At 35.6% G+C, this 68,238-nt stretch overlaps 5 protein-coding genes across 5 annotated transcripts; 2 read left to right on the plus strand and 3 right to left on the minus strand.

Annotated features, from left to right (window-relative positions):
• Window positions 1–13,033: 13,033 nt before the first annotated feature.
• LOC112038318 (small ribosomal subunit protein uS2m) lies at window positions 13,034–15,184 on the minus strand. Its single transcript, XM_024071120.2, has 6 exons — window positions 14,433–15,184; window positions 14,243–14,343; window positions 14,074–14,164; window positions 13,710–13,770; window positions 13,547–13,624; window positions 13,034–13,463 (listed from the first exon to the last, which is right to left on the minus strand). The coding sequence occupies exons 1-6, from the start codon at window positions 15,083–15,085 to the stop codon at window positions 13,374–13,376; spliced, it is 1,074 nt and encodes a 357-aa protein (XP_023926888.2). The 5' UTR covers window positions 15,086–15,184; the 3' UTR covers window positions 13,034–13,373.
• A 1,807-nt stretch (window positions 15,185–16,991) lies between these two features.
• Window positions 16,992–28,926, minus strand: LOC112038309 (MLO-like protein 1). Its single transcript, XM_024071111.2, is given in 14 exon segments — window positions 16,992–17,533; window positions 17,536–17,605; window positions 17,714–17,774; window positions 17,892–17,959; window positions 18,061–18,270; window positions 20,155–20,195; window positions 24,743–24,792; window positions 24,928–25,016; window positions 25,120–25,194; window positions 26,094–26,191; window positions 26,449–26,509; window positions 26,610–26,726; window positions 28,222–28,370; window positions 28,483–28,926. Coding segments are annotated over 14 exon segments (1,428 nt in total). The 5' UTR covers window positions 28,664–28,926; the 3' UTR covers window positions 16,992–17,375.
• Window positions 28,927–38,326: 9,400 nt separating this feature from the next.
• On the minus strand, window positions 38,327–42,454 carry LOC112038320 (uncharacterized). Its single transcript, XM_024071122.2, has 5 exons — window positions 42,249–42,454; window positions 41,977–42,184; window positions 40,775–41,316; window positions 39,214–40,125; window positions 38,327–38,963 (listed from the first exon to the last, which is right to left on the minus strand). Exons 2-5 carry the CDS (start codon window positions 42,169–42,171, stop codon window positions 38,681–38,683), a joined length of 1,932 nt encoding a protein of 643 aa, XP_023926890.1. The 5' UTR covers window positions 42,172–42,184; window positions 42,249–42,454; the 3' UTR covers window positions 38,327–38,680.
• A 4,661-nt stretch (window positions 42,455–47,115) lies between these two features.
• On the plus strand, window positions 47,116–49,143 carry LOC112038314 (uncharacterized protein C594.04c). The gene is made up of 3 exons (XM_024071115.2): window positions 47,116–47,555; window positions 47,636–47,899; window positions 48,434–49,143. Exons 1-3 carry the CDS (start codon window positions 47,280–47,282, stop codon window positions 48,911–48,913), a joined length of 1,020 nt encoding a protein of 339 aa, XP_023926883.1. The 5' UTR covers window positions 47,116–47,279; the 3' UTR covers window positions 48,914–49,143.
• A 2,560-nt stretch (window positions 49,144–51,703) lies between these two features.
• On the plus strand, window positions 51,704–55,788 carry LOC112038316 (probable inactive purple acid phosphatase 29). The gene is made up of 4 exons (XM_024071117.2): window positions 51,704–52,143; window positions 53,216–53,610; window positions 53,926–54,385; window positions 55,454–55,788. The coding sequence occupies exons 1-4, from the start codon at window positions 51,867–51,869 to the stop codon at window positions 55,462–55,464; spliced, it is 1,143 nt and encodes a 380-aa protein (XP_023926885.1). The 5' UTR covers window positions 51,704–51,866; the 3' UTR covers window positions 55,465–55,788.
• The last annotated feature ends 12,450 nt before the right edge of the window (window positions 55,789–68,238 follow it).

Here is a 68,238-nt window from a genome sequence, read left to right on the forward strand (position 1 = left end):
AGCTATTGTGGTTCTGATTTTACATGGTGTAATATGTAAGGGGGGGAGAACAGAATATATCTAAGGCTAGATAGGGCCTTTGCCAATTTGGAGTGGGTAGAAAAATTTGGTGAAATGAAGGTGTATCATTTACCTAATTCTACTTCTGATCATAGTGCTCTACTTGTTGGGGCCTCTGTTTTACAAAGACAAACCCGAGCAAAGCGGTTCCACTTTGAGGCAATGTGGACAAAAAATGCAGACTGTAAATCCATAATTGAAAATTCTTGGGGAATGAATCTGGATCTTAGTACTCCAGAGGGGGTGATGGCTAATCTTAATAGTTGTGCCATGGAGCTGTCGAAGTGGAGCTCTAATGTGTTTGGGCAGATTCCAAAGAAAATTCAAACAAAAAGAAATGAGCTGAATTCTTTGACTCTTCGAGATAAGGATGGTGCCTTTAGTTCTGAAATCAACTGTTTAAGGAAAGAAATCAATGACCTCTTAGATGATGAAAAGATCTACTGGGGTCAAAGGGCTAAGGCACTATGGCTTAAGGAGGGAGATAAGAACACAAAGTTTTTTCATGCCCAAGCCTCTGAGCGGCGTAAACAAAATACCATAACGGGGATTTGGGACAGTCATGGCAGATGGTGCAATGAACAAGCCAACATAGCTCAAGTTGCTATTGATTATTTTGAGAACATATATAAGACGGCTTCCCCAACACAGATTCAGGAGGTAACTGATGCAATTCCTATAAGGGTGATAGAAGAGATGAATGAAAACCTAAACAAGAATTTCACCAGGGAGGAGGTTGCCACCGCCCTCAAGCAGATGCACCCCACAAAAGCACCCGGCCCGGATGGTATATCTGCTATCTTTTATCAAAAATACTGGAATATTGTGGGTTGTAGTATTACTAATATGGTTTTGAATGTTCTTAGTGGTAACATGTCTATGGCTAGCCTTAACAAAACCAATATTGCTCTCATCCCAAAGATTAATAATCCTAGTAAGATGGCTGATTACCGGCCCATAAGCTTGTGCAATGTTGTTTATAAGCTCATACCAAAAACCATTACTAATAGATTTAAGGCTCTTCTTCCTCATATTATCTCAGAAAACCAAAGTGCTTTCACTTCTAACAAGCTTATCACTGACAATGTGATTGTGGCGTTTGAGTTAATACACTTTTTAAACCACAAAAATGCAGGCAAGGAGGGCTACATGGCGGCCAAACTTGATATGAGTAAAGCGTTTGACAGAGTTGAGTGGTTCTTTATTAAGGCAGTTATGGAGAAGTTAGGCTTCAGTTCTAAGTGGGTGGATCTAGTTATGAGGTGTATCACCTCGGTGTCTTATTCGGTTTTAATAAATGGAGTTGCTTGTGGGAATATTACTCCTTCCCGTGGGCTTAGGCAAGGGGACCCTCTCTCCCCAACTCTCTTCCTTATTTGTACTGAGGGGCTTTCTGCTCTTATTCATGTGGCAGCCCGTAACCTTAGGTGGACGGGCATTTCTACATGTAGGGGCTGCCCTAGAGTCACTCACCTTCTTTTTGCGAACGATAGCATCCTCTTTTGCAAAGCTGATGCTGAGGAATGTCGGGTTTTAAAGCAAATCCTCCAGAATTATGAAGAAGCCTCGGGTCAGAAAATTAATACTGAGAAATCCTCTATTTTCTTTAGCCCCAACACACCCCAAGAAGTCAAGGATGAGATTTTTGCTACTCTTGGCCCTATGCAGGATTCTAGACACACGAGGTACTTGGGCCTCCCATCCTTCATTGGAAGATCGAAGAAACAAGTCTTTTCTATTCTCAAAGAGAGGATTGGACAAAAGTTGGCCAGATGGAAAGGTAAACTTCTCTCTATGGGGGGTAAGGAAATCCTTACAAAAGCAGTTGCCCAAGCAATCCCCACTTACACTATGGGGTGCTTCCTTCTTCTTCAAAGCCAATGTGAAGAAATTGAGAGTATGATGAGAAATTTCTGGTGGGGGTAAAGGCAACAAGAAACAAAGATGTGTTGGGTGAGCTGGAAAACAATGTGTAAGCAGAAAGCAAGTGGTGGAATAGGATTCAGGAATCTACAAGCTTTTAACAAAGCAATGCTTGCTAAGCAGTTATGGCGAATCCTGCAAAACCCAAACTCTCTTGTGGCTAGAGTTCTCAAATCAAGATATTTCCCTGCCGGGGATATTCTAATTGCTAAGATCGGCAACTCTCCATCATACTCATGGAGAAGCATTCATAGCAGCCTTGATATTATTAGAGTGAGAACTCGGTGAAGAGTGGGCAACGGGAAACTAATCCACATTTGGGACAACAAATGGCTACCAACCCCGTCCACCTACAAGGTCATTTCCCCTCCTAATGATATGCCCCAATTCCCAAAGGTCTCATCTCTCATTAAATGTGGATTTGATTAGGCCAACCTTCCTCCCATTTGAAGTAGAAATAATTTTGAAGATTCCACTAAGCCGCACCCTTCCAGAAGACAAAATAATCTGGATTGGAAATAGGCATGGAGATTTCACTGTCAAAAGTGTGTACCATATAGCCTACAGTCTAATTGAGGAAAATGATCGTGGTGAAAGTTCTAGTGGGGATCCATGTAAGCCTTTGTGGAAACGGCTATGGTGTCTCAACTTGCCAGCAAAAATCAAGGTGTTTGCTTGGAAAGCTTGCATCAATGGTCTTCCCACTATGGATGTTATTTCTTGCAGAGGAATTTCTCAAAGTATGGCTTGCCATGTTTGTGGTAATGGGGCCGAAGCTGTTAATCATGCTCTTCTTAGATGTGATTTCTCATCCTTGGTTTGGGATTTTTGGCTTGAAAATCCTCTTCGCATTCAAGGCTTTAAAAATTCCTTCCTTGACTCGGCATTATTTATTCTCTCTCACTCAACTCTTTATGATTTGGAGATCTTCTTTGCTACGGCTTGGGCCTTATGGTCCAATAGAAACAGAATAGTGCATAAGGATAATGGTCTTTCTCCACTCCAAGTTTGGCATTTGGCAAGAAATGCTGTGGAAGACTTTGCATGCTCAGCTAGTTGGGATTTTGACTCAGTAAGACCTGTTGCTTCTAATTGGGTCCTGCCCCCTTCGAGAATTTTTAAAGTAAATGTTGATGGTGCTTCTTCAGAGCATGATGGTTCCTCCAGTGTGGGTGTTGTTATTAGAGACTCCAATGGTCTTGTTGTGGCTACCCTGTGTTTGCCGCTTCAGTCCCATTTTTCTGCAGAGCTTACGGAGGTCTTTGCTTTGGAGCAAGGAGTCCTTTTAGCACAAGAACTCCAGCTGCCTCAAGTTATCTTTGAATCTGATGCTTTGGCAGTCATTCAAGCAGTTAATGATAAAGCTACTGGGAGCTCTTTTGGTCACCTTAGAGCATCCGCAGTGGAGCTTCTAAATGCCAAATCTTAAGAATATTTGGCATTTAAACTCCAAAACTGCTCAGCAACTGGGAGGGCATATGTCATATGCCAATTTTTTTTTGAGATTTTGCTACAGTACCATCTCAAATGTAAGATGGTACTGTAGCTCAATCTTATAAAAAAAAAATATATTTTAATACACTCATTTCTCTCTCCTCTCTCATTTTAACCGTGAAATTCTCTCTCCTCTCTCATTTCTCTCTTCCTTCTCTCTTTATTTCTGCTCTCTTCTTCTTGCTCTATGATTCTTCTCAACTACAAAGCTCACTCTCCGGCAACTCTCTAGATCGGCGTTGGATCGTCTACCACGATCGGCGCTGGATCGTCTACCACGATCGGAGAGGATCGTCTACCACGATCGGCGTTGTACCACGATCGGAGAGGATCGGCGTTGATCGGCGTTGTACCAAATCTAGCTAGTGGTGGGTCTCGAGCTTCCTTCAAGGATCGGCGTTGATCGGCGTTGATCGGCGAATCCGCTTCCTTCGAGCTTCGGCGGTGGTGGGTCTGGTTTTTGACCGTGGGTTGCTGTTTTTTTTTTTTTTTTGTGTGGTGTTGATGCGGAGAGGGAGGGTGGTGGTGGTTGTGTTGATGGTCAGAGGGCAGTGTTCTGGTCTTTTCGCTGATTTTTTTTTTTTTTTTGTGTGGTGTTGATGGGCGGAGAGGGTTGGTGGTGTTTGATGGACGGAGAGGTGGTGGTGGTGGTTTTGATGGACGGAGGCAGTGTTCTGGTCTTTTCTCTTGATTTTTTTTTTTTTTTTTTGTGTGGTGTTGATGGGCGGAGAGGGTGGTGGTGGTGGTTTTGATGGACGGAGGGCAGTGTTCTGATCTTTTCTCTGGATTTTTTTTTGAGTGTTGATGGTGGATTATTGGTTGCCGGTGGTGGGGTGGTGGTGTGCAGCGGTGGTGGCGATGATGGTGGTTCTTGAACAGAAAGAAAGAGAAAAAGAATTAAAAAAAAAAAATAATGTGTTGTACTGTACAGTGATAATTGTGAGATATTAATATTTTTTGTGGTAGAAATATTATTTTAATGAGTAGAATTGAGATATAAAATTTGGGATGTTGGAGAATTGGAAAATTGTATTGTATAATTGATAAAGTTGCTTTTTGAGATGGTAAAATAGGATAGGATATAAAAACGGATGCGGATGCTCTTATACAAGAAATTCTTCAAGTTTGTGAGTCATTTGAATCCTGCCATTTCAAGCACTTAAGTAGAAATCTCAATGCAGTGGCCCATGAGCTTGCACAGCACGCTAGAAGAACTGGAAATCGCCAAATCTGGAAGGACGTTGCACCTCCTTTGTTCAGTCTTTTCTGCAATCTGACTTGTGTAACTAGTTATCTTTGTCCTACAATGCAGGTTTTCTATACAACTCTTCTTGGATGGTTTAATGAATATATTTTCCTTTCAAAAAAAGTCATCCATCCAGAAAATACAATGGATTTTGTGCCACATAAGTTTTGTGCTAGAGCGGCAGTATGCTTCATGTAATTCTCAATAAACCAATTGCTCATAAAAATGCTTAATAACACTATCTTTTTAAGTTTATTTTATAAAACAACATGATAACTGACTAAAGAAGCAGTTGACAATTTAAATTAAATGGAGTTTAAAAAAATTGAGTTTAAAAGGTTTTCTCTGTCTCCTAAAGCATCAATCAAAGCTCACAACTCAGGTATAACAAACTGTGTAGACAAAGGATCACAGATATTATGTCACAGAAATGTTATGATCAAGCATTTTGTCAAACACCTTGCAGGCAATGGAATTTCCACAGTTCCACTCAAAACTTAAAGCATAAACTGCAAATAGTCAAACATCGTTTAGTTTAAATTCAATTAAGAGAAGAAGAAGAAGATTCGAAGAGCAGAAAATCAAGAAAAATCCAATTAAGTTAATTAAGAGGGGGTTCTGTTAATTCTTTTTGGAGAGACCCAAAGTGGTGGGTTCACTTGGTTGTGCTTAGCAGCTGGAAAGAGTGACCAGGAAGAAATTGAAAAATGTTGAAATAATGGAGGGAGGAAGGAATGAGTGATTTTTGAATGCTGAGCGGGGATTGAATTATGATTATTCCATGACAAAAATCTAAAGGTGCAAAGCTTTTAGCTAAAAAAATATTTAGAAGAAAATAAAATTTTATGTGGTTGTACATAAATAAATGATAAAAAATTTTATATAGTTTGTCATATACAAATATACCTGGGTTATTCCGAAAGTTATTTCAAATGTTTCACTGAAATATTAAAATAGATACACAAATGTGAATTTTTTAAGACCTCTACTTTACCACCGCACACCTTTAAGTGTGATGGTTACTCTACAAGTATAAGATTTGTAGAGTGTGAGGGGCAAGGGCTGAGGTTTAAGTCTCCAGGAGAAAGTTTCACACACATATACACTTAATTAGACTAGAGTTAAAATTCTATCTTGTAAAAAAAAAAAAAAAAAAAAAAAAAAAGAAGAAGACACCTTAAAGGAACGTAACAAATTAAACTGTTTTGTTTCAAAAGTAATAAACTAATTCTTAAAATTTTAAAAATAACAATTTAAACTCTATAATTTTACAAATAATAAATTAAAACCTGCTGCCTTATATATTGAATTCCAAATATACTGTTATTTCACTTAAGTGGGCTGAGATGTAAATTGTTATTTTTTGAAACCTCAAGTTTTAATTATTAATTTTAAAGCTAGAAGATTTAATCTATTAATTTTGAAAATCTCATTATTTAATTTGTTACTTTTAAAATAGCAGAATTTAATTCAAGTCAAATTTAGATATGGGCAAAGAGTAGTCCAATGATTTCTCAAATTGAAAATTAGTAATTAGTTGTGGTAAACCTTGTCGTTCTTATTGCTCTTACACAAAATAGAGAGAAGTAAGAATAGAATAGTCTAGGAAATTAATCCAACACTCATATAATAGACATTGACAACATCAATCAATAACAGATTTTTTTTTTTTTTGATAATCCACATAAAAAAAGAATTATTGAAAGCAAGAAAAAGATTACAAGATAGCTAGCTGGGTTTGCTCCATTACAATAGCATTAATAAAAACATCTAAAGCTGTACCCAATACAAAACAACTAGAAAATCCATTATTGGGAGACCATGATGCAACCATGAGTTGTACTATTGGAAGCTCTCTAGGGGTCCATTTAATTTCCAGCCTGCAACTTAGGACTACAGAACTGGGATTAGTGAGCATCTACACATATCTTGGCATCGCTCTCGACAATTGCTGATTCAATACTATGGGACACCACTTGAAGAGTTGCCCAATTAATTGCCTCCGTTTCTGCTTGGATAAGGATAATGGTTTCCAACTTTTTAGAAAGAGCAAAAACTAATGTCCGTCTCCAGTTCCAAGCGATAATCCAACATAAGACCAACTGTTGCCAATGGCTGCATTACAGATAGCTTCTTCTTCTTCTTTTTTTTTTTAGCCCAATTAATCTTGCATAAATGGATTATTTATCAGAACACGAATAAAAAACAGTCATAATTTCCCAGGTAGCAAACCTTACTCTTTTTTATTGTTGTTACACAAAATAGAAAAAAGTAAGAGGAGAATGGTCTAGAAAATTAATTCAAACACTCATAAAACAAATCCAAAACTTTATATGTAACGTAAGCTAGTAACATATATACAGCTAGTTGTCGGATATAAAAGTTTTTGTCATATTTGGTTTGATTCCGTTAAGAAAAATTTTGAACGGTTTTAGACCCCTTAAAACAACCAGATTGGTTAGCCTAAATTAATTAGCCAAGTTGTTACTTAGTCAAATTATGCAATTCTAGGTTAAAACAATCAAATAATCATATCAAAATAATAAAGCAGCGGAAAATAAAAGACACAATGATATGATCACCCAGGAAACCACACGGTAAAAACCTGGGGAGGATTTGACCTACCGATCCTCAAGGCAAACCTGAATCCACTATGACTCTAAGTTCATACAAAAGGACTACAACCTCCCTGCTCGACTTCCTAATGCTACCCACCAGTAGAACTTACTGACACGACCACGTGCAAGCTCCGAATCCACGTACTCCTTCTTTCTTGAATTCTTCAATCAAGTACAAGCACACCCACTTGATAATCTTTAAGTTCTTGAATCTGCAACTGAATGATCATCAAGGTTTTGATAATATCTCCACCTTGAAAACCCTAAGCTTTGTGTAAAGGAAAGCTCCTCAAAGATCTCACAAGGGATTTACACAAAACAGCAATATGAGCAACAAAGACTTAGAGAGGTTTAAGTACAAAACCCTAAAAATAAAAGGAGGCACAAGAGGCACTCTAATCTCTCTCTCTCTCTCAAAAAACTCTCAAAAATGCGGCTTAGGGTTTAGTGGGAGAAGTAGATCTGAAACCCTAATCCTTAATGGGTTTAAGCTGTTGTTTGGGCCGACTTAAAATTCTGCAGATACGATTTTTGATCGATCGAGCCTGTTCTTCGATTGATCGAACCAGGCAGAATATGAAGTCTTCTTCCTGCAGCTTGTATGTTCTTGAATCTTGACTTGAATCACCTTGAGCATTGTCTAATAAAACCTATAGACCCTAAGATCTATATCTAGACAAGTTTGTGTTCACGATTTGCCAATTGTTCTAAACATTTAGAACCTAACAAATTTTATTACCGAATTTTCGCTAGAAATCGATTTCATCAATCAGTAATATATTAAAATACTTTATCCAATTTTAGGCCCATGTTTTATCAAGCCACCTAAATGAAATTGAAGTTACAAATTATTTAGTGCATAACTTTATTTTGGATAAGGGTTGCAGACAAGGTGGTCGATATTGTACCGGTATCAGCTAGTATGTACCATACCAGTACATATACCAATATCGAAGCACTAACGTTTCGTACTAGTTTAAATACTGGCCATGTACCAGCCATACAGGCCAATTTTGGGCATTACCGGCCGGTACAAAAAGAAGAAAAAAAAAACTTTTTTTTATTTTTTATTTTTTAGTTTTGTAATTTTTGAATTTTATAAGAGAAGAATGGTAACTTATTTGTATTAATTTATTAGTATTATTTTTTTTCTTAGTATGCAATGAACAATTAAGTTTTCTATTTTTTATATTGTGTTTTTTTTTTTTTTTTTAAATTGATGCTAAAGTCTTAAATCATGAATAATTTGTTCTAAATTAAGGTAATGTTTTATGATAAACTTATATACACACACACACACACACACACACACACATATTTATAAATATTAAAAATAACAGTAAACTCGAAACGGTACACCGGTATTGACTAGTACTGAAATATTCGTTTTACTGGTCAAATTAGTATAGTCTCCAGTACGAGATTGATTCCAACTTGTAGACCTTCATACATATCAAAATATATATAACTTACCTAATCCTCAAAGAGACATCAATAATTTGCAACTTGGGAAACTCAAGTTGCTTTTAGGTTTCCCTGCACCATGGAAATCGTTAGATCACAAAGAAAACCCTCAACCTTGGAAGCATCCCCAACCAAGACAAAAAATGTCATGGAATCGATTGTTACCAAGCAGAAGAATCAGGCACTCCTCTACAGTTCTCAAATTTTCATTCAGAAACAATGGAGTTTAACTATGACCGTGAGGGATAAAACAAGCAAAAATTCAAATAAAAGAAGCAAGAAAGTGGGAGATACCTTGGGCGTTACATCAACTCCAAACCATACATCACCGGTTTACCTTCAAGTTGTCCAGTTATATGACGCTAAAGACTTGAAGCGACTTAGGAGGTCACTTACCTGAGAAAGAATGAAATAACCACAAAAACATAAAGAACGCATTCATAGAAACAAGGCAGGAGCAACAGGAAAATGAAATAAATCTTCACATTTCCAAATTCAGCCCCAAAATATTGAAGGATTGAAAGGATTTGTTCTAGCTGAATGCGAACTAATAAAACTGTTGGAGGTCTACAAATCTGACAGTAGAAATAATAAATATGCCTCAATCAAGGATCCAAGAGAATTTCAACCCGACCCCTACCCCTTTTTCATTGGGGAGTCAGAGTAGAATATAATAGTTTAGATATGCATTTTTGTCATATGGAGAAGAAGAAGAAGTAAATCTGATGTCACATTCTTTGGAAGATATTGAGATTGGGGGACATTAATACCAACTACATGATCAAAGAACTGCTGAAAATAACACGTGCTTAAGATTTGTTGTGAAAATGTTGTGGACATAACGAGTATATTTGGTTCTTGATTTTAAGGCTACTTTTTTGCTTTTATTTTTTACTATTTGCAAGTCTCACATGAATCACTATTAATTTATTTAACTTTTACTCCATGTTTTCAGTAAAAAATTTCAAAAAAAAAAAAACTAAATAAACTGTTCCAAAATGGGTATATCATTTCTCTAAATGAATTACCATGCTTATTAAGCTAAATTAAGATTTGGTATTAACCTAGTGCAATAAATGTAAAAATCTATAACTATATGTAAATTAAGAAATCAATTCAATAATTTATTAGAATATATAATAAATTTATTAATAACAATAGAAGAATGTAAATTATTTTAAGTTATATAGCAAAGATAACATTGTTTAAGACCTAATTTTTATTAAAGCAATACATTATAATATATTATTATTAAAATAAAATAATAAATAATGAATCACTTTAAAATTTTCTTAATAGATTTTATATTTAGTTTTATCTGGAGTAGTGTTCTAGATTTCTTGAAAATTCAATAATGGACCTTTATTAAAAGTAAACTAAGATGTGTCCGGTGATCATATTCATAGTTCATATTAAGATATTTTTGGAGTACCTACTTTTAGATTAAGATTGTCAAGAGTCATGTAATTGAACTTATACCTCCATTAGAAACACCGAAGAAACAAAGATCAGAGTTTCAAGACTTTCTTGCTAAAGTTCCCTTTTACCAATTTTTATGTTAACCAATTCTTTATGTTAAAAAGAAAAAGGTAAGGACAGATGCTTATGTTTTATTGAAAGTATCATAATTTAACACCACCGCCCCCCCCCCCCCCCCCCCCCCAAAAAAAAAAAAAAAAAAAAGGATATCATAACGCTAACTCATAATGATATACTTTCTTATGCACGGACATTGTGCTGTTGGCGACATCCTGTTTTTGCAAGCTTGGAGAACTTCCACCTTCAAAACTCTCAATCGGATGTCATAAAGTTGCATTTACGTATATTTTGGTATTAGAAATTATTAGTCAAGGATATTACACTTTAATGTGTTTGGAATTCTTATCACTAGAGGTAATAGCTCATTTGTGCATACATGATATGAAGATTCTCAAGCCAATGTTATTTGCTTATTTGCAGATGCATCAGAAATACAATTAACTCTAAACCACACGTGGTTGATTTAGTGATTCTTAAGGTCTCGTGAGACCTTAGAGGTCTTATATTTGAAACCTCTAACTAACTTCTTCAAACACTATAGGTAGTGGAATTGGGAGTGATCCTTAGATGCAGGAGTGTATGTTTGAAATACTCAAAACCTGTAAGGTTGTTTACTTTAGATGCAAAGACAACAGAGTCGATTTCTCCATGTTGAATATCCATTTTGGTATTTGACCGTGAACTTTTGTTGTAGCAAAGATTCAAAACCCCAATTTATTCTGGTAACTTAGTAAAATTGGGAACTCGGTTAAGTTACATACATGATGTAGCCAATATTAAAAGCTTTAGTTTTGGACTCTTGAAAGGTTGAGGTCACTAAAATTTCTAAGCTTTAAAAGCAAGTCCAATTCTACTGTGCTACTAAGGTTATTTCCAACTAGACTCGAGATTCAAGATTTGCATGCTTAGTAATTGACGGTGGAATAAAATCATACAATTTATTGCCCCCATGGCCATGGCTCAAGAAAATTAGTTGGATAAGGTTTATAAGCCAAGGTGAAATTGGACAAGTTAGGCTGGGTTAGGTTCTTAGAGAAGATGTAATGACCCCATATGAAGTGGTATTTGCTAAGTGCAAATCTGTGTGTTTTGTTTGATTTCCTAGCCAAGACAAGGTATGTGCATTGAAAGTATTGTAGAAACGATCTAGCTGAGCAAGTTGTGATTTGCGTGAGGTTGGCTAATGAAAAAGAGATTTGCACTCAAAAATTATGATATCGAAGACTCAATTGATGAAATTGTTGAGGTTGCCAAGTGAAGTAATTGGTATAAAACCTGTGAAATTGCAAACTATCAATGTACAATTCATATAAGGACATTAGGTTTCCAACTGAATCTAATAGCTTACCAAAGAAACCCGTGTCTGTAAGTCTCAATAATCGAAGGGGTATTCAGCGTATAATCCACGGCCTCTCAAGCCAAGATAGGTCACAACTCACAAGTTTGCCAAGATATTAGTACCATGGAAGATAAGAATTCCGATACGTTATTCTAAATCTTCTTAAATAAATTCGTTCACTCTTTTCTTTTCATAGAAACTTTTTGTGAATGGTTTTGATTTTTTTTTTTTTTCCATTTAAATTCTAGCCTTATTTTCTTATATATATATATATATATGTATGTATGTATGTCTGTATGTATGTATATTTGTAAACACAAAAAATGCAGTTAACTATCAATTATTAACTTATTTTGGCATTGCAACTTGGAAAACATTTTCCTTAATTAGATATTGCAAAATTTTGAGGCAGTTAAGTTCTCAGCAAGACTTTTTAGGCGGGTTTTTGGAGTTTCAATGGATTGAATGAGAGATCAAGGGAAGCCAAGTTGGAAAGCTCAAAGATTTCTGATGGAATTTGACCACTGAAGACATAGAGAGGTTGAGTCGTTGAGATATGTTATGTTTGAGAGGTACCTGATACTTGGGGGAATTTGAGAATAATTGAAGTCATTATCAGCGAGATTGAGCTTTGAAGGTGAACAAGGCGGAAAGGCTGCTGCTGGAGTTGAAGAGCCATACAGTTGACTGCTGGAGTTGAGAATCATTGCATAAAGGCTGAGTTGAAAAGAGGAGCAACTATTTGGAAAATGAAACGTTGACAAGAAGAAGAGCAAGCGCATGAAGATTAAGAAAACACATATTAATGTCTTGAAAAAACTTCCTTAATTAGCACTGTGGTAACTTAAACTAGGAATAAGCTGCTTTTATAGACAAGATTCAAATGGTTCGATTATGCTTGTGTGATACACACATTTTTTAAAAAAATCCGTATAAATTAAATTAAATATTTTAATAATAATTAAGAATGTAGAGTAAAATACTTAAGTTATGGAGCAAAAGCACATTGTTTAAGTCCAATTGTTTTTCATAACGAAAATTTATATTAAATTGTTAAAATAATATAAAGTAAATAATGACTCTTATAAATTTCTCAATACTTTCGATAATAGAATTTTAATCTGAGTAATATTTTCAAAATTTTTCGAAACCTTGACTATAAAGTTTCACTTAGCTTATACTGTAGATGTAATTTTAATACACTCCTATATGCCACATGTTGTAAGATTAAAAAAATGAAAAATAAAATAAGATACATCTAGGGCTCATTTTGGTAAGAGATTTCTAGTAATATTGTTTGTATTTTTTGGAAATACATGTGTAGTGAAAAAAAAATGTCGTAANTGAAAGGTCCAGCAAGGGTGGGGGGGAGTAATTTTCCTTGGTTTTTTGTGTGTGAATCAATAAAAGAACTTGAAAACCATGGTTCTTAGTGTTTATTGAGATGACTTGTGTACAACATTTTCCAATTTAAGGGAGATTACCAGCTAATTCAAAAGCAGGAGAGGATGTAATATAATTAGCAACAGCTCAAGGGAGGTAAATGTAATTTTCCCAAAACAAAAGGTAGCTGACGATCTGAGAGGACTGTAAAGCATTAGAATACAGTAATGGACTTCTTCAAATATCAGAGAAGCATCATTTTCATACCCAATAATCATATGCCAATGAATAAAAAGAGAGATACAGATTAAAGCATGACATACACTTCATTCTCACTAGCCTGTCCATCAGATGTATTCAGCGTCAGAACGTTTGAGTTGGGATATTTCTCTACAACCTAAATTACATCAAGCTTGAATAAGTAGATTCTGACACTATCTGAAAAAAGGAAACGATATGGGAATGACAAAGAACATTCACCTTCATGGTATCATCATTTGTTTTGGCTGTGTTCATAAGAAGCAAAGGAACATTGCATCCATACTTGGAGTTTAGAGACTGCAAACAATTAGAACGGTAAAATATGAGAAAGAAACAACTATGGGACATTGACTATGTACAGCAGAATGAGCTAAAAAGTGACCTCAATTTGTTTAACAATCAAGTCAAGAAATGTTGACCCCTTACAAACTTCAATGGCTGACCTGCATTAACAAATAAATAAATAATGGAGTTGAAACACATCCACCAAACGACTCAAATGCAAAAGATTCTTCTATGTAATAGCTAAAAACAGACTAAAGCTATATATAGTTTTATAGTCTATTTTTAGCTTTTACATAGACTATAAGCACACACATCAAGCCAACAAGCAACAATTAAACCCCCACTCTTTGAAATGTAAGTGACTAGTTTGAATTCATCTTTGTCAATCGAAAAGAAGCATCAAATGTTTCGATTATACAATGGCCATCATCGCTAAGATTACCAATAAAACTAATGCTTACTTAGGGCCATTGAAACCCATCTCTTTCCCCAGAGCTCCATTGAACTTCAACACGACAAGCTTCTCCAGAAGCTCCTTAGCTTCCGCTCTATCTGCATTGACATAAAGACTCACGTTAATTGAATCCCAAAGCTCATCTTAACCATCACAAAACTAAGACATTCATTTACCTTGAGAAATGGGTGCCAAGCTCTCATAAGGAACAACAACCACTTCATCCTTAGGAGAAACCCCAACATTCTCACTCTCCTCAACGCGTTTTGCTTCCCCACTGTCCAAATCCACCATTCAATCACTTCAAATTAAGAAAATAGAAACAACAAAGAACTAACACAAACAACAACAATTCAATTCCCGTACGAATTTTCGATCTTCGAAGAATCATCAGCAGCATCAATAGAATCTTGTTTCGCAAACCGCTTCTGCTCCGCCAAGAAAGTCTTTGTAATCAAATTACAGAACAAATACACGAACTGAACCGAATCATTGGCCGGCACTGGATACGCAATCCGCTTATAAATATCCAAAGGCATACTCGAATCGACGATCGCCACCACCGGAATCTGAAGCCGATCGGCCTCTAACACGACCGACGATTTCCTCTCAGTATCGAGAATAACAACGCAATCCGGCGGCTGAGGAGGAGCGAAGCAGAGCTTCTTGTTCCGAGACCGGAACTTCTTCGGGCTCCGACTGTTGGTGAGGAAACCACCGGTGCGCCACAGAGTGTTCTGGTTCGGATTGTAGAGGTGGATCTTCTTGGTCATCTGGTCGAAGATCTCGTCGAAGAGAGGGTTGGTGTTGACGAACATGAAGCGGGCATTGTTGCGAGCTAGGGCTCCGATGAAAGCGCAGGCGGTGCGGAGAGAGATTAGGGTTTTGTCGGAGTCGAGAACGGCCATGCCATTGCGGACGCCGTAGGCGTAGGGTTTCAGGTGGTCCGCCACGACGCGGCGGCCGAGGTGAGCGTTTGTGCTCAGAAGCTTCTGGATCACCACCGAGTGGATCGTCATTGTTACTGTCTCATTCGGAGGTTTGGGGGTTTAGGGTTTATGGTTTTGAGAAATGGATTGTGAAAAGATGACCGTTGGGTTTGATTTGACCCGTTTCAAACAGGGTCGGGTTGTTTAGAAAATGAATAATCTTTTTTTTTCTTTTGCTAAATTTAGAAAATGAATAATCATGGGCCTTTGTATTGAATCATAAATTCCAATTTTGGCCTCTTTCTTTTAGGGTCTGGATTTATTTTGGTTGAGAAATTTTTTTTGGAACGGCCTAATTACCATAAGAAAAAATGCTATATTCACAATATTTTTATAACAAATTTTAAGTGGCAAGTTATTACGGATTGTTATTGGTGGGGTAAAAAAGTAATTTTGATGATATATTCAAATTATAACCAATAATAACTAACCACCTATGATTTATAGTGAAAATGTTGTAAACGTAATACTTCTCTTAACTCAATCATGATGTGACCAAAGTTCCAAGACAATGATTTTGTTAGTTCTTCTGTTGACCAATTATGTTCATACAATCTGTATTTAATTTGAGAAAAATCAAAAGGCATCAAAACATGATGGTGTTTGTTTGGTTTGTTTTATTTTCTTTATTTGTTTATATATATTTTTTTAAAGTTTTATGTACTTTTAGACAGTTTTTTTTTTTTTTTTTTTTATCAAAATGATTTATAAGACTATTTATGTGTATTAATTCAGCAAGTTATATAACTCATTAAAAATGTTTCTAAAACTACACATTATTTATCTCTTCAATCTTCGCATAAACATCCGTCAGTCTCCAAAGGATCAACCATCAAACTCACTATCTCCATGCTCTATGCTACTTGAATATTTTGCAAATTTAAGCCCCACATTGTTCCAAATCATGCTGCTTGCTACTGCAAACTCGAGAAACAGATAGACTTCTGTTTCTCTAACACACATCTCCTCCTCCCAATCTATCTTATAGTCTACTTCTCAAAGGGCAGGGCTCCTACAACATCCTCCATAATTGGGAAATGTTAAAGTGCTTGTTAAAAATGAGTTATTGTAGGATCCAGTTAATAAAAAAATTGGTATGAATTGATAAGTGGACTGAAAATACAACTAAAATGATAAGTCAAACTTAAAAAGTTAGTTCCATTTGCTTAACACCCTACAAAGCTAGTAAAAAATACGACATAAAGTAGAAATATTTGACATAGAGCAATTTTTTAACAGACACCTCATGGTGCGTGTTAACACTACCCTAACATTTTTAGTAGAAGAAAATGGTTGCAGCTAGAGTGCCATGTTTTTTATCGTTATTATATAACTATTCCCCTTGATCAAAAAGTAATCACAAACAAAAAAACAAGAAAGCATTTCAAAGTTCAACCTTTTGATAAACGTGGGTACGATTTTCTCCTTAATACTTATGTGCATATAATAATTAATAACGTTGTACTTTACTCAATATGAAAAATTGACATAACAATTGAGACAGCTCAGGAGAACTCATAATTAGAAGAGTTGTAAGTTAGTACCCTTTTACTGGTTCCATCATCCATGGTAGCAAGATAACAAAAATAATCTTTTGAACTTAATGAGAGTGCAGTGGCTCATAATAAGAAAACTTTTAACCTGAATTTTCCTTTTAATCCTTTTAAGGCTCTCACTCTCTCTCTCTCTGGATAACAAGGACTGAACTAGATTCAACCTGTATAAAAAAAGGATCACTTTAAGTTTTTTGGGAGTACAACTCTCATTCTTTCTCATCTTTTCTCAAGTTCCCAACAGAAAATTATTTTTCTAAAAAATAAAAGAAAAACACAAGGGTAAACTACATTCGAAAAGTAGAATAATTGGTCCTTATGAGGTTTAATTTTTCAAAATTGAAGTCCCCTAACCACATGGCCTTAATTGAGGATGGCGAGCATTTCTCTGAATAAATAGTAATAAAACACCATGGACTTTTAATGGTACCCAAAGAGCATAGGTAGGCTACAAAAAGTTTATAATCAATGCCGCCACAAATCACACAGCACTCATTCAAGAACACCCCCCCACCCCCTTCTCAGTCCTCCCTTTTGTAAGTAAAGAATACACAATGACATTCAAAAATATGTATGCATCAATTAACTAGTCATTTTAAGCCTAAGAGAAATTCAAAATGACATAAGTTTCACCCCAAGCTCTTCCAGCCCCATAGCAAAGGGTGACATAACTATCGCTATCACCTGTATATATAAATCTACAGAAATGACCATACTTAGACGAAGATGTAGACCTCCATCCTGATTTAGTTAAGAAATGGAATCAGTCATTTTGAATTTTCAGAACCAGCTGCAGGCTGAATCTCCTCCGGCGCAGATGCTTTGCGAAAAGCAGATCCTAGCTGAATTCCCCTTGAGGTAGCTTCATGAGAACTTCCCTGGCCAGAGTCGTTGCCAGCTGCCTTTAAACCCTTCTTTTCCTTGCCTTCTGGGCCCAACCAACGAGGCCCACTTGCACATGCTCGTCAAATATTGCCTTCTTGAAAGAAGTTCCCATCTTCATTTCAATGCAGTGAACAGGTAAGATCAACAGCTTACTAAAACAAATCAATTAATTTTTTTAAAAAAAAGATGAATAAATTTTTAAACAGCAACTCAAAAGCACCTGTGTGACTATTGCATAAAGTGGCAGTGTGCTGGAACTACAGAGGACCTGAATGAAGACCCTAAATAAAAACAACAAAAGAAAAGTATAGAAAGACATCAGTACTAAGTAAATAAAAGATCCAACATACTTCGAACCTAACAATATGAAAAAGTAAACAGGGGTCTTTCACTTCTACCCAATAATGAGCCGTGGGACAATATAACGGACTTGTCCCATTATGCAAGAGTCGAAGCCATATTGAACCTAGATATGCAGAGAAGTAGGTTAATCATGTTCCATCTCAATTACTAATCTCTTGTTTATTACAAATAGATTTGATGCATGGTGGTTGAAGAATTTCTTACCCATATCCAGAAAAAAAATGCAATCTCAAAAGAATTCTGGAAAAGGATAAAATGGATCAAGAAGAGGACGATGCGGGGCCGACCAAGCCAAAAGTGCTCATCAGATGGTTGAACTACCAAGTCACCTTCTATGGCTACATGTCTCTCAGCAACCTCAGAAGCCAACTGGATAATTACATGCTCCAGCTTAGTCCCCACAGCAAGTAGAAGCTGAAATTTATATGAATTAGCAACATATGAAGTGAAAAGAAAAGGGAACGAAAAAAAGGCCATGCAAGTACAAAGTTGTGCTAGGCCGCAAATTTTACAAGTGGACATGATTGTATACATGCCTGTATATGCTATTTAATATGAACAACTGATTAACAGGACAAATTTCTACGCATAGATTATGCATCTATGACATGCCAATTGAATAACATGTGCATTAAGAATTAGCCTGACAATTATCATTGAAAATAGGGAGAAAACAAACCCCCCCCCCCCCTCCCTCCCTCACTTTTCCTCCAAAAAACAAAAGAAAAGAATAGGGGACAATAGCCCATGCAAGGACACTCAGCCAGAATTCATAAACTAGTAAATTAGAGCAACAAGGTTGAAACAAACAAGAAAATGGAGATTGTGGAGACATAAAAATACCTCAAGTGTCTAGAGTCTATAATGCAGATGCTTACTAACAGCATTCATTTTAAGGAAAGACTAACTGCAGGCAGCAAATCTTTACATTACAGACGGTCAAAATGTGTTTCTTGTCTATTGAGGTTAAGAAATGAGTCAGTCATTTAACTCATTAAGCAAAAATATTGCCAACTCCACTACATCATTACTTGATAAGAAACGAATCTTAGACTGACAATCTTTAGAAAGTTTCTGATGAGATTACTTCTGAAGGATGATACTTTTTTTCTCCTTTTCCTTTTCCTTTTCCTTTTAACAGAACAAAAAGGAACTTCATTGAAGATGAATACACACAGAGCAGATCTGTGTACCCTAAACGTAGTAGATTTCACGAATCACCTCATCTTTTCTGTACCAACGAAAGATCTAATGTAACCTTCAAATTTTCTTAAAACAGAATTTTATTTACATAAGTAATAACTTTGGTTTCATTTTTCAAACAGAAGAAAGAAACCAAATGGATCTCTGCATTGAGTGGTAATTGTTAAGCAAGACAGGAACCATTTTCCCCCCGTTTTCTCTAAAAAACAGTTGCAGTACAAAGAGAGAGAAAAAACAGTTGCAGTACAAAGATGAGAATCTAATTGGTGGATGACAATGAGAAGAACCAATACATAAACCATAATTTTATATAAATTAGAGAGGGTAAAAATGGGTTGATCATCTATACTTGGCTTCTAAGAAAAATTAAGAAGAAAATCATTTAACAGATAAAAATGGTATGGAGACCCGTGAATCAGATATAGAAATTTCAATCGATATCATTAAAGTAACCAATTTCAGAATGACTTAACATCAACTGTTTTAACGTGACAATACTTTTTGCTGGGTGTTTTTGACTTGAACATATCCAGCAGATTAAGTAAGCAAGCTTTGTGCATCATATCTTTTTAAAATACAAAATGGTAAATAAAAGACACACCTGATGGGTCTTGAACCCATGACCTCACTCTCCACCCTATTCTTAAAGGGCAAGGAGGTACCCGTTTGAGCTAAAGCTCTTGCCTTGCCCATCAGCTCTTATGTTATTGACATGTTCCAATCAAACTAAAGGTAAACTTTTCTAACATAATTGTATTGAAAGATGTCTTTCAGGTCAAATTACTTGGACAGCCCGGGAGATGCCATGCTCACATTAAAGAGAAGCATGAAATTATCATATAACACAGGGTGAATGGATTTGGAAATATTCTAATGTCATTGGATTATTCCATTTGTTTCTTTAGCTAAAAATATGTTAACTAATAATGAATCCACATTACCAAAGATCTCCCCATTCAATCTCATCCATCCATAAGATACTGAAATTGCATGAATTAAGAATTTCACACTTTTGAAAGCAAGGGCAAACAGATAAGAAACTGTGCAAATGCACATGGATGCAAAACTAGAGCAAGGGATCACAAGACTACTCACAACAAAAGGAAGGAATGCTATCCAGAAATATGTATGCCAACCTGCATAAGTAAAACAGAAAATACCATTGTTTATATAAGTAATGCCCATCACATGGATGTCCAAATCCTAAAAACAGTAACCCTATGGCATAAAAGCAAAGGAGGATGACTGTGAGTAGCCAATAAGTTGGAGAAATTAAAAAGTATTCTTGTGAGCATTCATTGAGGATAAATTTAAATATCATCTAGTTGTTTGGAATACAAATGTTCACCTATTAAGGCAGTTGAATTGGAAATTCGTAAAATGAAACCTTTTAATCAATCATAGTTAAATGGTTTCTAGAAATCAATTTGGAGGCAAGTTATTTCTGTGAAATATGGGGGAGCTTGGGTTGAGTGGACATCAGAAGAGATGTGAGGTTCCTGTGATGTGAGTTTGTGGAAGAGCATTAAGGATTTGTACAAATGTTTTTCAGAGTTTGTTTTAAGATAAGTTATGTCGATAAAGTGTGGTTATGGTATGATTAAAGTCTAATGTTGAGCTGAAGGATAGATTTCTGAACTAATTCTTGACTGTCATAGATAAGGATTGTTTAGTTGCATCACAGCTAGGAATGCCCGGTCAAGGAGTCCAGTATTGACTTTCATATTTGTGAGATCTTTGCAAGATTGGGAGATTGAGTCAGTTAACATTTTATGAAGTTAGTACTCTAATCTTCCTTCAGGTGGAGGGAAAGATAGAGAGTGTGCCGACTGCATTCTAAGAAAGGAAGTTTTAATTTCATACATAGTACGGGCTTTTAAAGGGCCGTTAACAGTTTAATTTCCATGGAAGAATATTTGGTGTATAAAGGCACCAAGAAATGTAGTTTTCCTTGGAGGGACAGCTACTTTGGTAAAATATCGACAATAAGAATTTCAAAAAAAAAAAGGAAAGGACATTGTGGATAGATCTTGCTTATGTTAGAATTTTTTTTTATAAGTAATAAAATTATATAAATCAAAAAAAGAGCCACCCAAGTATACTGGGTAAACAATCAGTTACAAAAATTGCATAAATCTAATAAATCAACAATAGAAAATAAAGAAAGGTTCCTCACAGCTGACAGCCAATCCAATAAAATTCTAAAAAAGAACAACTTGAAATTAGGCATAAAACTTTTGGTATCTTAAAAAAATCCTACTTTTCCTTTCCGTACAGATGCACCCAGGGGCGGAGCCACCTTATGCATTGGGGGGGCCATAGCCCCTCCAAAATTTTTTAAAACCTCTCTAATTATAGGTAAAACTAGGCTAGAATCATTTTAAGTTAAGAGTTGGCCCCCACAAGATTAAAAGATTGGCCCCCCTCCAACACGTCACTCGTAAAATTCTTCCCACCCCAAATCCCAACTGTGCAATCATAAAAATTAACTCTTTTTGTCTTTTCCATTCTTCTCTAAAGCATGATAGCCACATCAATATTTTTTTAGTTTTTAGTTATTCAATTTTTTTGAAGGGATAAAACTGAGGTGTAGTACATCAGATTACCTAATTAAAATTATATGTATTGAATTTAATTGTCCTTAAAAATAATAACATTATTTGTATGTTATTGGTTATGTTAAACATGTGCTTGAATTTAATTGAAGAACCTAATGTATTACACTTAGAATATTGTACTTAAATTTTGCACTTTCTCAAAATTATTACAATATCCCTTTCCACTTAAAAACCACTGAAGAGACTCTCCTCATCACTTGGAGCTCTCTCTTTAGTTACTCTCCATTAACTCTTCCATGGGATGCTCTCACATAATCACATTTTCATTAATTTCTCCCTCTTCCTTAACAAAGAGTTTTCTTATTTAAAGCTAAGCAAATATTGAGAAATACCAACTTCTTCTTTTTCTTCTACTTCCACAGCTTTGTTGTATATTTATATTTGATTTCTATGAATATTATGGACTTATGGTTTTTCAAAAGAATAGGAGAAACTCAAGAAAAAAAGACTTAAGATGCTCAATTGGTCGATTAACTTGTTAGTATTTTGATATTTGAGTGCTATAGAATTACACCCACAAAAAAATTCTATCAATAATCTTGTGTTATAAATATACTATACTTTGAGTTTTTCATTGAATTGCAAATCAAAATGATAATTTCACCTTGCCCCCCCAAGAAAAAAATCCTGGCTACGCCCCTGAATGCACCACATCAAGCAATGGGGGATAACCATCCAAATATGACCATTCTGATGACGACCAAACCAACTTTGCCAGCAAACTATAAGCTCAACAACAAATTTTAGCATCACCCAATAAACTCCAAACAAACCCAAAATCATGGACCATAAGTCTGAAGCAATAGGGTTCTTAAAGTATTGGGTTTAATATGTTGATGTAATGGCCCAAGGAACCCAGTTATGTTGTAAGCCCATATTGAGCTAACCCTAACTTCTAGTCTCTATATATACCCTATTAGGGTTCACTGTAATAGTGACTTGAGTATACAGTAAAGACGTAGTCACTAGGGTTTTATTCTGTAGATGTAGGCTGTTGGCCGAACCATGGAATCCCTTATGTTTTTTTCTCTTTCTTGCTTCCACTTCTCTATATTATTTTATTCTTATCTTTAACAAGGGCAATGTAGCAAAAGGAGATCAACAAATTCACCATTGCATTTGCACATATAACACCAATCTGTAATCCTTACCTTTCTCTTCCTTAAGTTGTCAATAGTAAAAAATTTACCCAAAGCTACAGTCCATACAAAGAAGGCTACTCTCAAGGGGCCTTCATCTCCATATAATTTTCCAAGGGAAAGAATGATCACTGGTGATTGCAACAGTACCAACCTTGAAGCCCTTTTTCTTGTCTTGTTTCCAGCACAATCTTGCATATGTTAGAATTATAAGGACACACTAATGCTGCCAACAAAAAGCTCTCCAAAAAGTATGATCAAGGATCAAAAAAAATTCTTTCTTTTTTTTTATTTATTGGTAAGTTACACACACACCCAATGAGTCTTGAACTCATGACCTCACCCTCCACCTAGCACTTATCGAGGGAGGAGGTGCCAGTTGAGATAGAGCTCATTTGCAAAATTCAAAACTATAGTCTAGCTTTGATGTTGAGTCTTAATGTCACCTTTGACAGGCTAATTTAGTTCCTATCAACTCATACTCTTAGTATTAAGTTTCTTTAGGTTAGAAAGTTAATAGTTTAGTTTTAATTAAGTTCAACTAAAGTAGGGGTAATTTGGTAATTTCCAGATTTTCTGGAATGATCTATAATGGGATGTACAAGAGGCCCATGACTCTTAGTTTAAGTTTCCAGATTTTAGTTCCTATTTCGTTTTGTTGGAACATCTAGTATTTGTTGGAAAAGGATTAGGAATAACTTTATCTAACCTTCAAAACAGAAACTGCACTACAATTTAAATAAAATTTCTACCGCTTTTCTCAAATTTTGAGGGAGTGATTGCTTTCTTCTTTCTAAGTGTGATTGCTTGGGGAAATTCAGTGCAATTGCTTAGGATTTATCCTTCTTTTTTTCTTCAAATTGTTCAAAAAGACAAAAGAAGAGTAAATAGTCTAACTGAGAGCCGCGATTCAATTCATTGTTGTAACACCAACAATTCATCAAATTCCTTCAATATCCAATCAATATCTAATTTTCTATGACCCAACCATCCAAAAATCCTTAAACATCAAACCCCATTCAAGAATCTTTCAAAAAACTCATCAAGGAACCTAATATAGTGCTAAATTTGTTAAAGATCGTGCATCAAATTGATATGAAAGCCCATCATAGCTTCCTTCCTGTGTTAGACGTTGAACCACCTCCTTTTACAATGTTGTGGCATGAGAATTCTGGTCACTGGGTTTTTCTTTATTTGGTGTGCATTGGGGGATGCCTCAGACCATGCTTGAAGCATTTGCAAGGGGAAGGGAAGATTTAGGAGAAAGATAGGATTTGGGGGTGTCCCTCCTTCTCTATTATGTGGACAGGTTAGGTTGGAGAGAGAGATTCAAATATGGAGAGCCAAATGTGAACTTGTTTAGGCAATGTACATTGTGATTCTTTATTGGATTTCATTGCACACCTGAATTTTTATTGTACTTTGTTAAGATAATATCTTATAATCATCTCACATATAAATTCTTTTATTGTGTAACACCATGCCAAAAGTCTTCTGGCTCTGTTGCACTGCCTGATCCTCCCATAGAGGAGAACTTAGGTTCAAATCCCTTTCTTCCACTAGTTGACAGCATATACTAGAAAACGACCCAATGTAGAGGAATTAGCAAAGCATGTGCATATGATTGAACCAAACCCTCAAGATGTCTAAATTGAGCTCTTTCGGATGAATGCGACATATACTAGTCTTTTTTTTTCTTTTTCTTTTTCTTTTTCTGACTGTTGTACTCCTGATGCGTATAAAACAATGAATTGTCCTACCCTTTGAGTTTCCAAGCTAACTCTAAACCTGTTTGAGCAAGCAACCTAAATTGACTAGACCAAAAAAATTTTGCTATCAGGATTATTAGACGCGGGCAAAAAGACAAACCAACATTGCTCACTGATGTTTCAAGCATGTAAGTTATTATTCAATGCAGTAGCATACCGTTTACATTAAGCAACAAGAAGATGACTACAAATATCCAAAGATACCAACTGCAACAAAGAAGATCAAACAGTGAGTCAAGGATAATCAGTAAGCAATTGGTAAAAGACACAACTCACAAATAAAAATATACTGCAAGCCAGAAGAATCATTAACACCACATGGTATTCTCATATGTCACTTGCCTTATACCAACGACTTTCTTAAAATCATCTTCAAGGGCCCGTATCATGTATTTGTGAAAATTAAACTTGGGATTGCTTCTGCAATGGGTCTACAACAGAAATATTAAATATAGTAAAGGATTCCCCGTAAGAGATAACAGAAGAATACTATACTGGTGAATGAGAACAGCCTCCTCGTATTAAATACCTTACCATGATAAAACCTAGTCGTAGCGTTATGTAGTCTGATTTAGTCACGGATCCATAAAATTGCTTTCCAAAAGAATGCTGAAGGGGGAAAAAGAAAGTGTCAGAAGCATGGTTAAACACACTTGGCAAGCTGATAATAACTGTTCTCCATCTAAAATATTTTGCAGTTCATACTTTAGGATTATTAGAATAATGGTTAAATGATTAAATTCACTCACTCTTTCCCAATAGCTTAAGTTTTTGGGATAAGTGGTAGTTTATTAAGAATCATTACTTAAAAGGGCCTATCTCAGTTCTCCATCGTATTGCTTTTATGAAAGCAACACTAGATAGACGTTATTATTAGTTGCTACTAAAGTTGGGTATACCCATCTCTCCTGAAAGAAGGAACATATCAAACTGAACCCTAACTTTTTATTTTCTATCTCAACTCTTATAATTCGCATGACAAACATACATCTTCCGCAAAACTGTTATTTTTCCTTTTAGAACAAACAAGAAGGGAAAAACTCCAAATATGGTTTCCCTCCCAGGGTTTAATAATTAATATTATAGGCCAGGAAAAGAGAACATTGCTTTTGCAAGTAACCAACCCTGGGAAAAATTTAGTGATTGCAAACTAGATCAGTAATGCCATCACAAATGCACACCAGTTTGCAAAATTTGTCGATTCCTTTTATTTTTCATTTGTTCATACTGTGTTTTATATTATAAAAGAAATGCTACAGGTGAAAGCAAGACTAAATTGAAAGGGAAAAATCCATACAAACGTTTTTTTCATGCAGGCAAGCATAATTTTATGTGAAGTCTCACGTGTTGCATGGAAAAGGAAAATCTTTGAACATTTTTCTTTGATGAAAATTTTTCTATATTATTTTTACAGTTAGAATTGATGGTACATACCTATTCAAAAATATAACTCATAGCCTCCATTTAAGATACAAGTAGAATCTAATAGAAATAAGATAGTAACTTACCAACCAACCCAAAAGAACTGAGTTTTTACCAAGACCCAGAAAATGATCCTTGATAAATGCATGTTGATGGACATCGGTAACTGTTTTTGATTTCGGAACTGCACTTTCACAAGTCATAAATTAGAAGCAATGAGGATGCCGATTAACTGGCAAATAACTTTATTGAGTCAATCAGTTCTCTTTGCTACTTTAAGTAGTCAATCAGGAGAAAGGTAATACCATATAAGGCTTTGTTGGGTTAACTTATTTGAACCTTCTTATTTCAAAAGTCTACACAAGCATAGCGCATGGATCCACTAGTGAATGAAAAATAGCCAAGACAGACAGAACATAACTTATTGATAATGATCCTTACACTGCCGAGAATCATAATTATTTTTGACAATTTCATCCTCCCAACGTTTCCATTGGCGAATCTATATAATGACAAACAAAATATTCAAAAAAAAAAATATATATTAATAATTCAGTAGTTGTGTAAGACAAAGAAGTTGAATAATCATATCAAATGCTCACCCTTAATCCTCCAAAAACAACAGTGAGAACACAGAAGGTCACATGGACAATGGCCAGGACGAAGATAAAGATATGCAGATGATGCAACGCTTCAGTTGATAATAATGGTACCTTATTCTAAAAGGGGGAAAAACAATTAGAGCACATAATTATGGTATATTTGTGCAGCTATAAATAACAACATAACATCAATAATTTCCACAACCAAAAAGAGAGAAAGAGAGAGCACCAACAAAATCATTAAATGCCTGAATCAATATAGAATGCAATGCATGGAATACCCCATGAAGTAGTTTGATTTCATTGCATCAGATTTAAAAGTAAATTGGCTAGGATAAGAGGTGGCTATTACCAAACTATATGTGAAGTGTTCCAAAAATTGAAGGAAATTTTAGTGTATATATGTCCTCAAGGTCAGTTCAGAATATCTTGATGAAGTCTTTAAATTTCCAATGATATCTCTGTCAACAGTAATATCAATATGAACGCAATACACATAATGAAGGTTATTGATTTAAAAATAATCAATAACATAAATGCAAAACAAGCGAAAGTGTTGACTTATTTCCTGTTCAGTGTGTTGTCTCCTCTTCTTTCTGATTCTTCCCTTCCCCACTTCTCTCCATTCTAAATCAAACTTCAAAATAGATTCATGGACTAGAAGCTCTCAATTCAGAGGAAAGTTACAACCAGATTTTGAAACAGATAAGACAACGACAGCTAGTCCTACTCAAAGCAACAAGAACGAGCATATTAAATTAAATCAACCCTCTCTCCTGAACGTGCATTGTATCATCAATTGAGTTCTTGAAATCCAGAGCATGAACCTTGAGAAAGTCACCATTGAAGACTTGAATGCAGTTATACCCAAATGTGTGATTTTTGACAAACAAGAGTATCCAGACCTCTTCGAGCATCTGACTATTTCCTTGGGCATGTGTAGTACCCAAATGTGTGTTTGGATGAGCTTAAAAAATTAGTCATATAAGAGTACAGTTGTAGAACTTGTACTCGTACCTTAGAAGAATGAGGCCTTAAAAAGTTGTACATAAACTGTGATTTTAAACTACAAAACAAACAGGCATTTACTGATTGAAACATCATAGATCACATATTGATAAATAATTAATATATATTAAAAAAAAAAAAAAAAAGACTCTCGTAGAGGATAAAGATTTCCCAGTCGTAGGGGTTCTTCCTCATGTGAACCGTAAGAGGAAAACACCATAGAAGAATACAAAATTACAAACAGAAATTGACAAATATGAATCCAAAGTATTAGAAAATTGTCTCCAATGAATTCAAGTGTACCATAAGAGAATAAAAATAAATAAATAAAAGAATCCAAGTATCAGAAAATTGTCTCCATTATAGTATGGCTCCATCCGCCGTACTATTCTTAAGATCATAGAATGAATGAATTCAAAGTTTACCATAAAGTGAGAACATCTTGTAGAATAATCCTCGACTTTTGGCCATTATTATAGTTTATTAGTTTCCATAAAAACTTTTCAAAACCAATTCAATATACAGTGACCAAAATCAAACCAAAACCATTACCACACTCGAAATTTAGATTTAAGAGAGTTAAAGAGACAGTGTGGGATCGAACCTCGCCACACGTGGTTGATTCCTCAAATTCATGTCCCTCGCGTTCACAAGGAAGCATGTGACGTGTCAAGTCGGCGGGGACACAGATTTTATTTATCACATTCTGAAACACCGTCAGAAGCAAGGATATGAACCCCAAAAGCATCAACTCTGCCAAAGAATTCAGACTTCAAATTTATTAAGAAATCAAAAAAGAAAAGAAACAAACAAACGTAGAATGAAATCGAATATATACATAAATAATAGAAAGAAAGAGAAAGACCTTCTTTCACTTTTTGCAAAGCCTCGAAAAGGGGTTTCTGGTTCTTCCTCTTCAAAGTTACGCCTGCGTAATGAAGGACACGTTCCATGGCAAGAGAAATGGCAACAATCACAGTGCACACGCCTGCAACCACCCATGTCGGAGTGTACTCTAACGTTGTAACCCCTTCTCCTTCACTCATCGTTACTTACTCCTTAATTCTTCTTAATTTCTGCTCTCTTTTCTTAAGATTAGAATTCGAATCTCTCTCTCTCTCTCTCTCTGTGCTTAATTTCAACAATTTCATATGTATGTAAAGTCTTGTCTGTCTGTACCACACTACCAGTCTACAACAACATGTGTTAGTTTTCAGTCTCCTGCAACCCCTACTACGACTCCTGTCTGTGTCTCTTGCAATATTCAAATCTAAACACGTGATACCTTTGTTTCAATCTAACTAATGATGTTTGCTGGTTTGTTTGTTTAATTGTTTGTTTGTTAAATTTTTTATTATTATTATTATTTATTTCCGCGGACCATACGTGTTTTTCTTTTTCTTTTTTGACAAAGACCATACGTGTTTTTCGGTTATCGGGTGCAAAATAGCGAAATATCGAAAACCACTACTACTACGAGTGTGACGTACTCAATATTTAACGAACCACATTCATTTAATTTCGCTTGAGGCTAATGCTTTATCAACAAATAACCAATCACAGTACAATTATAACAAAATGTGTGGCACTAATATTATTGGATAGAAATCAGAAGTAAGTATTTAGAATCACAATAAAGTCCACAATTTTTATTACAAGTTGTCATGTGACGTTATAAATAATGTAAAACAAAGTAATGAATGGGTATGATTTTCACTTTTACTATTTAAAATTTGTCATATAATAAATTATGATAAAAATTGTGTAAATAAATATCATCGATGTCGGTAAGTTTTATTGTAATTTAAATTTTTTTTGAAATTATACGAGCGGCGGACCTAGGGTACAGAAAAAATACGCATTCTCCAAGAATCTAACTTGGACTCGAATTAAAAAAGTGCTACAAGTGGGTGCGAATAGTTGAAATGGAAATTTCTTTTGTCTTTTTTTTGGGTAAAAGGGGAAGACCTCGTTCAACTAAAAAGTAGAAGAAGTTGGGGAGGTGTGTTTCGTAAACAAGACATGCCCATAGTATCAAAGTTCAAACGTAAAAAGAACATCAAATCAGAAACGACAAAAAGTTAATCACTGTCCTGGAATATAAATATATGTAAGCAAAAGCAATTAAGGACCCGTTTGTTTTGGCTTCAAACGGTTTTTGAAAATTATTTTTCAGAAAATTGGGTGTTTGGCTGTTTCGGAAAATTTGGTCAAACTGAAAACCATTTCCGGTTGACCGAAAATAAGGCCAAAAACGGGTGAAATTGATTTCCGGCCTTATTTTCACTTCAAATCAAATTTTCCAGAAAAGAGAGAAAGGAGCACGAAGAGAGACCCAGCAGCTTCGACCCAGAGAGAGCACGAACCGGCGCTCCAAGCCCAGAGCCCATCGCCGACGACCTTCGAACCACGAACCCACCAGTCGCACCGCGTCGGCGAGACCCACGAGTCGCGCCATTGCACCTCGTCGTCTCCTCGATCGTGCCATCGCACATCGTCGACCAGTCGATCGCGCCATCGCCTCCTCGATCTCGCCATCGCACGTCGTCGACCAGTCGATCGCACCATCGCCTCCTCGATCGCGCCATCGCACGTCGTCGTCTCCTCGATCGCGTCGTCTCCTCGATCGCGCCATCGCCTCCAAGCCCAGAGCCCATCGCGATCGCGCCATCACACCCATCGCCTCCACGCTCTCTCTTCCTCGATCTCTTAGATTTTTTTTTTTTTAATTTGATTGTTGTTGTTGTTGTTTTTTTAATTTGATTGTTGTTGTTGTTTTTTTTTTTTAATGAACTGATTATTGTTGTTGTTGTTGTTGCTGCTGCCGAAGTTTGGTTGTGTTGTTACCGGAATTTGCTGCCGGAAAATAGCATTTTCCTAATAGAACCAAACGCATAAAAATATTTTCCACAACAATTTTCATAATTCAACCAAACACTTAAAAATATTTTCCTTTTCCAGAAAATAGCATTTTCGGAAAATATGTATTTTCCGGAAAACGTTTTACACGAAACAAACACAGCCTTAAGCATCATATTCCTGCAGTACACATGAATATGTGAAACATAAATTATGAGAGGACATCGATAGTGTCTAATGCATTTTTGCATTGAATATAGTATGATATGGACATGTGTTTAAAAGAAACACATGTCTATTATGTTCAATATGTTTTAAATACGAAAAAGTCTTGTGTCACAAAAAAATGTAACGACTCGCTCATGTAGTGAGTCGTAGTTGGTGAAAAAGTGTTTCATCACTATTTTTCATCAATCACAACTTGCCATATAGGCAAATTGTGACTTTTCCTACAGCAATTTTATTTTTTTTATTTTTTTGCACTAAAAGGACTCTTTAAATATGTATCTGCAACGTACGGTGTTCAATGCAAAAATACGTGGGCCACAAGCTTTATCGGTTATGAAATATGCAAATGCAAGCGGAGATAAGGAGTGAGTGATGGGAGTTAGGTAAGATAGCATTGTTCATCTTGTGAAGCACGCGTCACGGGCGAGGGACATGGATACCAATAATATGTCATTGCCAACTCGAACTACTCTCCTTTTTCTTTTCTTTTTCTTTTGTTTTTTGAAGAAATTGTAATTGCCACTTGAACTTGATAGTAGAGAGTGACACTTGGGCCCTAAATTGGACCTAATCAAGTTATGCAACTTGTTGCTACTTATTTGCAATTTAGTGGACCGCAATTATTATGGCATTAGATTTAATTTATACGCTTCGTCCCATGTGCCCTCCTCACAGTGTTTTGTTTTTTCTTTAGACTTGATTCAACTTTCTATGTGCGCTTGACCAAATTTTGTAAAAGTTTATCTCCTTTCTTTGTTTTTATTAAAAAAAATAATAAAAAAATACCCGAATGTCTACTTATGCATTATTTGTCAGAAAGAATAATTAAAAAGGACAAAAGGAATGGTTCAATAATGGACTTTATTGTTTTCCAGATTCTTTTTATGAAGACGTTCAACTATTCAAGAATTACGCGGGTCAACTAATGAAATTTCTTATGGTTGATGATAAAATATATATATATATATGAGGGGAAATATGTCCACATCCACATTCTTGTTAAGGTGTGACAAATTAATCTCTTACTTACCAAATTCAATGCAACTTTAAATTCAATAACTATTTCACTTTAAAAGTTGTTTCTCAAAAAAAAAAAAAAATTCACTTTATAAGTTTATTGTTACAACTTACAACAACCTCATTTTGACACCGTGAAGCCTAAATTTTTATATATTTTCACATTTATTCATTGTTTAAAATGCATACAAAAATGCTAAGAGCTTTATAATTTAATTTATTGATATCTTTTGATGTTTTTAACAAAGACATTCAAGATTCTAATTTCTCTTCCTCTCTCAAGTACCAACTATCTACTTAAAAATAAACAATAAACACACACATAAAAATGAAAATTAATAAATTAATTTTTGTGATAAATAAAAGAGTAACTTTAAGAGAGACAATTAGAAGGTTTTAAACTAACAAGTAATAACCTTCGCATCATAAAATGCAGCCTTAAATCAATTGTAACATGAATATAAGCTTTCTTATTTTCAAGATTAATCCCAAGGACAAGGTCACTATCTTATTGAGAAATTTTCAAATTGATAGATAATAATATAATATGGAAGGTAGTAGTGATTTATCAACCCTTTAGCGAGGATACATTTATTCACTTGTTATGTTTATGACACATGATCTCCAATCAATTGTAATTAGCAGCAAAGCTAAATTTAGATTTAGGGAAGATAAAATTTATAACTAACATACATATGTCTCTATACGTCCGCAAACGCCCGTAGATACAGTGATACACATATTGTACACAATCACAACACGCACATCGATCTTATATAATTTGTAACATGTACGAAGCACTCATGTGAATACTTAAGACTAATATGGACAATAAAATGTCCCTTATGTGAATGCTAACCGGGATTTTAATGTTGGAAGATCCATAAAAGTATATCATAACCATTATATTGTGTTTATTTGTTAGTTAGTTTTGAAATATATGAATAAGTCTTGTTATCTTTTCACAGCTAAAATTCCATTTATATTCCTTATGTAATGATTTTTAGTAATTAGATACCATGTGTTGATTTATTTTTTAAAACTCATAAAATAATAAAATTTTAATAATTTTATACTATATGGTAAACATTTTTGCATCTAAAATTTGTTCAACCTTAACTTTAAAATAATATCAAATTATGGAGTTTATTATATAATTATTCAATTTTATGAAAATAATAATAGTAAATTATTACATAAAGAATCAGAGCTTTTAACACTGTTGAAAATTTTATATTTCTTTTTATTTTTTTGGTAAAAGGGAAATATTATTGAAACACAAAAGGAAAAACTACACAACAACAGAAGCCATACTGACAGCAACAAGCCTACAATAGTACAAACCATTAATGTCCTTAGCTAAGAAGGTTTCTAGTTCAGCAGTAAAAGGAAAATCAAAAACAGCATAGTCTTCCTGCATAGAACAACCCCATCATGCCAACCAACCCGCACATTTATTGGCTTCTCTAAGCACGTGAACCACCCGTACTTGAGGAAGCTTGTCTAGGAGGTATCTGCAATCAAATAACAGAGGAGCATAAGCTAAGTTAGGATTCTTTTTCAAGTTTAGCAGCCCAACAATCACCATAGCGTCTAGTTCTACTTCCAGTTGCTGAATTCCAAGGTGACCCGCAAGTCTCAACCCATCTCTCAAAGCCCATAGTTCAACCATGATGCTTGAGGTAAAGCCAATTGATCTTGCATAGCCCTTAACCTATGCTCCTTGACTATCTCTAATGATCCTTCCACCCCCTGCCTTACCCGGGTTTTCAAATGATGCACCATCTGAATTAAGTTTGAACCACACCTCTCTTGGCTTATTCCAAACCAACAGGTATTACAATCTAGTTTCTATTTTTCCAAACAGCCCAAATAGTGAATAGAAAGACCGTGCTCCATGGAATACTAGATCTATGTAAAATAGAATTCACAGTATTTGAGTGCAACCAACCCTCTAAACTACCAGTGAAAGTGTTAACACATTCTGGAGGGACCTCAATACTTCTCCAATATTTGCGAGTTAACTCGCAATCACGGAGAAGATGAATAATGGATTCATCATGGGACCTGCAGATTGGACACTTACCATCACAATTTATACCCCTTGCTGCTAGAATACTCTAAACAAGAACACCATTGTGGAAACATAACCAAAGAAACATAATAATTTTGGGCAATATATCAATTTTCCATATCCATTGCACCATAAAAGGGACTCCAGTGGGCTCATTCTCAATGCTTGGTAAGTAGGCTGAATTTATGTAGAACTCTCCATCTCTAGTATATTTTCATATAAGAGAATCCTCTCTATGGCCAAATTCCTGCAAAGGAAGAGGTTTAATTTTATTCTTAATAGAATCTGGCAAATCAAAGGATATTAAATCCCATTTCCAGCCACCCACATCTCTTAACTCTTCAACAGTAAGAGAATTATCCCTTAGGCTTAGAGGCCCCTAAATCATTTCTCTTAGAGATTCTCCCTTTAGCCACCTATTTAGCCAAACTTTAGTCCTTGCTCCAGTCCCTACACATCAACAGATTCCACTAGAAAAAATAGTGAATCTCGCTTTAATGGCCTTCCAGTTAGGGAAGAAGGGAGAGCATCAGGATCCCTTGCTCTCACTCTTGATGGGGAGCAATATTTCTTCAAGATGACTTGAGCCCACAAGGCATCCTTTTCTTGATACATTCTCCAATTCAGTTTAGCAAGTAAGGCTAAATTTTTTGTCCTATCCATATTTTTCTTTTCTCTCATTGATGAAATCTAACAGGTATGGAGAGGAGGTGGAGGAGATTTCTGATAGGCCTGGGTTGCCCTCTTTTGACCCTCCTAGGCTACACAAAATTTTATGTCAGTGTTTTTTTAATTTTTTTTGAAAGAAATGTTATCTTCAGAACATTTTTATAGCATTTTTACAATAAATTCTAAGTAATAAGCTTGATGAGAAATAGTACAATTATCAGAAAACGTACCTCATAGGTTGAAACTCTATAAAAAAAAATAAAAAAATTATAAGGGATAGGTTGTTATTTGTTGTTATTAGTGAGCAACAAAGTAATTCTAGTGGTAGATTTAAATTAAAAACTTGTAACAATTTAGTATCTAAGATTTATTGTGAAAATGTTGTTGATGGTTACATTTTAAAAAAAAAAAAAAATTAAGAAAGAACTTTTTGTCAATGTTCTTTCTCAAAAAAAAAAAAAATAAATTATGTCAATGTTGATTTAAGACATGTAATAATTCTTTGATGAGCATAATTTCTATGTCATTATCATCTTTGGTGAATGTTGGCTTATTTATTATTAATCATTAATCTCTTCCATGAAAGATTTATTAATTTGGATGCATACTTAATCGAGAAGGTGTTAGGTCCAAGGAGGTTAATTTCGTACCGTACCGGCCGGTACGGCCGGTATATACCGCACCGGCCAGTGCACCGGTACAAGTACACCACTCATTTCGTACCGGAAAAAATACCGGCTGTACCGGCCTCGTACCGGTCGTACCAGCGAAATTCGGCTGTTTCGACCGGTAAAGATGTTTCGAACCGGTACAAACAAGAAGGAAAAAGAAAAAGAAAAGGAAGAAGAAGATGAAAAAAATGGGTCTGACTCACTGACTTGGTGCCTAATGACCGAGCTCTGTGCTCCAAATCTTTCATTTTTTTCCCTTCTATACCCTTTTCTAATTTAGATCCCATTCTCTTTACTGTAGCTACTACTGCAACTTCTTTATTCTTCTTCTTCTTCTTCTTCTTTTTTTCCTGCGTCTTCGGCTTCTTCACTGGTAATGAGCTTTCAGCTTTGTGTCTTTCAAATTTTCTTATTTAATAGTCAATAATGTCAGATGGTTTGGTGGAACTATGAAACACTCAAAAGTGTTGAATATTTTTCAAACTTGTCTTTAGTATCAATTCATTTCCACCAACCACGTGGCCTATGCTCTTAACTTTTTGTTTGCCCCGGTACTTTCTTTTTCTTTCATTACCAAGGTATGAGGCACATGTACTGATGTATATATTATTATTATTATTATTATTAATGTTAAATAAATTGATGGGACTTGTTTTTAAGGTGCCACTCCAGTAGTAATCCACCCACAGTCACGTAGAAGGATATAAATATATATATATATATATATTATATAACTACAGTGGTACACACTAAAATATATTTACGGTGTTGGCTTCTTTATTTTTTTTTTTTTGGATGAACTTGTTGGTTTCTTTAAAGTGTATATATTATTATTGTTGTTATTGATTAGATGAGTGACATAAATTTATCATTTTAAAATTTTATATACATACATATATATATATATATATATATATTAGCAGTAATCCCGAAACGGTACACCGGTATTGACCGGTATCCGAAATATATCGTACCCTTGGCCAAACCGGTACAGCCTCCGGTACGGTATTGACTTCCTTGATTAGGTCATGAGAGTAACTCTCTACAAGCAAATGGAAATGTTGGAATTCAGCTAAAATAAATAAAAATGGAAAGGTTGGAAAATAATAGTAACGATAGTCTTGTGCCAGCTATGGAATGCAATTATTTGAAAGCTTCAAGGAAACACAAATCCCACAAGTGACATGTTTTTGTCTCCCAAGTGTTTTTCCATTTATATTTGATAATTTTGCATCAATAGGCTCATCCAATTTGGTTTAAGACATCTATAATTTTTACTTATCAAAAGAAAAAGAAAAAGAAAAAATACATCTATAATTTTTAGAATTACTTTATTATGTACAGTAATATCTAAAATCTTATCTGTGGGGCCAGAAAATCGGGTAGCCTTGGCCCACTTCAACCCAGGCCCAAATGGCCCACGCCGAGGACGCATGATGGGTCCGAGGATGACCCTATCCTCGGTCGTCCGAGACCTCGGTACAGAGAAGGGCAAGCTCTGGGCAAACTGTCACCTCGGCATTGAATACGCTCACCTAACCCTTCTGGCCGTATTAATGGGGATGTAACCCCTTGACAGAGCAACATCGATTAGGGCGAACCACTGGAGCATGGATATGGCTTCTGATGGGACGGACGGTCAGGAGGGAGGCCAATAGATGATCAACAGGAGGAGGAAGAGAGGGATATATAAGAAAGGGGAACAAAGTGTAGAAGGTGGGGAGTGAAATGAAAAAAAGAAAAAAAGGGGAAGAAAAAACCTCCTCGGCTGGCCGAGGAGTATCCCCTAGTTGTAAACTGTTCTTAGTATTTTTCAAATAAAAGGAAAGTAGTTCATGCCTCATGCACGCCGGCGAGCGCCTAAACCTTCGATCCACTCTCTACAAATTCATTGTTCTGAGTTCGTTGGGCCTTTAACCCATATCCTTTGGGCTTGGGCAACAAAAACTGACCCTACATTATCAATTTATTACAAAATGAGTTGAGTAGGTTGTCATTATCCCATTTTGACTTCTTAAAAATTTTCAAAATTATTTCCTATAAATTGAAACATCTAAAAACACTTTTGAAAAAATCAAATTAGTACTCAAGGTATTTAAAATTGAGAGTAATAAAATACATTTGCTGCAATTGGATAGAGGAATAGAAATAGTATCATGGCCAAACGGCAAATCCTATAAACCAACTCTGACCAAATCTCATCAACTTTGATCAGGCTTAATTGAGGTCCAAACACGTCCATTTCTTGATGAAGCATTGAAATGTCAAATTCTATCAATAGAAATCGTATTGTTCGAATAAAACAAATTTGTTTTTATCTTAAATAATACCAAAAAACCTTCAAATTGGTAATTTATGATTTGCAATCATATTTGAAACGTGTGAGATGTCGCAAAATCAATGGAAAATTGCTCAAACTTTTAGCAAAATTTTTTTAAGGAAGTTTGACTCTAAATTTAATTGCGGTCAATCAAGATCAAATATCATTAGATTGGCACAAACCAAGAATCATTGGAAAGATCAATGAAAAAAGATCAATGAAAAACTTCCATTTGGCAAGTTTTGAGCACGGAACTCTAAGCGAGCTGCTCAAACTCATGAAAATACAAGAACAAGAAACTTTGATCAAAGCTAGTTTGGGTCGCTACACTTGGCGCCATCAAAAAATTAATGTTGTAGAATTTCCAACGGTACATCATTTGAGCCAAATTGATATTAGCAAAAGTTTGTCAACTAAGAGTGCAAAAGTGGAAAGATCCATAGGGATTCTAAATCTTTTTGCAAAAGATGATCTTGGCACTTTTTTTTTTTTTTTTTTTTCCAGTGTTTCCTCAAATCTTTTTGCAAAAGATGATCTTGGTACTATGTTTGTGCACAAAGTTTCTCCAAACCACACACACACAGGTGATCCGAAAAGCCAGCACCTTATTAAAATAGAAAAATAAAAGAAATTATCTACAACTTGATGAGGTCATCTCCTCCCAAGGAACATATATATATATATATATATTCACACACATATTATTTTAATGTAAGTCCAGATCGTTGGGGGGAGTGTAAAACATTTTCTATCATTTCAATGTAATTTTTAGTTGACTAACATTTTCAATCACAACAGATATCATAAGACACTAAACATTTTTCTAAAAACATATTTTACGGCAAAATAAACAAAACCCTAGACATCGCAATTTAATAGAATATGTTTTGCATTGAAAGGGTCCTAGATTCCAGAGTGTACTTTGCTAAAAGAATGGTAAACTAGGCAACAATTTTCCTAGATATAGCTTTGTACATGGAAGATGTCTAATGCTTTTTTTTTTTTGGATAGAGTAGGGAACTTTTCTAAAGAAGAGAACTTTGAACTCGCCCTTAGCCAGTAAAAATTACAAGCAACTGACCCATGTCCCTAATTCAGTACTTAAGACTAGAACAATAAATTCCCTTATCATGCAATTTACGAAACACTTATTTGTTGAACTTTTTCGAAGCAGATACTTTTTGCCATTAACAATGTGTGTAAAACTTTTGGCGCCGTTGACACTCTATTCTTCATTGCCTTGGTCAACCCCATTAGGTTGGTTATCCTCATCGACTCCATCTCCATCCCCATAATGAATCCATGGTAACAATGACTCGAACAAGACAGCTAATGCATTCCGATTTGCAACATCACGGGGAGCATGGCCATTGCCGGGTGGATTGGCATCTTGGATCTCATTCTGTATACCTTCCCTCACCCTTGGGTCAACCATGAAATTTTGCAGGTTTTCAGGTGGAATAGTTGGCATTGAATCAGAGAAATCTGACACCAATAAATGGGCATACCTAGCAACAAGAAAAACATGTCAACCATATTCCCAAATACAACAAACCTAACTAATGTAAGAGAATAAGAACCAGGTCTATCTTAGACTCTAGGCCTAGTGCAAGATCATTTGTTTGATACAAGCCTATGAATTTATTCAGTATTCTGTAATGGATAATTAGCACACAACTACGCCTACCAAAAATATTACATAGCAAAGAGTAGACTTGTAGTTAAAAAAATGCAATGCAAATAAATTTAGATACTTACTCATTTTTTTCAGAGGAGAATACTTCCTTTCTCACACAAGCCCAATCCTTGGCATCACTCCTATTAGTTTCCTGTGTTTCAATAACCTGTTTTGCAGCATCTCTGAGCAATTTTTGCAGATCTGGGAGCCTCCAAATGATGTAATTCCTCTCTACATATAAATTAATCAAGTGATCCAAGGATGGGATTCCTGCTTCATCTGATCGAAATAAAGCATGCTTTAGTATCTCTGTCCACACCCTATCCTTCAAAGGTACCTTTGCTACAAGTTTCTTCAAGACAGAGGGGTAAAGCATCAAAGCCTGCTTCATAAGATCATTCGAAGTAGCCTTTGTATTATCCATATGAGAATCTTTTGAGGATTCCTCTTTCTCAAGATAAAACCGGCAAACAGCAAGCGAATATGAGAAATTTGGGAACAACCATAGAGAGTTGTCACTTTTATAGCCCTCAGAGAACTGTTCTAGCCATGCATACTCCTCTGCCCTCAAAGATAAGTAGTCAATGCAGAACATGGCACCCATTGGATCATCCGAATCCAATGACAGCAACAGTTTACAAACTTCCAGAGCAGACCGATGACAGCCACGTCTATCCATATTTCTCATGTGAGTGAAAAGTGCTGAGAATAGTGGTTTGTTGGTTTCATGGCTGAATTTTAATTGGCAATTACCCTGCAAAGGAGTGAACATTGGGTCCCACGCGCACTCCAAGGCATATAAACTCTTTGCTATAGCATCTGCCGACATTTGATGTTCACCCACAAACTTGAAATATTCCGCCATTGTTATCAGTGAATCTAAGTGATAAGGATGGTGTAACAAAATACTTGCAATACCATTGAGATCATGAATAGCCTTGTCAGTTTCAAATTTTCTCTGAGCTTGACCATAGGACAAGGAATATACATATCTACATCATGAGAACAAAAGGCAAAATTAGGGTGCATGGAGAAATTAAAACAAATTGCTATGGGGTCAAATGTTACTACACATTGTGATATAGATCGTGTACATCTGCTCATTACTCTAAATCAGCAATGCATTGCAGGAAAAAATATGAAGAAGAAGAGAAGAATTTCGAATTAAAATTAAAATTTAAAGAATAAAACAAAGGATATGAACATGAAATAGAAAATGAGACTATTAGTCACAACTAACTCAAATGAACCCTAACCTTTAATAATTTGATAATTGGGGGAGGGGGGACAACTGAACCCTAATTTTGAGCATCCACCATGTTAAATTACAAGCACTAGGAAAAGGCAAAAATTACTTTTAGGTGTCCATCAAAAGCTGAGAGTAAGTTTAATCTACGTATGAAGATGATGGTACTACACTACTACTTGCATTTTTCCAATTGGTTAAAAAAGATCGGCAAAGCAGGAGTATCAGCATACCAATAACTGAGAAAAAAAATAAAATCACAACTAAGCAACTAAGGATGATGTTTACAACTCACCAAAAATAAAATAAAAAGATGATGTTCACAGCAAACACCCCCCCCCCCCCCCCCACACACACACACACCAAAAAAAGAAGATGATGATGATGATGTTTACCTAAAGTAGTGGTATCCATCCCGTGTTTCCAGGAATTCCATGGACACAGAGCCATCCCAGCGAGGCCAGTGGTCGGAAGGAGTGACAAGAATAGTCTTTCTATGAGGAAGGATCCCACGACGTCCACCCCGTATCTGTCTAGAACTGCCAGCTTGATGACTTTTCTCAAACGACTTCACCACCTTAGAACCAAATATTCTTCGTAGCTCATTCTCAGCATTCAAATATTTGGAATCCACTTGTAGTATGCATTGTTTAACCAGCTTGCCCCCATCTTTTGCATTTGCAGCTTTGGCTTTTGCAGGGCCACCTTGGTGATCAGAAGAGTTAGCTTCCAAAGATAAAGTTTTTAGAATCGCATCCAAGGGTTTTTCTACTTTATCAGCACTCGACAGAGAACCCTCCTTGCCTCTCTTCTTTTTCTTTTTCTTGGACTTTTGACTGGAACTCGAAACCACATTAACCTTATTTTCCAATGCGGATTGTTCTTCCTTAGTACTATTTACCTCCAAGGGTTCATTAACAACCTCTGAATCATCCCCCTGCAACCAAAATGATCATTAAAAATTCAAAGCAAATGAAACCCAGATGCTACATAATTGCCCTTTCTTTATCCACCAATTATTTTTGAAAGGGAAGTATCACTGTGGAAAAGTGGTATCTATGAACTAAAGCCAGCAGATGCACACGCAGTGCTGGAATATTTGGATTTTGATGCCAATAAGCTTGAGCTCAAATGTCACTTTCCCCTATCATGATAATAGGATAGAAGATTTAAGAATTGAACCCTCGCTAGGTGCGTGTGCAACTTACCAATCAAGAAAAGAACATTTGTAGTATTAAAGATACTAAATTGGTATTGAAGTTTTTGCATAAACATGTACATAGGTAAGGAAAAACGGATTCCAAGTCCAATCTTAGCTTAATTTAAAAAAAAAAAAAAAACACACACACACACACACACAATTACAATGTATTCTACTCCGTGCCTCGTACAATTAGCGTACACATAAGATTTCCAGGTTAAATGTGAGTGTCTTTTGAGATGGCAAAACGGTGGCGTTAAAGAATAGTCCGAGGATATTGAGGATTAAAGGGGCTGTGAATTTATTTGCATGAAACGAAGCAGTAATTTATTGAAGTTACAAAAATTGAATCTTAAAAAGCTCAAAATAACAAAAAGAGGGGGGGCAACCTGGTACCTGATCAGGGCCATCTTGGTCGTCATCGTTGAGTAGGTCAAAGGGATTGATTGAGGGACGAGTACCAGAATCATCAGATTGATTGCCACTCAGATGGTTTTCTTCTTCTTCATCATCGTCAATTTCTTGTTGTTCTTGTTGTTGTTGCTGTTGTTCTTGTTGTTCCAAAACCTTTCTCAGATATCGAGCCGACATCGTTTTCGTTTTCCTAATTGATATGAATTATTAGCTTTTTTTGTTTCAATAAATAAAGAAGAGAAGAGAAGTGATACCTGAAAATGAAGAAATAGAGGGAATGGCGGTGCGTGCCAGATAGATAGTCGCTCAGCCCTCAGCAACTTCAAGAAGAAAGAAAGCGTCTCGAACAGCTAATACTTGCTACAGCCTACAAGGCTTCTCCTCCTCCTTGACCTTGAACCGCTGCGTTTCGTGCCTACGTCTTTACTTAACCACTGTTTGGTCTCACGACTTGTAGCACTAGCGAAACTTGAGGCAGAAAGAAGCTTTGTTTCTTAGGCACTGGTTTTCAACAAAACGACTTGCAGTGCATATGTCTTATTCATTATCTCAAGGCTACTTTTTTTTTTTTTTTTTTTTTTTTGGGGTGGTGGGGTGGGGGTTGGGGGTGGGGAGGGGTGTGGGGGGTAAAGTGTGAAACACCTAGAAGGGGTTTTGGATTTTATCTCCTACAATTATATTTTATTTGCATTCACAAGCATTCTGTTTATATTTTTCGTTGAGTGTCACATAACAAAACTTGAGACAGAAAGAAGCTTTGTTTCCTTGGCACCGATTTTCAACAAAACAACTTGCAGTGCATATGTCTTATTCATTATCTCAAGGCTACTCCCTTTTTTTTGGGGGGGAGGGGGGTAAAGTGTGAAACACCTTGAAATTTGGGGGGTTTTGGATTTTATCTCCTAAAATTATATTTTATTTGCATTAGCAGGCATTTTGTTTATATTTTTTGTTAAGTGTCACATAAGTTTACCATGTGTATTTAGTTCATTTAATAAAATGATGCCACGTGGAATAATGAAAATAAAGTGGCATCATGTTATCTGAAAAAATAAACATATGTGACATTATTTCATCATTTACTTTAAAAATTAAAAGAGTCAATTTTATGGTTCAAAAATCAGTAGATAAACGAAAAATGACGTGGATTAGTTGGGAGAAGCTGTGCACTCCTAAGGCTTGTGAGGGAATGGGTTTTAAACAATTAAAGCTGTTTAATTTAGCAATGTTGGCTAAACAGGGATGAAGACTTCAAATCGGGAAAGACTCTTTGATGTATCGAGTTTTCTAATTGTGATTTTGCTCATGCAAGTTTGGGGAGTAACCCCTCTTTCGCTTGGAGGAGCATTATGGAAGCTCAGACAATGGTGAGACAAGGTATCAGAAGGCAGGTGGGCAATGGGCGTAGCATCCAAATTGGGAAATATAAGTGGCTCCCTACACCCTTAACTCATAAAGCTATCTCTCCTCCTTCTTGTCTTCCTTTGGAGGCTCAAGTTGAAGAATTAATAAACCAAGATGATGGAGTATGGAAAAATGATTTAGTCTGACAGATATTCCTTCCCCATGAAGTTGATGCTATATGTGGAATCGCCCTAAGCACTAACTTGCCAGATGATAAGCAGATTTGGGCTTTAACAGCAAATGGTATCTTCAGTGTTCGAAGTGCTTACAAGATTGCTGTTGAAATGGGTTAAGGGGATGCAGTAGGGGCTATGTCAGATGATAGCAATCTCAGAAAGTTTTGGAAATATTTATGGCGATTAAATGTCCCCCATAAAGTCTGCCATTTTACTTGGTGAGCTTGCAAAGATATTCTGCCTACCAAGGAGAATTTAGTGAAGAGAAAGGTGCTGATAGATGCTTGCTGTGAGGAGTGTCAGGCGGTGATAGAATCCTTAGGCCATCTATTCTGGGAATGTAGACATGGGGGTGGGAAGAAAAACAATCGGGCTTTACTTCAATGGTCGTTGGACTATTTATGGGAATATCAAGCATGTTTTGAAGTTCCTGTTACGCCAAAGACAAGTGGTGCTTCGAGCTGGATTCACCCGACATCTAATCGTTACAAAATTAATATGGATGAGGTTGTATTCGCATCGCAAAGAAATGGCTAGTGTGGGGGTATTAATTAGGGATGCAGAAGGCAGATTGATTAGTGCCACTGAGGCTAAAGCAAAGGCTGTTGAGGTGGGGCTTCAACTCGCTAAATACTTGTCCTCCATTCAGGACTTCACTCTTAAAGGTGATTCACAGATATTGATAAATGCTCTGAAGGATACATCGCCTCCTCCAACATTTGTTGTTGCTCTAGTGTATAGCTCTGTGGCTACTTCCTATGGCTTTGATCATGTGGACTTTTCCCACTTTCGTAGACAAGGCAATAGGCCAGCTCATTTACTAGCAAAACATGTTCTAGACATTGCTAATTTCTCTGTATGGGTTGAAGAGAATCCTTATTTCATTGAACAAGCTTTTAACCACGATGTACTCGTAGCTTTTCATTCTTGATAAAAGCTCTTGAAGTCTTCCCATAAAAAAAAAAAAAAAAATAGTAGATAACAAATTCAAAGTATATGGAATATGGTATAAGGTTACTGTCATTTAAAATGAATCATTTGTTTTTATTTAGGGGAATGGAATTTTACATGATATGTCACCATGAACATATTTACATATTTAATCTAAACTATAAAATGTATTAATTCAATTTTGAAATAAATGGAGAGAATCTAAATTTGAGTTGGTGAGATTACCCTCAAAACCCCACCATTCGGCCCAATACTAATTGGGCTCATAATTACTTAAGCTCTGGCTGGGCTGAACTTGTAAAAAAAGGCCCCTATTTAAATTCAGGCCCTGCAAGCCCCTATCTGAGTTTGGACTAACAGTCTAACAGTTTCATAGCCGCAATGTCAAAGCCTGACCCCTATGTTGCAACCATATTTGGATTTTTTTTTTTTTTTTTTTGGGGAGATCAGGTCCATTCACTAGAATCACCACTAGTATCAATTTCATCCTCAGGAGTCAAGACTATGCATGCCAAAAGCAAAAGGGGGTTTAATCCGCCGACCTATGCATGCTACGAAATTAAAATACAAAAATAAAAAATTACCTACTTTTGTGGACCATGTGCCGTTTAAGTTCATGAAGTGCTGTGAGTAGTGATCATGTTCCCTCCAAAGTCCACTCCAAGCGAGGCACCGTAAAGTGAAATAGTAGTAATAGCTACCTAGATTTTCTTTCGGCTAGTTATTGTCGCACATATTGAAGTTATACATTCTTTAGTTGAAATCGTGTTTTCAAAATACGATTTTACAATTACAATAAAAATCTCGTATTTAAACTAAAAATACAATTTTAATGGTCTCCCGTACACGGCGAATATCCACCACTACTTTTTGTGTTCTTTTAACTGTGAGAGAAATTGAAAGAAGAGAGAAATTTGGATGGAGAGAGTGGGGGCCCAAGGGCTAAGGAGCAACTGAGCAAGGTTAAGTTTATAGAATATCATGTGGGTGCCATACTGCCATGTGAAATGATTCGAGCATATATCATGATTAGGCACACCACTGGAGGCTGCAAACATCATTATAAACACCACAAGCATGGTGGTAGCGACCTCATAATTATATTTTATGTGCGGGATTTGTTAGATTTGGGGTGGGCATTAGAGAAGCACCTTATCATTGCTGTTTGTTTAATTGTCATTTGTCAATTGTCAATGTCGTAATCTAGTCTAGATGGTACGAGGCTCCGAGTTCAATTGCTAACCATTGCCTTCAACCTGGAATTGACAGGTGCCTTTTTGTTTCTCGCATGCTATATGAGTAATTGTAGTGGCACTTATGAAGCATGCATGTTGAAATTTTGCAGGGAGCGGCAGATACATATCACGTTTCAAAGTTGTATCTTTAAATGGATATGATAGGAATTTTCTTTTATTCAATAAGCTCAATCCAAAGCTATCTTAAAGAGAGTACTTTAAGTACATTTTTTTAAAGATGAAAGAGAGGGAAAAAAAATGAGAATCTATCCAAAAGAAGTATAGTAGTAATTACTAAGATTCAAAATTTATATTTACTGATATAAGATAATAATAGGCATAAAACCCCAAAGAGACGACAGTAACTATACATTGTTTATTTTTATTTTGTTCATATTTGTTTGTTTGTTTATAAATAAGTTAAGTTTGAGTTTTAATTTTTTTTGAGATAAAAAATAGAGAGCTTTAAATTTTTAGCTTGTTTAATAAATGAGCCTAGCTCAAAAAAAAAAAATGTTCATGAAAAGCAAAAAAAGCTTGTGAACATTACGAATTGATACAAAATTAGCTGAGCCTAGACTCTTTTATGACTTTGATAATAAACTTGATATGAGCTTGACAATTAAACTCATATTTTATTATGACTCTATTAATTGGGAGTTGGGGTCACTTGTTCAATCCAAATAGGCTTGGCAATAAGTTTGATATGGGCTTGATAATGTACAAGTGTTGGATCTCAAGCTTAAAGACTTGATATTCATCTTGAGTTTGAGTTCATTAATTAAGCCTAGCTTAAGTTTTAAACTTTTTGACAAACTCAAGCTTAAACATCATTTATAAGTTTGGTTTGAGATCAAGTAAAATTTAAACATCTTTTTTCATTGTCAAATTAAGCTTAAAAACTCACAACTTAACAAAACTCGGCTCATTTATAGTCTTAAATGAAAAAAGCTTGAAATAAAAACCACAAAATAGTTAATGAGTAAAGGTTAAGCGGATAAAAGAAAAGGCTTGAAGTAGGGAAAAAAGGGTAATGTTATTCTAATGAAATGGTTGGATTGATCAAATGATTAAGATTCTTAAAGCATTGGATAAACAAGCTGGGATTAGACATGGTTAATCATTATTTGGACCCAGCAGCGCGATCTTCCTACCTACTAGGTGACCGAGTGTTGCGGGGACTGGGGTACCGAAGCCACCAAAGCCGAAAGAAAACTCATGCTAATCTTTCTATCCATCATGTTGGGTCAACTTTTTATTTTCAACCATTAGTTTAGACAACAAAGAGCTGCCACTGTTCCTATTTAAAGACTAATAATTATCGTATACTCGCTATAGCGCGCTCATCACGTACTTACAATGACTAAAATTGTGTTTTGAAAATACATTTAAGAATTCTTATGCCAGCATGCAATAATAATTGCGTAACAAAATTTATGGCTATATAAGTAGGCCTCTCTCTATAGGCTATAGCTACCAGCATCAACAGGCAATTCTAACTACACTAACACTAAACACCATGGGTTTTGGTGGAGGTGGCCATGGCCATAGTAACCTGAAATATGTTGTGACAGCAGTCTTAGCTCCCCTTCCCTCCATACTCTTCTACCTCTCATTCCTTAACCACATCAACAATAGTGATACTAGTGGGTCTGAAAGTGAGAGTGATCCGCTTTCTTTGGCTAACCTTTGGACGTGGTGTTATCACCACCCTCTTCTATTAGCCAATGCCCTCTTCTTTCTCAACGTCAACGTACTCTTCTGGGTTATCAGCCATATCCAGAATAGCCACTGGGTACGTACGTTACATCGTTGTTGTTGTTGTTGTTTTTTTTTTTCCTTACCCTGTTGGCTTTCTTTGTTTGCAAATTGCAGATGATAGACTTGTTTTGGACGGTGATACCTTTGATGCTTGTTCATTACTATGCCACTCACCCTTTGGGCCATTATAACTGGTGGAGGTCGAGGATCACAATGTTGATGACTTGGGTGTGGAGTCTAAGGCTTTCACATAACTACTTCAGGCGTGAAAATTGGCAGTGGGGCGCTAGGGAGGACTGGAGGTTCACTGATATGAGCCGACAGTACGGAAAACACTGGTGGTGGGTTTCATTCTTCGCCGTCTACGCCTCTCAGCAGGTAAATTTGGTGTTTAGCCATTTGCATTAGTTGATGAGCTTGAAAGTTAGAAAGATTTAAGTCTGAATCTGAATGCTCGGTAACTGGTTGATGAATTGCCTGAATGGGGTATTTTTATTAATTATTTCGACTAAATTACACTTTTTATCCATAAAGTTTGGATTGTTTTCATTTTTTGCTCCTTAAGTTTGAGATTTTCTATTTTGGTTCACTAATTTTGATTTCAATTTGGTTCATCTCTGTCACTTATCTGACCATAAAGTGTCAACAAAGTGATGTTGTTTCTTTTGGTTTTCCTCTCTCTTAACAGCTAGATTAGTTAGAAATATGGACAGAATGACCATTTTGAAAACAGAATCAAACCCTAATGGATCAAAATGAAAAATTTTAAACTTTAAGGGATTAAAATGAAAACAATCCCAAATTGTAAGGGTCAAAAGTGTAATTTAGTCTCATATTTTATACTATGCCACCATGTAATATGTGGATGCTTTGTTTTACTGTTTCTTTTTTGGGTTGTTCGAACCTTTGCAGGTGTTTCTGATTGGAATATGCTTCCCATTGTATGTTGTTCATTCAGTCGATAAGCCATTGAACAATTGGGATTTTGTTGCAATCATTGTCTGTATGTGCGGTGTTGTTATCGCATACTTTGCAGACACTCAACTCCATGAATTTGTGACTAGAAACAACAAACTAAAGGAGCTTGGAAAGCCAGTGGTGCCCAACCTTGACAAGGGCTTGTGGAATTATTCACGACATCCGAATTACTTTGGAGAGCAGTTGTGGTGGTGGGGACTTGTTATATTTGCATGGAACCTGGGGCATGGATGGGCCTTTATTGGAGCACTTATCAATAGTATGTGCTTAGCTTACGTGACTAAACTTGTGGAGGAGCGGATGTTGAAACAAGATTACAGAGCTGAGGCATACAGGCTGTACCAGAAGACAACTTCTGTGTGGATACCTTGGTTCAGGTCATCCAAAATAGGAGGAAAAGATAAAAGCACTTGATTTGATATTTCGTTTTTAAGCTCTGTTAGTTTTCTTTATCAGCATTAGTATTTATATTCTGTGTTCCTGCCTTGATATGTCAAGAGTCAAGACTTGCCTATGTAATTTCTTTATTTCAAGGAAAAAAAAAATGATGGATTGTGCTTAGCCAAATAGATCTTTGTATGATATTGTACAAAATCTTTCTGCGTATGCTAAAGAAGTAAACTTTATTATCTACTTTTTTTCAAGGTTTGTAACAGTTCTATTCTGGTATTTATAGAAGATTTAGCTTTCTTGTCATGTACTGTTGTAGAGATGCAAAACAAGATTTATACAGCTCCTTTTAAACAATAATTTACAAGAGAGATTAATTTTTATAAATGAATGGTGAAGCAAAATATTGAAGTTTTTGTGCATTTGAAGCCAACATAAATTAATATGTTGATTCAGACAAGCACTCTGAAGTAGATAAAAGTGGATAAAGTAGCTCATTTATTTCTTTTTTTAGAAGCTTGAGCAATTCAAGATTGGGATCCTATGTGGGGTGGTCATATTTGGCACGGTTGTGTGACTATAATGTCTATGTGGTAGTTATGTAAAGCATCAAAGCCTGCTTCATAAGATCGTTCGAAGTAGCCTTTGTATTATCCACATGAGAATCTTTCGAGGATTCCTCTTGTTCAAGATAAAACTGGCAAGTAGCTAGCACATATGAGAAATTTGGAAACAACGATAGGGAGTTGCCATTTTTATAGTCCTCAGTGAACTGTTCTAGCCATGCATACTCCTCTGCGTCAATGCAGAACATGGCACCCATTGGATCATCCGAATCCAATGACAGCAACATTTTGCAAACTTCCAGAGCAGACCGATGACAGCCATGTCTATCCATGTTTCTCATGTGAGTGAAAAGTGCTAAGAATAGCTGTTTGTTGGTTTCATGTCTGAATTTTAATTGGCAAATACCCTGCAAGTCATATAAACTCTTTGCTATAGCATCTGCTGACATTTGATGTTCACCCACAAACTTGAAATATTCCACCATCGTTATCAGTGAATCCAAGTGATAAGGATGGTCTAACAAAATAGTCGCGATACCAGCAAGATTATGAATATCCTTGGCAGCTTCAAATGCTCTCTGAGCTTGACCATGGGACAACAAGAGCACACTTTCGTAGTAAGTTGAAGGTTGGACTTGGAGTTTTTAAATGCTTTATCTTGGTATGGTTGGGTACTAGATCTTATTTACAGTAGACGGGGCTGACTAGTTCTTCCTTTGCTGGGAGTGCCACTGTTGGTTCTGTTCAAAGTTGCATACTGTGGCTGGCTAGTAAGTTTTATGGAGGGAATGGAAACGGGTATGAGATAATATTGGTAACTATTGAGGATTGAGGACTCTATGATTGAGGATTCATATAACTGCCTGAGAAGTGCTCTTTATTAGTGATCTGTCTTTTTGCTGTCTACTCGTATGGAAAGAATGTGGAGGCTTTTCCATGCCTTCTTATGATTGGCCAGATAGCTGCTATGTTTCTAGGAAGTGGAATGGTCAAGCCTTGCAAGTTGTAACTTCGTTTTTGAGTGTAAAATCATCTTTTATAAAGATGTCCGGACTTTCCCATATGGCTTTCCTGTCCTATAAGTATCCTATGTTTATAAACTCTCCTTTTCAATTATATCCCGCAATAATTTTGGTTAGAATCTTAATAATCCTACCAATTGATGGCACCACGGCCACCAGCGACGAGCTTAAGAATTTTTTTAGGATAATCAAGTTATCTTTTGATTAAATTTTGTAAAATTTAAGTTTCTTAAATTTTACAAAATTTAATCAAAAAATAACTTGAATATATTGACATCACAATAAATAATTAAAATGCAAATACATGAAATCTTACAATTTCCTTCTACTAACAAAATGAAAAGGCAAAATGGAACTGATGGGAGATAATGCGAACGGCTGAGATGAAAGTAATTAAATTTAAAATGATAATACATAATTGAAAAATGAAGAGAGAGAGAGAGAGACGGATGATACTTACAGGCGAGGGCAAGCCATTGTTGAGGAGAGTAGATCTGCTCTGATTGCAAAGCTGAGGAGAGCAAAGCTTCAAGTGCTGCAAGGAGACTTCACGACTCACAATATTTTTCTTGATATAAATTTTTAGGAAAAATGAAATTAGAGACTATTTATATGAAATGAGTTGAACGAGTTACAGATATAAATGATTAGGGATTTTTATTTTTTGTTTTTGAATAGGTTATTTGTTGAATATTTTGTTCAATTGTTATTGTTATGCCTAATCTTCTTGTTATTTGGGCTACTTGTGCTGTTATTTGAGCTAAATTTTAGTGCTGCTTTATTTTAAGTTTTATATATTAATTTTATTTAAGGGATCAAAGATTATGATTGCGTAGGGGCGCCAAGTTTATTATTGTTGAACCCAAATATTTGGATTTTCAAGTAAGTAAGGCCGTAAGGGTGTTTGAAAATAATTACTCCTATATATATATACGAACACTTCACTTGGGATTCTCAAGTCAGTCATATGAACACCCGGAAACTGCCTTTGTTTGACTGCCACTAACGACTTTGAATCTCCAATTAAGCTGATTGGCTCACCTACAGGCTACACCGTAAGCAGTGATCTGAACAGAGGACTTGCATGTATTATATATAACTTCGGAACTTTCCCTTCGGTTTCACAATACGTGTTGCTTGTATGGACTTTGACGGAGTCTTGCTTGTATTGGCTTTGATGGAGTCAATTATGAGTTTAATAAGTATATATGTATGACCACTGAGACTTACTTCAGAGTTTAATAAGTATATATGTATGACCACTGAGACTTACTTCAAAGCCCAGCAGAGCAAAGTGAGATTTTAGAAGGGAAGGAAAAGTTTCTGGGAGAGTTGGAGAGACAAAGCAAATAACGCTATCATCAATCAAAAGTTATAACAAGAAAGAAAATGAAAGTGGGTGGTTCAAATTTCTTCGTGGAGGTAGTTCTGCTGTGTCTCATTTTGTTTCCAATCTGTAGCTTGGCTGAGAAGAAGCCGCTACGGTTTGGGAAAGGTGGGAGCTTTAAGATACTGCAAGTGGCGGATATGCATTATGCGGATGGAAAGACTACGCCTTGTAAGGATGTGTTTCCGGAGCAAATGGCCACTTGCTCTGACCTCAACACCACTGCCTTTCTCGAGCGCATGATCCATGCTGAGAAGCCTGATCTCATTGTTTTCACTGGTATTCCCTGTTTTGTTTTGTTTTCTTTTGTTTTCCAACTCCTTTCTCTTTCTCTCTATAATATTTACATTTTTAAGTATTGAGCATGAGAGTATATTCAATTGCATGTTTCATGTGATACCCTATTATGGGTTTCGTTTGATAAGGGTCTTGTGTGTTGTATGAGAGTGTGTACTGGTCCCACTTTGGATTTGATCTATTTTAGCGTACTATTTCTAGAATACAACTAATGTTTATATATATATATATATATATCACCTAAGTCAACATTACACGAAATTATACCGTATCAAATTATTAATTCAAAACCAAATAATGTCTTACTTAATATCATCGTTACATAATATAAGTATATATCATGTCACATGAGTTTATTAATGAAGAAAAAAAATGTCATACGTGAGAAAAGTAAATAAGAAAAACACATTGTTAAAATAAAATAATAATAATAAAATGCCAAATGTAAGTGAAATAATGGAAGTTTCTCAAAAACAAAAAGTGAAGTAATTAAAAAAAAAAAAAGGGTTTAGGGAAAAAAATGATTTATTTACATACTAATTGAAATCGGGTGAAATTTAGTGGAATTAACCGAAATAGGTAAAATGGAGTGAAATGGGCCGGAATTTGGAATGAGATGGAATAGAGGGTGATTTGTACCGGTTAACTAATTGGAATGGAAAATTCAAGCCATTGGGTGGAACAGAACATTATTGGTAAGTATGCATCTAATGACTATTTGGAAGAAAAATATATGAAAGATGGGTTAGTTTAATCTTACTGGTCTATGTTTAGGGCCCGTTTGGTTTGTGTTTTCAAACAACATTTTTTAGTTTTTAAACAGCATTTCATGCATTTCAACACACTTTTTCACCCACACGTATTTTAAAAAACTATAAACAACAATTTTCAAACTACTCTACCAAACACTCCCTTAATCTTTTTAACTCTTTTACTTTGGGGGCACATAGCAATACAAAATGCAGTCTTTTATGCTTACAAATTCCACCCATGACACTTTATTAAGCTTATTAAGCATGTTCAAACAATTGAAGTATTTGCTTTTGTGTAACAGGGGATAATATCTTTGCGAGTGATTCCATAGATGCAGCTAAGTCTTTGGATGCTGCATTTGCACCAGCAATCTCATCTAATATTCCATGGGCTGCAGTTTTGGGAAACCATGATCAGGAATCTGCACTCTCAAGGGAAGGAGTAATGAAACATATAGTTAAGTTAAACAACACGCTGTCTCTAGTTAATCCAGTGGAAGCACAAGTTATTGATGGCTTTGGAAACTACAACCTGGAAGTTGGTGGAGTTGAGGGCTCTAGCTTTGAAAACAAGTCTGTTCTTAATCTCTACTTCCTTGACAGTGGCGATTACTCCACGGTTCCCTCCATCCCTGGCTATGGTTGGATCAAACCTTCTCAACAATTTTGGTTTGAACGCACTTCGAAAAGGCTTCAGGTACTTACTGAGCATAAATTTTCATTATTGGCAAATTAAGACAATTATTTGTTTATATCTTATGCACTCTCCATCCCAATTTAAATGGCGTCCTTTCCTTTCTTGAGACACGTCAAAATACATGTTCACTTTATAAGAATGGAAGTTCTTTAAAAATTCAAGTCTAGAAGGCATGTAAGGATTATCACTATGCTTTTATCTTTTGTTTTAATAATTATGCCATTTGAAAACAAGACATATAAATTAGGATGAAGAGAGTTAGCTTTTGCCTAAATGGACACTTGTGTATTAACCATTTCCCATTTTTCATTGCAGAGCGCATACACGGCCAAGCCAGAGGCCCAAAAAGGACCTGCACCTGGGCTGGCATACTTTCACATTCCTTTGCCGGAACTAAAAAGTTTAGACAAAACAAACTTCACTGGTGTGAAACAGGAGGATGGCATAGGCATTAGCTCTGCTTCTGTGAACTCTGGCTTCTTCACAACATTGGTCTCTGCAGGAGACGTGAAGGCTGTTTTCAATGGCCATGATCACCTCAATGACTTCTGCGGTAAGCTAACTGGTATACAACTCTGTTATGCTGGGGGATTTGGATACCATGCTTATGGGCTGGCTGGATGGGCAAGGAGAGCAAGAGTGGTGGTAGTGAATTTGGAGAAAATGGAAAAGGGTGGTTGGGGAGCAGTCAATTCAATCAAAACATGGAAGCGCCTTGATGATCAGCATCTCACTGCTATTGATAGTCAGGTCCTCTGGAGCAAGAGTTCTGCTGGTAAGGTTTCCTAAAAGAGTAGAGTTGCCTTTTTCCTCAATGGTTGTATGTAGATTATAGAGAAAATCAAATGTTAGGAACATCTATATGATAGTATTCAGGTAATCTAGAATTCAATTTATTGTGTGATGCCAACTGGACATATATTAGGAAACTCCTTCCTCTTATGCTTGAAGAGTGTGTGTGCGCGCGCATGGGGGAGAGGGGGGTAGCATAAGGTGTGTCGAGTTAGTGACTACTTAACACCATTGCATCGATTTAAATCATTAACTGATTTCATTCACTCCTTTCATGGCCATATGTGTTGATTATTTCAACAAAATCCTTGGAGGTAGGCCTTGTAGGAAACTCATACATGAAACATGACCTTCATTGCTCATTTTGTTGGAGCATCTGCATATTGCAGGATCTTCTTTGTCCAAAAGCTCTACTGATATAGAAAATTGGAGCTGTAGGCTGCAATGACTTAATACATGATTCAAACTTCAAAACCATGTTTGTTTGTAAGTGGGGAGGTATTGCAAGTGTGCAGTTTGTTAGTGTTCTGACCTTTGCTCTGCTAATTGCTTAGCATAATATTTGTCCTCGTATTTTGTTTCTTGGTGTTATACTTCAGACCTAGAATCAAGTCTCCTAGGCATACATTCTGTCCTTGCTGACCTCTTACCCCTATTTTCATACCCAAATCTTATGTATGAAAAACGAGAAATAGAGTCTGCAACATTTTGCTATTGTTATTTAATATTAATTTGTTGCTTTTATCTTAATTGGTAAGTTTACGCATGCACTTGGTGAGTTTTGAATGCTCGACCTTACCTTCCATCCTTTCTTATGAGAGGAGGTATTGTTTGAGCTAAAGCTCATTGGAAAATGGTGTTGTTAGACAACCTTTTGACTACTGTGATGTCTCACAATTTATTTGTTGCAGTTTACTGATGCTGAAACTTGTACTAACAAGCAATACCAAACATGAATGGTTGTTTTAGTGTCATTGTTAGATTTATATGCCTTCCTGTATTCCATTCATACGCATTCTTTCATTTTCTTATTCTAGTTTGCTCTGAACAGGTACCCCATAGGAAGCAACAAATCAGTGGCACCATGAGTAGTGGTGACGTGAAATGCAATTTAGATATACAAGTTTATGGCTAATAAATTGGCCGAGGGGAATATTTTCAAGTATTTTGTACAATAAATTTATCTAATGATTCTGTCTTCCATACGTGTCTTGAGAATAATTGAAAATTATTAAATGAAAGTAGGAATCCTGTGTTTGAAAGTGGTGTTTGAGTCTCGTTAGTTTGGAAGTTTTCCTTGACTCTTTGGAGAATAAAATCGTTTGTCCCATTTTGAGAGTTTTACTTTATGCTCTATTAATAATAACTTATCAAATATTCTTTTCCTCTTTCCTTATAAAATAACCAAAATTTTAACCAGAAAAAAGATCATTCACACTAAAACTGAGATAAGATTTTCTATTCAGTCTGTGGATGTATCAAGGTTGTTTGTCATCTGAACATTTGCAAAAAATTTCATGGTCAGTTACTATAATATGTAGATGTGAAAATCTGTGAGTGGTGTTATACAGGGACAAGATATGATTTTACTTTTTAATTTTAGCATGATCCTTTCATTCAGTCATATAGTAAGGGTCACGGAGTCAATAGCTACTACTTGCTAGACTCCAACTCCATATTTACAACGAAAATTTACACGTTCAAGTGATTAAGACAACAAACGTTCACGGTACTTGTCTTCAACTGTGAATGCAAATCAAATAGCTGGCAGGAATTAATCAAAAAAATCACGTTCCTCTATCAAGTGTAAACCAATAAGTTAATAGAAACATATTTAAGTTTACCAAAAAAAAAAAAAAAAAAAACATATTTAAGCTCAGTGATTTCAAGCGCTGAGGGAAGTGTTTCTGGCAGGATAAGAGAGAAAAGTGACCTCATTGGGTCTTAGTATTGAGAACTACCCCATGTAGGAAACCCAAGCCCACCACACAAATAAGTTATCAGCCCAAGTGAGCCTCTGCCTAGTCTAGTGGTCTCGCTTTCAGTGCGCACAATTGGCGCCGTCTGTTGGAATCTCCTACAAAGCTGTAGTTCCAACAAGACTCGTACGAGGAAATGGCCGGGAGACATTCCATTAGTGGTGCGAAAAGTGGTTTGACAGGATCTTCACGGGGATCTTCCTGGCGAGAACGAAGGCAGAAGCGGCTAAAAGATAGAAACCACGAACGGGAGGAAGAAAGGTCCAGTCTCGGTGAGGGATCTTTCCAAACACAGCGAATGGCGTCAGTAGCATCAGGGCACAGACTGCGCGATGACAGAGACGAAGAGCTTGAACGGTTGCGCAGGTTGGTGAGGGATTTGGAGCTGGAAGCAGAGAATATGCACCACAGAAGGGCCCGGGATGATCGAGGAAGAAGGTCCGATGCTGGGGAAATAATCAGGGGGCAGGGTCCAATCAGTCTAGATCCAACCGCCGCCGCGAGCGGTCCATTCACAGGAATCTCGTTGGCAAAGAGAGCATTCCCATTCGCGAGAATCCCATAGCCATCGAGATCGTTCGCAGTCGAAGGGGTATGCGGACCGAGGCTCGGATTCCCCCGAAGAGCGACGTCCCCGTAATGCGGCCATGGATATGATGAGTCATGTGCTACGGAAAGCTGAGAGGTCACTGTTTTCGGCCGGCATCGAACGGGCACCAATGCCGGACAGGTTCATGCGACCCTGTTCAACTCATACGACAGTAAACTGACCCCATAGAACACGTTAGCCACTATATCCAGATGATGTCCTTGCATACCCACAATGACGCGCTGATGTGTAAGGTTTTTCCCTCGAGCCTCGGCCTTACCGCACTGACGTGGTTCAATGGTTTATGAAAGGGATCTATTCACAACTTCGCCGAGTTGATACAAGAGTTCGGGATACGGTTTGTGACTTGCAGCCGAGTCCATGAAGATGAAGGTAGGAGAGACCCTCCATAGTTACGCCGCCCGGTATTAAGAGCTTTACAATGAGATTGGCGGAGGGAACAAAAAGATTGCCGCTAGCACTTTCAGGATGGGCCTGCCGGAGGACTCCAGTCTTCAGGAATCATTGACCAAGAAACCCCCTGAAGATATGAGACAGCTGATGAGGCACATCGAAGAATACAAACGACTAGAGGACGACCAGCTTCAAAGCAAGGAAAAGCGCCCGTGTTGAATCGCCCTCATCAGAATGTCTATCCGCCCAAAATCTGAGGAAACTTGAGGATACAGGAACCGGAAGCACAAGTAGGGGAGGTAAATCTAATGTTTAAAGAGCCAGTGCATAGGATCGTTGACAAGNTTATAAACAAATTTATATATTATTGAATCAATGATTTTGTATTATGAGATTTTTGTTTTTGTTGTGATATTGTCTTATTAAACACTTTAACAATATTATTCAATTTTTGCTAAAAATTAGTTTGATTTGATGGGATAAATTTATTTGTAATTTCAAGTATATTTTTATTAATGAAACGGGTTTTATTAAAAACAATTGTAATAGTTGTGAGTAAATTAATGAGAAGTAGAGTTTTACGAGGTGGGGCAGGGCCTCAAGGGGCGGAGATGGTGCAAGAAAATTTTCTTCATCATGCGGGATGGTGGGCGAAGACTCCATTCTTCAGACTCACTCCGTTTCATTGCCATCCCTACCCACAACCACCAAATAAACAATAGTTTTTTTTTCTCCTTTTCCCTCTGAAGCTACCGTGTTAGTGAGCTTGTAAAGGTGGCATTTCACTAATTGCCATTTGCAAAAAAATTTAGATATACCACCGCTACTGTTGCTTTTTAGCATTTGCGGAGCTAAAACCTCCATTGTGCATTTGAATATTGCTTTTTCATTAGTTGAACATACACAAACGTGTGTATAATATTCCCGTGCAAATGCATTGGTGAGGTTCTCAATTTCAGCTTATTAATTGGTTTGCAGATCAAGACCTTCCCAATTTTTCAGCCATAAAATAATGGGTTTGCAGATCTTTAAACTTCTTTAACAAAAATCAACACATATGACATATCTCATCACGGGCCTCATTAATTCATTGACGTTCTTCAAAATTATAATATTAGCTGATTAGCTCCCCTTGAAGTTTAGGAAGCATTGCTGGCAACGATTATATTTTTATAGATAGAAAATATTATTTTTCATTAAGCGTAATGAATGGATGATACAGTTTGAAAATGAACACTTGTGGCTAATTTGGATGGGGAGAGAGTAAAATAAAGTTGGTGAGAAGATATTATGGATGTGTTTGTGATGAACTTATTTCCTTCAGCTTATTTAATTTTTATTTTCTTTTTGGTATTATTCATTGATCCTATTACACTTTTTGGTAATAATCATGGTTTTTATTGTACTATTCATTTAAGGGTGTGTTTGGATGGAATGGTAGAAAAGTGAGAGGACGAAAAATTGTGAGAAGATGAAAAAGTGGGAGGATGAAAAATATTTAGTTTTTCCTCTTATGTGTTTGATTGGAGGGGTGGAAAACTCTTTTGTTTAGTTAGAGAGAAAAAGAGAATGATAAAAAATGTAATTTATATAAATTGACTATTATACCCTTGGTATATAATATGTAAAAAATATATTTATTTGTACTCATTAAATAATATAAAATTTACTACATCTATATATATATATATATATATTTATGTTATTATTTTTATTATTATAATGTAAAAATTACAATAATATACAACTTGATCAAGTCATGTTGAAAAAAAAAGTGCTACGTCCTTAACATTTTACAATATTTTCACAATAAATCATATGTAGTAAGTTATTATTAATTTTAATTTGAGCACATCACTTAAATATTTTTTTTATCAATATTAGTTAATAACAACCTACCATTTAAAATTTATTGTGAAAATATTATAATGACATTTCTCAATTTTAATTTTTTTTATCCACACGTTTCTTTTCTTTTTCTTTTTTCTTTTTTCTTTTTTTCTCTTTTTTCTCCTCCACACCTTTCCCTTATCTCTATCTCCACTTTTCTTTTTTCTTTTTTCTCTAGCACTTTGGTCTCTCATCACTTTTCTTTCCTTTTTTTTTTTTTTTTCGTCTACTCCGCTGGTGCTCTCTTCACCTTTTTTTTTTTTTTTTTTGACAGTTTGAAAGCTACAACTCTCTCATCCCTCAAGTCTCTGCTTTTTTTTTTTTTTTGACAGTTCAAAAGCTACAAGGAAGAGAGAAGATGAAGATGATTGAAACATAAGGGTTTGATTTTGAGTTGATTTTCTGTGGATTTTAGGTTTGATTTTGAGTTGATTTTAAGTTGTTTTGGGTTGATTTTGAGTTATTTTTAGGTTGTGGTGGTGATAGTTGGGTTGTGCTGAGTTGGTGGTTGGAAAATTGTCTTCTTTCTTCTTTGCTGTGTTGCTGTGATAGTTGGGAACAAGAGTGCATTTGTGTAAAAGTGTTCTTCATCAGTTTTCCACCCAGGCTTTTCCTCCTGATTTGGGGAGACGAAATTTGTGGGCCCGGGAGAGAAAATTTTCTCCCGGGTTTTCCTCTCTCTATTTTCCTCTCTTTTTTAAACAGTAAAAAATACCTTTTTCCATTCTATAATTTCCTCTCTTTTTTTTCTTATAAAAAAAAAATTTCAATAAAAAGTTTTCAGTTTCAACTAAATAATTTTTTTTCCAGTAGACCCTATATATCATCCGAATTGGCCATTAAAGCTTTTTACTGCTTCTCTTATTCTCTCTCTCTCTCTCTCTCTCTCTCTCTCTCTCTACTTGGCTCCCTTTTCTCCACTTTCAACAACCTCTTCTCGTTCCTTTGTCCATTCTATTTATAGCTCATACTCTGTGGAGTGGCTATGATTACTTTTGGGTTTTGTGCCCCAAGCAGTCCAATGCTATCATTCATAAGTGGGTGGTTAGGTGGTAGTGGGAGGCAGTACAAGTGACCTGGGAACTTGTTCTTCCCCATCTGCATGTGTCCTCGACGGAGGTGCTGTCTGAACCGTCGAACATGCAATGGTCGGGCAAATGTCGATGGTCCATATATGCTCAGGGAATGGGACAGACGACTCGCCGAGAAACTCTGAAGTGGTATATTATGGGCCTGCGACCTGTGTGGCTGCAGGACGTGATTCTCGGCAGAAAAGGGTCGCGGCCATGGGCCCTTCACCCATACTGGGTCCCCGCCCAAATGGGCTCTGGTGTAAGGTGCCGTACATGGGTGATAAAGAGACAAAAAGGAAGAGAGATAAAGAGACAAAATAAACTAAGAATAAAAAAAAAGAATAAGGATAATATTTAAATAAGGTGGTAAAAAAAAATAAAACCATTAATATTGAGTGTATTGTAAAGTATAATGTTAAAATAGATAAATTAGTTTTTTAAATTGCAAAAAACTAAATTTTTTAGGACTATCAATGCGAATGCTCTTAAAAAGGATTAAGGTTTGGCTCTAAATATGTTTGGAATATTTGGCTCTAACCACCTATAAGGATGCAATTTGGGTCCCTAATCTAAGTAATGAATGAACTTAGGTCCAAAATGTCCAATACAATAAATTTGTAGAGAGTAGATTGAAAAACTGAGTTTTAACGCGTTAGAGAACAAGTATAATGGATTCAGGTGACAAGAAAAGGAAGATAGACTGATTTAATCTAAAGAAAATCGTTATCGGCATAATCCTAGGAGATCAGTTCTTATATATTCCTTTTAAGTTTGATTACAAAGTTAGTTTTTGATGACTGCAATGTTTTTCTCTTAGTCTAGATCTCCTTTTCTCAATGCCTCCTTCTTCTTTTATACTCTTTTCATCTTTCATCTTTACCCTCCACGTGCAGGCCAAATGGTTGGTGTTGATACTTGTCCCATCAACACCTTCTTGAAGTCTTTGTGTAGTAGTTGTAAGGCTAAAACCCACTATTTAAGTATCACTTTCTCATTAATGCGACTAGAAAGTTAGTTACAAAGTATTTAATGCGATAGTAATAACTTTCCCTTGAGATATTTCATGACTATTCTCTGTCCCGTTCCTTCCTAATATTTATCCTCACTCATAGAACAATCCAGAATGTTACTTTTAATGGCAGATCACATTCTCTGACCTCGACTCTGCTCAGCCGAGGAGAGATTCTTCCTCAGACCACCCTTCTAGATGACCTTAACTGGATTTCACATCTTCACTTACTAACACAGTTCCTCATAAAAAGTGTTTACTTGTCCTCGAATTATTTAACGTCCTCGAATTGGGCCCCTAGCCCAATATATACATAAATATGGGCTCTTGGACCTAACACTCAATGAGGCTCATGATGAGATACGTATTAAATTTTTTTGTTAAAAAATGTTTAAAGATTTAAAAACTCATTATTTTAGGGCTTAGACTTTGGGAAGGAAATCACCTTGTTTGTGTTTATTTTAGCTATTTTTGTTGGTTTAATACTTGAACTTGTATGTGATTCACATAGTTTCATCTATATCTATATATTACTAAAAACTAAAGCGTGACATTTATTGCTATTGAGCACCTGTTGTGCTACTTCATCGCCACGTCATTCGTCACATAATTATTATATATTATTTATTCATATTTTTTTACAAATATATATATATATATATTGTAAGGACTCAATCTGAATTGAGTGTTGGGTTTTCAGCCCAGTAAGCCCAAACAATAAATTTATAGAGTATGGGCTCAAGAACTAGTATTGTTTTGCAAGAAGGGTTCCACTCATCGAGTAAAAAGGGATACTATTGATTCGCTCTATAAGGAAAAACTCTCCTCGGCCCTCTTTCAATTGGTCTGTTCTTCTCTCTCTCTTTTTCTTTTTTTTCTTTTTTGGTCAGAAGTCCCCTCTGTTTTCTTCGTTTCTACCTTATATACTTCGTTTCTCCTTCTGTTTCCTTTGTACACGTGTAGTTCTTATCTTGGGAGCTTCTTTCTGTCCCATCTAGTCCCTACCGGAACCTTCAGCTTAGTGGTCATAAATCTCTACCTTCTCCGATGCCTCTTTAAGCTATATCCAACTTCCAATTCAGCTACAACCTGGCAGAATCTTTCAGTCAGTACGAAGGTTACCTTCACCTCGGACTTTGGCGTCCTCGGACGTGTGCTATACCACCGTATATAACACCTGTTTATACCTTTCATATCGCCTATTTAACGTGAATAAAACTTGTTTAGGCTGTCCTCGGACATACGCGTATCCTCGATCGGGCCTCTGGGCCCTGGCCCAATTCTGAGGGCTACTATACCTTTTTTAGGTAACAGGCCCCACATATATATATATAAATAGATTATTGACTTTACATATTCATCTTTGTCGGTTTTAACATCTATAATTTCTTTTTCATTTCCAATTTTCCTATAATTTTTTTACATTCACTTATTTTTTAAATATTTACATTTTTTCCAACCTTTCTTCTTCATTTACCTTTTCATCTCCCCACTACTTTTTACTTTAATATTGATGTTCATCTTTCTCTTCATCTTCCTTTATTTGTATCTTCTTATCCTTTCCTTCTTACTGTAAATTTGTCAGTCTTTTTCATTTTTTGTATAGTTTTCTTTCACAAAAAGGTTTCTCTCTCTCTCTCTCTCTCTCTCTCTCTCTCTCTCTCTCTCTCTCTCTCTCTCTCTCTCAATGTTTTGGTGTATTTTTATTTTTTATTGCATCTCCGCTTTAGGTTGATAAATTTTTGGTTTTTAAGAACTCTAATTTAGGTTGATACGATTTAGTTTTGTGTTTTAAGTTATTATTATTATTATTTTGCTCTTTGATTGTTAAATTTTATCCAGTTACATTATAAAAAATTAAAGATAGTAGGTAAAATTAAAATAGTATGCCATTACATACCATAATTTAGATAATTTAGTGTTTATTGTTATATCTTTTAATTTTTCTTATTTTTTTGTTCTCTTCTATTTTACTCAATATTGAAATTCAACCACATCCTCCTTATCATTAAATTATTTATATTTTCTCTTTTTTGTTTTAAAAAATAAAAAATGTAATTTTTTATTGTGCTCATCAAATTGTACTAATTTTTTTAACATTTACACTTTTTCCAACATTTCTCATTCTCTTTACCTTTTTATCTCCCCAAACATTCTAACTTGATATCACTCTTCCTCTTTTCTTTTATCTTCCTTTATTTTGTTTCTTTTTATTATCATCGTCTTAGTATAAATTTGTTATCACTCTTCCATTCTTTACAAAATTTCTCTCACAAAAAAGTGGTTATTTCTCACTCTTTCTCCCTCAATTTTTGGTGGATTTTTATTTTTATTTTTCTTGCATCTCTATTTTAGCTTGATAAAGTTTTGTATTCTTTAGAACTCTATTTTGGTTGGTGGGATTTAGTTTTGTCTTTTAAGTTTTTATTTTTATTTTTTTTATGAATNAGCTACTTAGTTACTATTCAGGTATCACCTCCACATTAATGCGGCCAGAGTGTTAGGTGGACAGCATTTAATGAGGAGGTGATAGACTTTAGAAGATATTTTCTACCTTCTCCGATGCCTCTTTAAGCTATATCCAACTTCCAATTCAGCTACAACCTGGCAGAATCTTTCAGTCAGTACGAAGGTTACCTTCACCTCGGACTTTGGCGTCCTCGGACGTGTGCTATACCACCGTATATAACACCTGTTTATACCTTTCATATCGCCTATTTAACGTGAATAAAACTTGTTTAGGCTGTCCTCGGACATACGCGTATCCTCGGATCGGGCCTCTGGGCCCTGGCCCAATTCTGAGGGCTACTATACCTTTTTTAGGTAACAGGCCCCACAATAGCCCCTCAAAATCTCGTTTTTTGCCATCTCGGAAAAAAGGAGATTTTGATATCCAGCCCCCACCTAATTCGTAGGTTTCCCCACTTTCAGAATGTCTTTTTGTTTGCCCAAGGCGCGTTCCTGACGCTTCGGTGTCATGGGCACGCCATCATTAAATGGTAACTGCTTTGCTGTCCCACACGTTCAACGACCTGATGCAAATCTAACGGTGGGGTTCCTTTGCATTTATGGGCGGGGCTTTTCCCGCTTCTTTTTTCTGTGCCCTTGTAAAGTGCCTTTCAAATCAAATCTTTCTTCAGTTACATATTTTGAACTCTCTTTTTTTTCTAGGCCGTACAAGCCACCTTTAGATTGGAAGAGATAGCCAAATCCTATTACGACCAAATTGACGATGAGAAGAAGAAAAGGATATCGGCTGTACGCACTCTGAATGCTTCCGAGCAAAACATTGCGCAGCTAAAGAAGAAGTTATCAGCCGAAGAGGAAGCTCGGAAAAAAGCTGATTCGGCCCTAGAGGGGTTCCAAGCACAGGCCGAGGAACAGGGGCGGCTCTTACGTGACGCCAACGCCCGGTTGACATCCTCTAAGGAACAAGTGCTGGCCTTACAAAAACAACTGGAGGAAGCCCAAAAGTTCAAAGATCAGGCTGAGAAGGCTATGGCCGAGGCTGAGAGGAGGAGAGATGTCGCTGAGCAGCAGGGTTACAATATGGGAGTAGCCGAGACGGAGGATAATTTCCGAGCCCAGGTTCCTGCCGTGTGTCGGGAATATTGTGCCCAAACTTGGCAGGAAGCCCTTAACCGAGCTGGAGTTGAATCTTATTCCGAGTTACGGAAGCCTGAAAACATTTATTTCCCCCAGCCATTAGGGCCCCCGCTCCCTCTACCCCTATAGGGGAGGTATCTGTCATCGTTGCTGAGCCTCCTGAGAAAATTCAGACTCAAGCTCTTCCCACACTCAGCCAACAGGAACCACCACCAGTGCCTGGCAAAGAGAAGGATCTATCTTCGGCCGAGGACACAGCAGGGCTCAAAGATGGAGCATCCTCCTCCACTTTTGAACAAGCCTTAGCTTCGACTACCCAGCCTACTGAAGATACTCCCACAGCACAAGAAAAAGATGCTCCCCAAGAGGTAGCTGGCAAAGCCCTCCCAAGCTTCAAATAAAGTTGACCAAATAGCTGCTTGTAATTAATTTCTTATTAGTATTTTTTTTTTTTTTTTTAAGTTATAAGAAACCTCCAAAGTTTTCATCTGTTATCTATATAATTTTATGCATGATTACTCTTTATTGCTTTCGTTTGTCTATCCATTGGTTTTATGGTCTCGGGTTGTAAGGAGGATAAAAATTGATACAATAGAGAAGGATCAAAACTTCACACCCAGAATCATAGTAATGACCTTCGCAGCTTTATAAAGGCTCTTTATAATAGTCTTTAGAAGATTATGCTTAACCAGGGTAGTACTTTTACGATTCATAGTGTACTTAATTTCCACTAAGCTGTGGTCCGAGGACCTGACATGACTTAGCTTCTGTTTAATATTTCCTTTCATAGTTTTTTTTTTTTTTTTTTTTTTTAATGACTTTGATTGTTAAATATTATCATATTGCATTATAAATAATTAAACATAATATATAAGAATGTACAATTATTATATTACATAGAATTATTTGGATAAGTTAGTGTTTATTGTTATGTATTTTATTTTTATTTTTTTCTCACATCATTTTATTTAACATTTAAATTTAGTCACATCTCCCATATATATATTAAAAAAAAAAAAAACCTTTGACATACCACTAACGTAACTACATCTATAACTATTTAAGCCATCTATGATATCTATTTCTTATTAATAACCATAATATTTACAACTAGTAAAGGAACATACAAAGTAATAAAAAATAAATGAAAGAAGAAAAAATAAAATGAAATCAAAAGTTAATTAATAACTGTTATTTGGAAAATAAAAAATGTGGTAGAAAGGAGTAAGAAATAAAATAGAGATAGCTATACAAAGGACATTAAAAATTTTATAGTGCAATAAAATCAACAATTAAATATAATAATATAAAATTTAAATTTAAAACTAATCAAACTCTAACTAGAGAAATTTTATATATATATAATCATAATCTTCATACACCATGACTTAAGAAAATTATTGAATAGTTCTACCTCTCATTTAATTTCTATTTTATACACAACATCAACAAATAAATATATGATAATGATAAAAAATATTATAGATAAAATTATAAAAAATATGATAAAATTATTTATAAAAATAACCCTTTATAAAATTTAAAGGCTAAAATAATATTTTATCTTAAAAATTATCACGTGGATTGCGCAAATCTATGACAAATTTGTAATAAATGGGCGGTTATTACACAAGTGAGCAGCAATTTGGTTTTTTTCGTGCTTTCTTTGTCCTGCCTGTCTCTATCTGACAGATAATGTTAACTTCACTTGTCCCCTTTTCCCCTATTTGGATTTGGATTATAGTGGAAATAGAGAACCTCACCCACCATTCGTTAATTGCACGTGAAATATGAACATTCATACACACACGTTTGTGCATATTCAATTAATAATAAATCAATATTCATAGATGTCAAATCGGATCCTGAGAAATAGATCTCAATCCATTTAAATCGTATCATTAAAAAAAAAAAGAAAAAAAACCCTAGGAACTGGAGCACAGTAAAGCTTTTGTATTAATAATGCTCATGTGTCGCACTATGCATATATATATATATATAAAAGTACAATTAAAAATAATTATAATTATATAGTTTAAATTATACATTTTTTAAGAAGAGATTCAAATTATATATAGTATTAGTTTACATTTTTTTTTAAACCATATATTTTTAAAATATGTAATGGTTTCTCATATTATTATTATTATTTAGAATTTAATTGGTTCTAGACTTTTTGATTTTTGCACATAATAATTCACTTACCTTAAAAATTAAAAATTTAGATGGACACATAGTGGAAAATTGTACTCCAATTGTACTCTAATTTGAATCTAATTAGATTTAGACTCTTTAATTTTTACATTCAATAATTTAATTGGCAAGAAATTAAAAATTAAATAAAACACGTGATGCAAAATTGAAAATTCAATTAAAATTTAATTGAATTTTCTCTAAGCTTCAGTTTATATATATATATATATATTTATTTATTTATATACTCACACCCCCCGAGTATGTAACGAAAAAACTTGGTTGTAGATGTAGTGGGACATCTACCATGAAAGGAAGCACATGGAAGCAAAGAAGCACTAGAAAACATTTGATACTAAACTTACAGGTGAAACTTGGGAGATAGCCTGGTTTTCTTTGATTTATGTGAGGCCCATTAGGCCTTGGGTACAATATATTGTCAAACAAGAGCTTACAAATTGGGGAAGAAGAGTGATTCTCAATGTATATATATTTTGGTTTATTAGTGACACAGCAGGTTCTGGACCCATTTGATTGTGACCTTATCTTACAAGGTACCATTACTCAAATTTGATTATAAGATAAGCATAAAGTTTATAGAGTAGTTCTAGGATACACAAATTATTCCACAATTTTTTTTTTCACAATTCTGACATGACAGATTGTAGATGGTTAGCCATCGCTTATACATAGACCTAATATTTTTTCTTTACAATTTATACTTTGCCATGTCACATTTGTGGCAAGAAGTTGTAAAAAATTTTGTGGTCTTATAATTTTTCAAGTTTTTTTTTTTTTTTTGGAGTGTGAACTTGTGAAATTTTATTAATGTAAATCAACCAAATTAGATTGTAATACAGAAAATAGTTGTGGTGGGACATCTTCCAATAATTTTCAAGTTTATAACATTCTTTCATCCTATCACTTAGATATTGATACAATCATCAATATATACTTTCAGTCATGTTATATAGTTAGAGTAAAATTTTCTAAATCCAATTTTTATTATATAATTAATATATATAATTTAATAAATACAATATAATTTTAGGCCGATAATTGCTATTTAGAGTTTGAACTTGA

The sequence above is a fragment of the Quercus suber genome, unplaced genomic scaffold (assembly GCF_002906115.3).
Source record: "Quercus suber isolate HL8 unplaced genomic scaffold, Cork oak 2.0 scaffold_810, whole genome shotgun sequence".
Lineage (NCBI taxonomy): Eukaryota > Viridiplantae > Streptophyta > Magnoliopsida > Fagales > Fagaceae > Quercus > Quercus suber.

Bases quoted from the DNA above. Each gene is read 5' to 3' on its own strand.
- LOC112038318 (XM_024071120.2), bottom strand. From the start codon at position 15,085: ATGACGATCCACTCGGTGGTGATCCAGAAGCTTCTGAGCACAAACGCT. The intron at 13,625-13,709 runs GTCACTTTTTAG...AATTGTTTGCAG, and splicing joins TGATTGTTAAACAAATTGAG to TCTCTAAACTCCAAGTATGG. The intron at 13,464-13,546 runs GTGAATGTTCTT...GATGTAATTTAG, and splicing joins CAAATGATGATACCATGAAG to GTTGTAGAGAAATATCCCAA.
- LOC112038320 (XM_024071122.2), bottom strand. From the start codon at position 42,171: ATGTCGGCTCGATATCTGAGAAAGGTTTTGGAACAACAAGAACAACAG. The intron at 41,317-41,976 runs GTACCAGGTTGC...TTTTGGTTGCAG, and splicing joins ACCAAGATGGCCCTGATCAG to GGGGATGATTCAGAGGTTGT. The intron at 38,964-39,213 runs GTAAGTATCTAA...TCTTGTTGCTAG, and splicing joins TTCTCCTCTGAAAAAAATGA to GTATGCCCATTTATTGGTGT.
- LOC112038314 (XM_024071115.2), top strand. From the start codon at position 47,280: ATGGGTTTTGGTGGAGGTGGCCATGGCCATAGTAACCTGAAATATGTT. The intron at 47,556-47,635 runs GTACGTACGTTA...TGCAAATTGCAG, and splicing joins ATATCCAGAATAGCCACTGG to ATGATAGACTTGTTTTGGAC. The intron at 47,900-48,433 runs GTAAATTTGGTG...GAACCTTTGCAG, and splicing joins CCGTCTACGCCTCTCAGCAG to GTGTTTCTGATTGGAATATG.
- LOC112038316 (XM_024071117.2), top strand. From the start codon at position 51,867: ATGAAAGTGGGTGGTTCAAATTTCTTCGTGGAGGTAGTTCTGCTGTGT. The intron at 52,144-53,215 runs GTATTCCCTGTT...TTTGTGTAACAG, and splicing joins TGATCTCATTGTTTTCACTG to GGGATAATATCTTTGCGAGT. The intron at 53,611-53,925 runs GTACTTACTGAG...TTTTCATTGCAG, and splicing joins GCACTTCGAAAAGGCTTCAG to AGCGCATACACGGCCAAGCC.